The 61,401-nt window shown below is 40.9% G+C and overlaps 1 protein-coding gene across 1 annotated transcript; it reads left to right on the top strand.

The window, feature by feature from the left end:
- Positions 1–10,881: 10,881 nt before the first annotated feature.
- TEC (tec protein tyrosine kinase) lies at positions 10,882–55,796 on the top strand. Its single transcript, XM_088524719.1, has 18 exons — positions 10,882–10,943; positions 28,114–28,296; positions 41,871–41,972; positions 42,326–42,407; positions 43,047–43,175; positions 44,314–44,354; positions 44,795–44,973; positions 45,935–46,000; positions 47,705–47,759; positions 47,906–47,985; positions 48,850–48,983; positions 50,075–50,149; positions 50,732–50,903; positions 51,069–51,285; positions 51,836–51,900; positions 52,799–52,917; positions 53,086–53,243; positions 55,609–55,796. The coding sequence occupies exons 2-18, from the start codon at positions 28,159–28,161 to the stop codon at positions 55,684–55,686; spliced, it is 1,890 nt and encodes a 629-aa protein (XP_088380845.1). The 5' UTR covers positions 10,882–10,943; positions 28,114–28,158; the 3' UTR covers positions 55,687–55,796.
- The last annotated feature ends 5,605 nt before the right edge of the window (positions 55,797–61,401 follow it).

Consider the following 61,401-nt stretch of genomic DNA (forward strand, 5'->3'; position numbering starts at 1 on the left):
GTCAAGTGAAGGCTGATTTTTTTTCCTACAGTGGTAAAGCAACAAATAACACATAGGAACAAGAAAAACATTTCTGCTTGCGTTGCTCCTTTTTCTAGTGCTGGTCACTTTGCTGTCCTCTGTTGTTCAAGAGCACCAGCTGATGCCCTGTGGGGGAGTGGAACTGGCCACCCCTGCTTCTGTTAACAAGAGTGAGCAAAAGGGAAAAGCCCTGCAGGGGAAGAAAAAAAAAAAAAAAAGGGAGAGAAACTTTAAACTCATTTGTTTCCCAGGACATATTTCAGTGCCTAATTAAGTGCATACCTTCTAGTTGAAGCCACAAGAAGGGCTGTCATTAGATTTCTCATTACAGGAATATTATGTTATTTGTGAATGAAAGGCAAATTAGGACAATATTGTTTGGAAACCACAACAAATTAAGAGAGCAGGCTGTGTAGGAGAGAGTTTCTAAGGATCTGCAAGATTGCAGGCACATGGCCCTCTCGTGGTGGCTCTCAGGAAAACAACACGAAAAGCATCTGGCCTTGCATGTCAGACTCTCATTATATGTTAGCAAGGTTGATGCAGTGAGTATTCCCCCTCACCAGTCTGCAGCTGGACATTGATGAGTGATTTTGTGTGAAAAACTCATTACACCTTTTTTACTATAATGCTATCGAATTATTTGCTGTGTTTTCAATATGATCTTGACATTCACCACGCAGACTGGATGACTAATAATACAGTAAAAATAGCTTATTTCTTTTCATGTGTTTATACTTAAGACTACAGAATTTCAAAATCTTGATACTATTCAATTGATTTTGAATTATGAACACATATTGTGCAGTGAGTTAACTGCAAGGCAACTGGAGTTTCTTTAAACCAATGCTGCAGAGATTATCCGAAATATTATCTGAAATACTCATCCCAAACAAATAGAAGAAATGCAAGAAATAGCTCCATTTACAACTAGCAGAGAAGCTCTTCATATTATGTGTAAGCAGAGCACCCATAGAGTACAGGAAAGGAGAAAATAGTTGAACAGGCAGAAAGCATGGGGAAAGGTGAAACTGCCGTAAGTGATGCTGGGTAAGACTCTGCAAAGGAAATTCTAGCAAATAATAAAAAGGTACGTGATTAATGAAAGTGATTAATGAAATGCACTGATGATAAGATATCTTTAACTCCCTGAGGGCTTAGCTGCTATAAAAGACGGGCTCCATTAAGAGGGACTAAAGTGACAGATATAGGACGAAGATTAACAGCAAAGGGCAAGAGAATGAGAGACTAGTGAGAATTTCATCAGTAAATACAGTCCCATCAGTTGCTGACAAGAGATGAAGAGAAAGATGTGGCTGTTTAGTCAATTGTTAATCATGGGGTGTTGGAGGACAGCTATTAGGGTAGGATCATGAAAACCAAAATTACTTCTGATGGGCTGTAGGTAAAATCTTTCAAATAGGTTAAAGGGAAATATGCAGTGCTGAGACCTTATCTGGAGTACTGAGAACAGCTCTGTCACAGTGAAGCAAGATTAATATGCTGAAAGAAGTTCAGAAAAGAGGATCTTCAAATGATCAGGGAGATATTAAGATCATGAATATAGACCCACAAGTTTCTTGCTTAGATGAATAGATCATCTTGCTTAGATGTTGTTTCAGAGAATGTATCCTAGCTCACTGTAAGTGAAGGTAAAAATAAGGGAGGAAGAACTATGTAAGTTAAAGGGCACTGCCCGGAGGTAGATGACTATAAGCTATCACTAAATTTGTGCTGATAATAGAGTTGTGATGATCAGGTTATCTAGCATTATTCTTTTCTAGGAGGACAGGAGGCAAACAATTTAGCTATCTTTTTTGTGGACTTTACTGCTTCTGTTATTAGCCTTTTCCTGTGGCGTTGCCCATGGGAATCCATGTTCTGGGAAGTTTTCTAGCTCTGTGTTCGGGTATCCTCTTACCCGGTTTGTCCCATTCTGGCTGCAGGTCTGTGCAGATTGAACATTTGCCTATAAGAAGCAACTCACTGACGTACATGCTTAACTTCAAGCACAAGTTTGGTCCCATCAGGTCTTCAGGTCTCATGTGAAAACATAGACCATGAGGAAATAGGAGTGAAAAATGGATTCCCTCATCTAAATGCAAAGAAGCCAACCCAGTCAAGGTAAGAAGGCAAAATTTTGCTGTAGTTTATAAAGCAAATTTAACTCACTGTAATCTAATCCATCAGTGCATAAAAATGAGAAATATGATATATTGAATGAAATAATGAAAGCCTGCCCATATTTGATTGCTTTTTAAGTCAGTAAGAATTATTTAAACACTTCGCTGAATCCAGCATCGTAGAATATCAGTTCCTTTTCTAATTCAGGTATGCTGCAAAGTTGGCATTCCAGATTCACTGTTGGTTAAGAGATGGAGTAGGGTTTTTTTTTTTTTTTTTTGCAAGTGGTAAGTATGGCTGTGCTAGTAAATACAACATGTTCCAAATATCCATTGACATCTATTAAAACACTTACTGATAAATTCAGGCATTATAGCATGGTAAGGAACATAGCAATAAAAGTATCCTACCTTGTTTCTAGGATGAATATCAAATAGATAAACCTTTTAAACAAAGGATTGCTCTACCAAAATTAAAGCCAAGAAATAATTCTGGATATGCTGTTGCTATCACGCAAACATCCCTCTGTTAAGTGATAATAACATACTGGTCCCAACCTGTACATTATATTAGAAGCAGAAGGAACCTTCTGCAGAAATCCTCTCCTGTAAATATCCCTTTGCAGTATTGCAGGCTTGTTTGTGCCAGTGCAGCTTAACTGACTTTATCATTTCCAGCATGAAGCAATCTATAAAGCGTGCCAATTAACTGCAGCCTTTTAAGTGTCCGTCTGAAAGGCTTTGCGAAGGATACAATATCAAAATAATAGAAGGGACAGATTCATCCCAGGTGTGAGATACTGTAGTCAGTGGTACTCTAGTGTTAAATACAACCCAAGATAAAGCTTCCTTCCAGAGAGACTTGGAAGTTGAAGTGGCTGTGGAAGTGCTGTCTGCCCCCATCACAAGCAAGGCCCTGTGCTAGGCCGTGGCAAGATGTAGTAAGACAAACTTTGCACTTCATTTATTACCTGGTCTTAGCCAGTCCCAGTATTGTATAACTCTAAAGTATGAAAAGTAATTTATATTCAGACCTAGAGAGCTGGGTTGAGGTGACAAAGTCAATCCTTGATGGAAAGTTCAAAGAGAGAAAATTCAAAGGCCTCTTATTTTTAATCAAGAATGTAGCCGTTTTATCTTGATTTCCCAGCTCAAACAATGTGGCAGGCTGGCAAGAATGACACATTTTCTATGGACTCAGTTCCTACTATTGTTTACAAGCCAAATGCCAGGCTAGATAGTAATGGGTCAGCCCATTTGTAGTTGTGGCTCAGACATCTATTGCCAATGCTACGTCTGTATATTAGAACAAAGAAGCTCATGGGCGCAAGGGACATGCAGTATTCTTCCTTTCTCATAAGCATTTTGGCAAGACAAGCCCGAGATTATTTTTTCCCAGACAGTAATCTTTATTATTTAAAAAATGTCTATTTTCTCATCACAATTGATTTTCCTAGAAGTCAAGAATCTGGGCTAACTAAACAGATTGCTGTTTCTCTTTTATTTCTTTGTTCTCTGAAAATCCTGCATTTACGACAGAATCCCATGAAGTACAGGGGGTCCTAATTTGGCAAGACAATGGAAGCATTGGCTGTTGTAGCATTGCCATGGTTACGTTGTTTGACGTGATGAGGCAAATTGTTTGTTTCAACTTTCTCAATGTATATTTAACAAATTTTGTGTGTGTGTGTGAAGTAAAGGAGGTAGCAGGAATGAAGTATGCAGTGAAAGGCCAGTTGAACCCTCCTCATACCACCTGCAGGCTCCCCAGCTTTACCTCAGCTTTAAGAGCTTTTCAAAACAGTAAAGTGGCAGATCTGGAGCTGTCTTCACGAATACTGTATGTATGGATGCAATGCAGCAAAGGATTCAATGTTTGAGGTGAGTTTACAAAATCAACCAGATGCATGATGATTTTTTTTTCTCCAGCTTGCAGCTGTCTTAGGGAATCTCAAATACAGTGAAGATCCATAGATGTATTCTATGAGTTCCAATTCATGGCAGTTTCACTAGGAAGGTATCTACAAAAACGTCACTGAGATCAGAAGCGGAACTTGTTGTGGTCCTCAGGCTTTTGGCTAGATAGTATTCTAATTGAAGTGCTGCAGCTAATTATCCTAATTAAATCAGTGTAATCTGTTTATGTAGCATGCCATTGCAAATGGAAAAATATTTTTGCCTATTGAGGAAGAAAAATTATATTCATTTTAACATTTTTTGTTGTGTGTTGTAAGCCATTGCACAGTTTCACATCGGACTATAGTACTAGCTAAAATTATACTTTGGCCACCTACATTTCAATAGCAGATTCTGGCTAAGCAAACCACATCCTGAAACAAAATCTCCTTTCAGCTTTTTTTTTTTTTTTTTTTTTTTTTTTGCTAAATTTGATGCTATTCCGCTGAAGTCAGCTGCGTGATTCCAGTTTTGCTGAGCTCAGAATCTGTTCTCTGGAACAACCATGCCTGCTTGTTGGATTTTGCCTTGCTGGCGCATATCTGAAGACTGATTCAGGTCAGACTGTTTCACTAACCTCACTTTCGAATGCTAGGCACGCTCTCCTCAGGGAAGCCTACTATGTTTCCTCAGCAGCGACACGCGCGGCCTCTAAACCACATGCAGCGCTATGAGAGCCTCTCAGCCTGCTCGGCAGCGTGACTTAGCCCAGACTCTCTTGCTGAGGCTCCAGGTAACTGCGTGCTGCAGCCCAGTCCAAGGCACGTGCAGAGCAGTGTCATGCGCTCCGCGCTGCGCCCGCGCCATTCTGACCTGCCTTGAGCAGCTGGGCCAGCTCTCAAGCTGCCTACGGCAGGGAGTTGGTTTGCAAACGGTTTTGGTTTAAGGATCCTTATGGTGTCTCTGGAGTAGTCTTAGAGAGATAATCCTATTGAATTGAAGGATGTCCTTTTTTGGTTACCTCCTGTGGGTTCCTTGAGAAGTAGCTGCTCAATATCTATAGGCCCATGGGCCACAAGCTGAAAACCACCAGTGCAGAGCAAGCCACTGCTCTAGTCCACAGCCTTTCCTTTCTAGGTAGCTATTCCTTGTAGTGGCACTAGCAAGAAAATTTATTATGCTCCTAAGAACTTCTGTACTGACTCTATATGTGAGTTAAAGGTGCAAGTAAATAAAGAATCTATAAATTTTTTTTTGTGCACATGCTTGTTATTTCCTATTATTTTATTTCATTAGCATCTCAAACCACCACTTAGATCACACTGTAGTGTACTGACCTGTTCTCATGCTAAACTACCCAAGTTAGGGCAAGTTGCATTACTTATAAAGTAGCAGAGAAAGAGGAAAGGAATATGTGTGTGGTGACATGATTTGCCAGTCTTTGTGATCAGATAGACCCACCATCTAAGTAAAGAAGCCTAGCAAAACCTTCTGTAAATTTATGTATCCAGTTTAACTCAAGTGCATGAATACAAGTCCTGTAGCTTTAGGGAGACGTGCATGTGTGTTTGAAGGTTAATGCAGCCTATATTTATTTTATCTTTATCACTCTTGACTAGCTTGTGCATATAAAAATATCAAATTATTGGGTGTCTTAACTCTGTATGTCAAAGGAAAATCTGGTATGAATTAACACTTAAACCCAAAAGGCTAAAAAGTCATCATGGTAAAGAAGGAAGACACCTGGATTCTTCAGGAAGGTGATCCCAGCTGGATCAGTGGGAGTTACTGTGACAGCAGGTAAGGACAAGTGTCATGCCAGTGACCCCCCTGCCTCCCAACAGCAGGGAATGTCTTTGTGATGTAGCCACTCTGGCCAGAATGCTGCCTGCAGTCCTGGCAGTGCAGGAAATAATGCCATCTGCAAAAAGGAAGCAGAGAAATGGGGACTGTTCCACTGTTAAAACAAAGTAGGTAAGACTGAATAAATCTAGCATTTGTTAGCAGAAAGCTGGTGTTGGCTTGTCCTTAGGGCTAGGTGGGAGATTTCCTAAACATACGGTCATCAGGCAGACATTTGGCGCATTTGGTACTGCTGTGCATATATCACTTCCTGACCACTGATCCTCAGAGTATGACAGTATGACAAAAATTGTAGTTTTAACCTAACCATGTGTTAGAAACATCTGGTTACCTCAAAGATGTTCAGTGCTTCTTAAATATCTCAGCTGAGTAGTCAGCTGGCATACATCCTTGTAGACCTCTTTTACGATCACGAGGATGGGACTTGACAATAACAAATTATATTACCCTTTGTATAACTGACAGAGGCAGATTTCAGTTTTCATTTCTGAACCATGCTGGGAGTCCAGAAATTTGGATTGCTCCACAATTTCTCATGGCACAGAAACCCATATCCTGAAGCACATGTGTTGGAGACACGTGTGGACTCACTGAGACACAGCAGGCATGAGGTTTGTTCTTGGCACTGGCAAACACATCCTTCCCTGTGCTGGCATTAGTGGTAGATCCAGCTGCCTCTTTCTCACTCACCATTTCTCGCTAATCTCCAGCAGTGCAGCACTGAGGACCATGGAAACCCAAGAAGAGAGTCCTTTATTTAGAACTGAGAAGTAGGTCATGGGCTGTGCAAGCTGCAGATTAGTTGGTGGTAGAGGAAGTGCTAAAAAGACTTTAGTTGCTGTGAAGGCTTGTGGGATAAGGAATAAACATTTCCCAGTAACTCACAGGTTTGTTAAAAAAAATACATTTATCTATATCTATGAAACATAAAACCCCAGCATCCTACTTATGGGGGCCACAGATGGCTTCCCAGGCCATCTGTAAGAACAGGGCAAGTCTATGTGATACCTTTGTTCAAGTATTCCTTATGATACTCTCTCAAAAGACTTCCCAGATCTGAGGTGTCTGTCTAGGGATTCTCAATAGATCCTTGTTCCAAGTGTCTGTCCAGTCTCTTTCAAAAATGCCTGATCTCCTGTATCCTCGGTATCCTTTGAAAAGCAAGGAATTCAACACATCTGACTGCTGTGTAATGAACCTGCTCCTTTAATGAGCTTCCATTCTAGCTCTTACTGGCTTTATTTGAGAACTTCTAGCTCTTCTAGCAGGAGATTCCTGCTCACCCTTTTCATCTCACCCTTTCATGCAGTTAAGTTGTATCGTTACAGTCTGGAGGTGTTCCATTCCACTCATCTGTAGTGGTGTATACCACAGAAAATCCCATGAATATATCAAATGTGCAGGAAAACAAAGCGTAGGGTTACATATGGATGGCTAAGGGAAAACAACAACGAAAAAAATGAAAAAATGATTTTTTGAATATTATCCATGCTGAATGTGGATGCAGGTGAGCACAGAAAGATACAGCTGAATAGTGAAAACAATATATGATTGTTTATTTAAATATTGCTTGATGGTACTCATGTCCTGAGGTAAAAGAGATTTGGGCATTTCTGACTTTGAAACTTTACTACATATGGTACAATGGGAGAAGGGATCTGGGAGGTCATATCCTATTTTATTGCACTTTGTCAGGCCCTGAGGGCAAAGCCAGGCCTTACGGGTGTACAGTCTATACAGATTTATAAGGTTAGGCAAAATTAATGTAGTTCCTCCAAACTTATGAGTTAGCTGTAAATTAATTAATTTCAGTGTTACTAGCAATTTGGGTTAGATAAAAGTTCATAAGAAACGAAAGTCTATTTGTTTCCCTTTCAAGATTTGTTCACACGTTTATTCTCTCCCTCGCCTTCCCAATATTCCTGTAGTGTTTGTTTTGTCCAGCTGTCCCATGTGACTACAGATTGCAAGGGATCAATAAATACAAGTTGCATAATTCCACCTTTGCTTGACACCTTTTAGTTAATTTAATCTCTCTCCTTCTTTTCTGACTTACTCTTTTATTTTTTTTTCGAAATCTTGAAAGCCCTTTTCTTTCTCTTGTGTTTAAATGGTAAACTTCAGGGTCAGCAGTACTTCAGGGTAGGTGGGTTAGCTTAGTCATCTGTCTTTATTACATTTATTGAATGGCATGTAGTGATATATTCCTGGTATCTGTAAGACCTGCAGATGCTCATCTTTGGCAGATACAAACTTGTGGCCTTTCTGAGTTCTGCTCTCCAGCCCTCAGTTAAAGTCTCTGAAAACATGCTTAAAAGGGCTGTCAGCAGTTCCCGAACCCACCTGGCAAGCTGGCCTGCCAGACAGAGCCCTTGGTTCCCCTGCCTCCCAGTTTCCTTGCTCTTCTCCTGGCCAAGGCTTATTCAAATACTATACCTGTCATATTCAGCTACTCTTCTTTTTATGATCACTTTCTGTGATGCAATGGAATTACTGCGTCTGAAGTCTCTCAAAACTGCGACAAAGCTGTGGAGAAGGGAACTCAGTATAGGCAGAAAAATCAGCACATTTGCTGTTTTGGAAACCAGACAATGAACAATAACAACGAACAATTGCTCTTGAGATGTTAGGTCATGTCTGTCCACAGCAAGTAAGAGAAGAACAATAAACAAAAGAAATGTTCATTGACTGATTTCACAGAAGCTTCTGAGAAATGAAGAAGATCCAACTAAGGATTTGACAGGCACAGGAAAAAAAATAAGAGGAGGATCCTCTCGGTGTCCAAGAGACTGGCAGAGATGCTTCTCTCTGAACAGAAAGATTGTTAAGATGAGGCTTTCTAGACAGAAGAGCTAGCCAGACCATAGTGGTCCAAGGACAGAACTCATGCGGACCACAAGATGGTGAAGCTAAATCAGACAAACAACTGTTGTTGGAAAGATATTCTATCAAATAGTCCTCTATACCCTGTGGTCCTCTGTGCCACACACGCCTCAGATTTCATAAGCCTCAGTTCTTCCCAGCGGAGACTTCCTCCTGGAGAGAGGAGCAGTTTGGCACAAGAAGGCTTCGCTGCTCTTCCTTCCTTTGCAGTAGAGCAGCAAAACCGCTCTGAGAGCTGAGTGCTGTTTATCTGGAATGGACCATGGTCCATTCATCACTTCAGCCCACAGGGTTCCCTGGGGCTTACCAAAGAAAAGGCTCAGAAAGAAGCACTCCAATCCTTTCAAAGCAGAGGTGGGATTGGAGCTATGTTAGCAGTCCACAAGATTCCTGAAATTTTAGAAAAGGTTGAAACAGTAATGCTGAACTCCTTTGGAGCTCAAACTGTCCAAAAACCCTGAAATGCCACCTCCTTTTCTCTTTCTCCTGCTACTGCACTGTTTGGATAACTTTTAAGTATGCGAAATTTTAAGGAAATGAAATCATTTCTTGTTCAGACTTTTTTTTTCCTGCAAAGCAGATTTTTTTTTTTAACAGAAGCCAGCACATTTCCCTGGATAGAAAGCTCAGCCTCCTCTTTGTTTTAAAATTTATGCAGATAAATAAAACAAACATTATATTTGAAAGGTATCTTTATTCTTTAAATACTTTAGACCAGAGCAGAACTCTAGCAAGGAGATTTGTCAGAACTGCACAGCAGAAATCCAAACGCACAGCACTGTCCTGCTCGCCAAGTCAAAACAAACCACACACAGTGAGTGGTACTGCTTTTCCCCAAGCTTTTCTCACCACACAAAATGAGTGGTACTGCTTTTCCCCAAGTTTTTCTCAATTCTTGTGCTCTGTGGGCATTTAAGGAGTTTCCCGAGGGCTGCTCAGGTCATCACACCTTTGCAGGGCACTCTCCGTGCTCTCACAGCTACTGTTCAGCCCAGAGTGGTTATGACTTGAGCAAGTGCAGCTAATCAGAGCCCAGCCGTCAGTCGGTGACCAGTCCACCTCTTCAGTCCTTTGGAGATGCATCCATGTCCTTAGAGCCAGGGTCATCTTGTCCTTGCTTTGCCCTCAGAAAGCTTCATCAGCCACTGAGGCAGAGTGAGGTGGGAGGGAAGGAAGAGTGCATCTCTAGCTGAGCAGAGATGCCAGCAAGTCTTCTGAGGACTGGAAAGCCTTGTAAAACATGTAAAGTGTTAACTGTGATCCACGCCTCCACACAAACCCTCCATTAGCTGCTCTGTCACCATCAAACTGGCCAACTCCAGGTCAGCAGTCATCAAGGAGGACAACTTCAATATGGCAAAGGACCACAGAAATTCTTTCTCCCCATGCTGCCACTGCAGTGCGAGGGTAAAGTCCCACAAAAGATGCAGCTGCATCTGATCTTATCACGTTGCCACGTAATCCTTTTTCACTAGAAGGCACTTTCTGGAGCTCAGAAAGGGCACTGCAGTGAGTAAAGCTGCTCCAACTCCCTGCTTAAGCAACTGTTAAGTCTTACTGTCCTTTCCTCTGCCGCAGCAGCAGGCAAGTGGGGGAAGATACAGCTGCTGTTGCTCCAAAAACGCAGCTGAAGGTGCCAGGGGCAGTAAGGAGCTCTGCACGGGCACCTGGGTGGCTACTACTATGAGTGTGTGGGGACCGTGTGGAGGGTGGTGAGATGGTACCTGTGAGGTGGCCGCACACAGGGTGGTGAGAGGGCTGCTGACCTGGGAGCATGTGGGGCGGCCGCGCGGCAGCCGTCGTTGGCGTGGGGCTGAGGCGCCCCGCGACTCGCCAGGCTCAGCGTGGCGGGAGAGCCAAACGCTGCCTCTGGAGGAAATCCCCCAAGGGAAAAACAAAGACTCTGCAAGTCATTTCCTCCAGGGTGAACAGAAAGACATCTGTGTTGATCCAGCCATTACACACTAGTCACAACAAAACAATGCGCTTCCAAGCACAGGCCCCATGTTCTCTTTCTGCCAGGCCAGTACTTAAAAATATCTGAGATGTATTTTAACCAATCTTTACAAGCTTTTTTTTTTTTTTTTTTTTTTTTTTCCTTTCTTCTTTGGAGGGATTTTGCAGGCTGACAGTTTCTGCAGGTGACATTGGGTAAGGGTGCCTGGAAGAGGGGCTGGGTGCCACCTCACTATATACCTTGAAACTTGAGGTGAACAGCAGCTCCTTCAGTTACCTCTTTCCTAAATGGGTGCCTGGGCTCTGGGGTGGCTGCACATGGCCATTGTGCACAGTTAGGTACACAGTAAAGAATATAATGCACATTTGCCCTGCAGAGGCCCAGAGTCATGACTGGACATACAACCCACTCGGGACAGAGAGGAGCTGCCTCCCTGTCCCTGGTCTGCACGGGCTGGCTTTTGCCTTGCTTGGCTGTGAATAAGCGGTGCCTGAGCCCAAGTGCTTCTTGCATGTGCTTTAATGTCAGCCGTGACATTAGCACAGCTGGGGAGAGTCTGCATCCCGCTCCAAGCCTTGGTACTTGCAGCCCCCACTTTTATTATTACTGTTCTGATGATCTGTGCCACGTGGAAGCAGCACGGGGAGGGGGCTTCTCCACGTGGGCCACCTGCTGCATTTGAATCTCTCGCCGCTTCGCGCTTGCCGCAGGCCACGCGGGTGCGCAGCGCTGCGCGGAGCAGCGCGGAGGCGGGGGCGAGGGGTCCGGACCGCCCCCGCGCAGCGCAGCGCGGCTTCCTCCTCCTCCTCCTCCTCCTCCTCCTCCTCGCGGGGAGCCGCTGAGCGCGGCCGCGGGCGCCTTCCCGGCCGGCAGGGCGAGCGCGGCGCCTCCCGCCCTGCGCGGCTGCCCCGCGGGCGCGGGGCCCTTCCCCGACTGCAGGTACCGGCGCCGGCGGCGCCCTGCGGGCTGTGTGTGTATGTGTGTGTGTGTATGTATGTATGTATGTATGTATGTATGTATGTATGAATGGATGCATGGGGGCTCCTCTCCTCCCCGCCGGACACGGCCCGAGGGACCTCTCAGACCCGTTTTGAAGCTAACGTTTGCTTTGCGGCTGTTGTACTTGTTTGCGTAACTTTCTGCCGCGGCTCTTTCCTTGTCTCCGTGCAGCTGAGGGAGGCCAATCCGCCGGGTCTAGAGGTGCCCGGAGATTCGTGCTTCGGCGCTTACAGCAGCTCCTTTTGCTCTCTGGCTTGCGCTGGAACTCTGGTGAATGCTCTGATGTAGGTTAGTGCTCGAATTCAGTGTATCTGTGAGCAGCATGATAGGTGACAGGGTTTGTGACTTTCAAGTCTCTGCGTTCCCCCCTGCCGAGTTGGAATGGAGCGGAACTCTCTCTGAACCCTAAACTGAGCTTTTAGAGTGGAAATGGCTGTGAATTTTCTGCTTGGAAAGATAATGGTGTGCCTTACTTGGAGAAAACAGCTTAATAGAAGACCTCTAGCAGAAATGCAGCTATAAATCTGTCTTGGGAGGGCTTGCTTCTTGACTAGTTTTTAGTTATGGGTAAATGTCACAGGTGCTTTCTCTTGACTGTTACCTCTGCCACAGCAAGGCTGCAGGGTCAAGCGCTGTGGTTTAACTTCTCTCAGATCCTTTCAGTGAGGAGAAGGTGACTTGTTAGTTACAGCTGCTGTATAAGAGTCAAGAGTATTTTTGGCCCAAAGAGGGCTGGAGGCCCCTTATGAACGGACTTGCAGCTGCATCCAAGAGATTTTGAGCTCACCCTTTTTCTCCGTGCGCCAGCTGTGCTGCTCGCCTTGTGCCTTCCTTTGGTGTAAAGGGGCCCGTCCCCCTTCCCTGGGCAGGAGCGCTGGTGTTGCTTGTCCTGCGTGGCATCTCCTCCCTGCCTTTTCCCCACAAAAGCTCCCTCTCTTGCCTTGTTTTTCCTATATATTTTTGCGTTTCATGTCCCAGGCTTCCTATTTAGCCGAGGGGTCTGCTAGAAGGTGCAGAGAGGACCCCGTAGCAGCGTGGTGAGTGGGTGAGACCTCCTGCGTGAGGTGCAGGAGGCCGGGGAGGGGGACTGGCCTGCGGAGCAGAAGTTGCAGCCACCTCCTCCCCGTCCAAGTGGGGGGGAGTAGTGAGTGGCTGCTGTACCCAGCTCTGGGTTTCATCACTCACTGCTGCTGCTTCTAATCTTCTGCTGATCGCAATTTGTAGGGCGACTGAGGCAGGAGAGGACGTTTACTAGCAGGCTCCTCTATGGTAATCTTTCTTTTCATGGAAAATAAAACCTGAAAATGTGTGATCTGCTTGAAATTAGGGCTTATGGTGAAATTACTGTGTTTGTCTCTGCATTTATGCTCGTAGGGAAGGAATGTTTTAAATGTTCTGCTGACTCTTAAAATGAATAATACAAATGCTTTGAACCAAGTGGTTTCTACAGGAGTTTGCCGATTTGCCTGCTGAAGTCCCAAAAAACAGACCAATGCAGTGAGGGTTAGCACTTGGTTACTGCTGGCTTTGTGGGTTTCTTTTTTTTTTTTTTTCTCTTCTCTCCACACAGCTGTAGGAAAGAAGGACAAAGTTTTGGAGTTCTCATAGTTAAATATAATTTTTCATAAAGTGACTCTAGTTCTCATATGCCAGAGATGATTTTTATTAGATTCTCAAGGTGCAGGGAAGGAGGACCGCTTGTTTTGCAAGTTAAAGTAAATTTAATGCTTTAAATGTGCCATTGTCAGATAATGAAAGCTATGTCCTTATTTATATTAGATTTTAATTCTTAGCTGTTTCTTCAGTCTTGTGAATTCCTGCATCCAGAAACCTGGCTGACTGCCTATAGTGGTTAAAAAATGGAGATAAAGAAAATAGAACTGATAAAACAATATACAGCTGATACTGTTTTATCTCTCCCTGAAAGACATTGTATTCAGAAATGCCGTGATACTATGGTATCCTGTAATTAATGATAAAATAACTGGGAGGTGATTAGCCTTACAGAATTGCTTGGCAGCATCATGAAAAATCGTGTCGTCCCCTCCATGTAGGTGAAACCTCTTTTAGATTAGTTCTCTGTATATTATGCTAACTTTTAAGCTGAGTACACAAGATAAGGTGCAGAAAAGTCTAATTGTCATAGAAACATTTATATCTCCAATATGTAAAACATTTTCTGTTTAGTAGATAAGGGAACTCTGTGATTACTGCTGTCTGCACAAAGATCATAGAAAAAATATGTCTTTAACCTCCCTTAACCATTAATCTCTAACATGTTTTGCTGGTTTTGACTTTATTCTGTAACCTATTACGTTCTCATTGCTGAAATTGGAACAGTGCTTTATAAAAACACAAGTTTGTGTGTGTTAAATTTGAGTGAATTACATCAGTCTACAATGGCTCTCCTGCAGAAACAGGGTAAGAAAATAAACAATATTAAAATGAAGCAAGGTGGAAAGCAATAACCGGACAAAGCAGGGTAAAGATTGGTGCAGTAAGAAGGCTGAAGGACAACAATCATATGGCTTAAATTTGTGCTATGGACATTTTAATTATATTGATGCATATATTTGTAATTGAGATACTAGTAACTCTGCTCCAAGTGACAGTAATGGTCAGTTATTGTACCCTGCAGGTTGTGGAGCAGTAGCGTTTCTTTAAATGTCCTGCAGATACCCCTAACTTTGTATGCAAAGCACAGGGGACAGGGCTGTCACTCTGCTCTTTGCGGTGTGACAGAGCCGCTTGACGCAAAGGGACCAGCCTGTCTTGCCTTAACTCTCGCAGCCCATGTGTAACGCTAGTTCAAGCCTTAGTTGTAGCACTAACACAACTCAGCCCAACTTCACAGCAACCAGGGAAACTGCACTTGCTTTTAGCAAATGCTCCATCTCTAGAAATGTGTTTTTACTAGCGAACAAGAGGGCGTGCTCCTCAGTTCCCGGTCTGCTTTTTAAAGCCAATTTTCCGAAGGAAGGCTGCATAGCAGAGAGTGGCGTGCGTGGGGAGGGAAGTGGCGCGGGCGGGAGACAAGTGCCCCTTCCGTCCTGCCTGGCGGAGCAGGAACCGGCTCCGGGTGACTGGAGAGCGACTGCTGCCCCGTGGCGATTGCAGTCCCGGCAACTCTCCGTCATCCTGTGCCTCAGGCTCAGCCGCCCGGGCGGTGATTCAGAGTCAGGGTAGAGAAGCAGGAAAAACCCCATGTGAGGCACTGCTTGGACACAGCAAGTGGAGTCTTGCACATGGGGGGAAGAGGGGTGTCATAAGAGATGCTTTGAGGTGGGGGAAAAGAGAGGTCAGCTTCTTGCAGATGGGATCATGCTCTACTGCTGCTCTGCTCAAATGGGGTCATAAAATCTCTCTGAGAGTAAAGTAACTGTCCTGGGAATAGGTCTGTGTCTTGTGGACAGGATTAACCTTCCTTATAAGAATGACATTGCCTAGTGGAAGTGTTTTGTTTCAATAATATGCAACATTTAGGAGGAAAAAAATATGCGTCACTCAGAAAGCTCTTGTAAGCATGAGTGTTGTGCTTTTGGGAGGTCTGGTGAAGCCCACATCTACTTCAGCTTGTCCAACCTCAATAACTGTGGATGGGAGAGCTGGGGCTTCAAGTGCACTGTGGAGATGAGCTGCTGTGAGGGCCGGGCAGCCTAGGCCCGGCCAGCGGCGAGGCTCCCCGAGCTGCTTGTGGGTGGCAGCTCTGGATGGCCGGCAGGGAAGGAAGCGCTGTGTGAGGAGGCCACAGTCACAGCCCCTTTTCTTTGGAATCACTTACCCTCACTAAACAAAAACGTTTTTTTTGTTGTTTTTGTTTGTTTTTATTTTCGTTTTTATTTTCACTCCCTTTCTCCCAGGTAACCACATAACCACAATCTGCAACTGCAGATCTATTCTTCCCAATCCTACAGTAGGAGAATTAAGAGGCTCTGTCCCTGTCAGGTTGTAGATGCGATACAGGAGACTTGCTCTTAACATATAGAATTGATTTGAATGGACTACTCTTTCTGTCACTTAGAGGCACTTTAAGATTACTAATTTTAAACATTTGGTATCTTTTGGAAGTCAAATGGCTATCTAGACAAAGATGAGTAAAAGATTGTTTTCAAAACAGAAAAATCCAGCCTTTGAGTGTTAAGGGTTTATAATTCCAAAATTGTCAGTACGACTTCAACTTGCTTATACATAAATTATTACAAAAATGCTGCTTAGTTATGTCATCACACACTGTTTTCTTCAAACCTGTTTCATTCATTGCACTGCTCTCCTGGACCATACCAGCTTGTTCCCCACTGGAGCTCTGCGTATGAGCCACCAATGAGCACCAGTTTGTCCTCAGCTCCAGAACCTGACCCCAGCCTTGCAGTTTACGTAACCTCTTGTTCATCCTTGCTGGTGCTTGAGAGGGGCAGGGGCAGCTCCTTGGTGGAGTTGGCATTTTGACGGTTACCGTGAGTCAAATTCACTATAACTTGGGGAGGTCTATTCTATCTAAATTGAATCTTCAAAGATATAGTGAAATATTGTGTAGTGTAAGAGCAGAGATATGCAAGAGGCCTGTGGCTCTGGATCAGGAGTCACAAACAGCTCCATCATGCCTTCAGAGGACTTCTCCCTTGCCATCAATGTTCGCTCTCAAAGCATGAAGGTGGTTTCAGCTGCCTGATTGCAAAATTAAGTACTAGGCAAGCAGCAAATTTCCCTCAGTTCTGTTCAGTTACTTCTCTGGATCATTTGAACCAAAACTAACTCTGAAGCAGGCTGTTCCCATGAAAATCTTCTGGTGATGTCCTTGCACTTCACCGTAAGTAGTCACAGTATATTAAGCCAAGTAACACGGCAGAGCTTTGCTAAAGGTTTCATGTTGCATCTGAAAGAGAAGTTAAGCTAGATACAGTTCCATAAGATGCCGAATGTCTTGCGATACCTCACTGAGCTCTCTCATTGCCTATCTAGCTTCCAACAGTTGAAATATCCTGGCCCCTGAGAATAGGGGCCAAAGGCTTGGCAGTAATGAGCTGCTCCGCTAGAGACACTGGTATTGCAGCAGTGAGAATTTGTGAAGAAAGGGAAGTCACAAGATACCACCAATACCTCAGTTGTGCTTATTTTCTCACTGAGAGAAAGTCTCTCCCTGAGTTGGTGTTAATTCTTATACCAGTGAAATTAAAGTCCTTTGGTATCCATTGTTGCTTATGCTGAATTGCATGTAAAGAAGTTCTTCAAGGTTGCAGCCTGGATTTACAGACCTGAAACCAGGGTAGTTTATTGGTAAATGGCTGAAATGCAAGTAGAAATATAACAATTTAACAGGACTCTACAGATTTAAGACAGAGCTCTGCAGGATCAGCCTCAAGAAGATAGATCTTGCTCTTCCAAGTATTTATCCAGAAAGGGTGGGTTTTCTTTTCAGTTTCTAATCCTTATCATAACATGCACATAGCTCAAGTACAGTGTAAATCATAAACTGAAAGGCTTTGCTAAGCACTTAAGGGCAATGAAACTTACTCTAAGTATGATTTTTTTAAAGTCCTTAAAATAGTGTGTTAAGGTAAGCATGTGCAAAGCACAACAACATGAAACTCAGCCTAGTAGCAATACTTTTACAGTCTTAAGTGTAATCAAGTTGTTCCACTTCTGTGAGCCTTGATGTCCCATTTTGGGGAAAAGAAATTGTAGCATAATGGAAAGGGAATTTTGAATTTCATTCGTGTGACACTTTCCTTGTATTTCATCCAATGTAACAGGACAAGAGAGGCTTGCCTTCCTAGCATTACTTTTCTGGCAGATTTAGAAAAAATTACGGAGTTTGAGAATCCATGAGTTGAACAGTAGTGCAAGATACAAGCTGACATGTCATTCATTTAATGCCCAAATCTTTTGTACTTGCTTTGTATAGTAGAGAAGACCTATCCTGATGAAAATGATGCAGGGGAAACTTGACAAACAGGAACTTGCAGTATTTCCTGTCCCCCACTTGCTTGGTTTTCACTTCAAGCACAGAAGACAGTTTTGTTCTATAACTTAAGGCATATCATCACTGTCTGTATGAGAGAAGGCTTGGGGCTAGTCAGCTCCTCAGTACGTGCAAAAAAGCAGCAGTTCATGTTGCATTGCATTACTACTTCATGACTTTTAAGGGAAATAGACCCACTAGCCAACGTGGACTCTGACACTTGAGTTCAGGCCAGTAACTCTTCTGCTAAGTTCACAGTTCTGTCTTCAGTTGACTGTCTTCTGTTGAAGTGGTTCTTGCCGTTAAAACTTCTGCATAGTCTGGTGGGAACTTGTTTCAGTCTTTAAAATAAAATATTCATAAGTGTATGTTCATTTTTATATATTAATAATCCTATTATGTATTTATAGTATAATATTTCTGGTATAATCTTTCAATTGTACAGTCATTATAGTGAAATATGTAAGCTTACAGTATCTACTTCTAGTGTCTTAACATTTAGCAGACCCTTACCTCAGATATGTCCTTTTTGTGTCGAATTTTGTTAAAAATATACTAATGTTATATAGACTTTGGGTTTATTGCAGTGAAATGTGCAAGGGTGTGTAGGAGCCATGCTTAATTATTTGTTGATAAACCTGTTTGAATCTTGTATTAGATAACTTACCTATACAGGGAAATGCACAGATTCCAGTATAACACTGCTTGCTGTAAAGATGTGCTCCATAGAATATTTCAAAAACAAATAAAAAGAAGATATTTTAAGTTTCTTCTTTCTTTAGAGGGAAATAGACTTTACATCTACAGCAGGACTGTTAATAGCTTTTGTAACTGAGTAGATATGAATTTCTCATGCTTAATCTATGTAAACAAATTAGGTATAAAGAAGACTGTAATTTTAGGCATATGGACTGTAAATTCTGGTCTTCATCAACCCAGGAAAAATGAACAACGTGCTCTGAAGCTGGTTCAGTGCCTTCTTTTCTGGTTCCAGTGAATTTGCTTTAATATGAAAGAGCAGCAATACAGTAATCATTGCTTCTCTCACTCAATGCTTATCTGGAGGTGGATATCCTTTTTACAAGCCACAGGCCTGAGAGATCTCAAGTTCCCTACAAATCCAAACAATTACTTGAAAACTTGCCCTGTCTTAAGGACTTCCTTGTGGTTCTTTCCCAGATGAGCCATATGCTTATTTTTTGTGATCAATGTGGCCCTTGAACTGGGAAATAGTAATTTTATTACAGATGAGTCCATTTTCCCATAAGATCCAGCCATCCTTGTGCACTGAGACTAAAGGATAGCTGTATAGCTGATATTCTGTAGATGTAACTTAAGACAGCTGAGTGCTTTTAGCATATGCTACAAGGTTTTTTTTTTTTTCCCCATTTTAGGAAATACATTTTCTATATAACTGTAAGGGGAGGGGAGATTATATTGCTTAATGAGCATTGCAGAAATAAAAGGCTTTACTACCAAATTATGAGACAGTTTCATCTAGCTAAAGAAAGCCAGATGAGTCAAGTAATAAAAATAATTTTAAGACATACAGATAAAGAGTAATAGCCTGATGTAAATTTGAGAAAGTGTTACTTCTCCTGAGCAGTAAAAAGTTAGGCTTGCATTTTAAATACAAGAAATGTAAAGGAAAAGGAGAGCAATAGCTTGCTTCTGTGGCAATAAGGTAGCAAGCATTAGTTGATGTTTGCTGGGTGCCCTAAAACCAAATGCTGTTTTGATTCAATGAAAAAAAAAGTCTTTAATTTTATTTGGAGCACAAGTTTCTCCAACACATCGCATATGACTTGAACTGCTGGTAGGCCACAGTATAAACATAAATTGCTGTGTTTTGACTAGAGCCAGATCTAGGTTTCATGGTTTCAAAGAGCTACAGAGTCTGAGCTTCTGTTGCTAATGGCAGGTCCTGAAGGTGGATTTCAAAACCTCTGCATCCCTGTCACTGAGTTTCCTACAGACATTTGAGGAGATCATAGGTGCTTCAGACCAAGCATGCTTCTCTGTACATAGATATCGGATCATTTGAGGGTAGCTTGGGAAAGAGAGTGGTGGAGAAACAATAATGATTGATGCCCACTTCCACCTCGCGTGGGCCATGCATGCAGACCACTTCTGTGTACTCCTCATGAGACATGGCAAATAGAGTTTCCAAACTTTTTTTCGGGCTTGGAGCCAGTCCAGTGCAAGGCAATGAGTGGAAATTGTACATCAGTGCGAGTGACTCAAAGATGTCACTAGTGTATCTTAATGTGTCACTAAGATGTCCTTAGGCTTGTCTGCATTTCTCAAGGCAGCACAGATCAGAGAAGCTAGCAGCAACCTTGCTAAGATCAAAAGCAGGTGCGGCATTATCAGCCCCTGAAGAGATAACTCCACAGAAATAGGGTTTGTTTTCTGAATGTTTTCTTAAGATACTAATTTAGTTTTCTTGGTAGCTTTTCAGATGATCGGGAATGGGAATCCCAGTGATGGATTTTTTTTTTTTTTTTAACCTGTTGAAACATTACTGCAGATTAGTTCTGGCTCCAGAATTGGTTGGTTTTGGACCAAAGGAGGCACGGAGCCAGAAATTGGTTTAATAAGTGTCTCTGTTTACATTCCTCCATGATGAGATGGTGCAATCCAGTGGTACAAAATGAGACTGCCATCTCATTAAAAATCTACAGTTTTTTAAAAATCTGCTACCAGTTACTTGAAGTTTGTACTGGCAGAGCAGAAAGACCTGTCTACGTTCCATTCCAGTGTCTGGAAGGAGGAACTCCTTACCCTGCAGCAAAGCAAATCATAAATATTACAGTATATTAGACCATGCTAGATGAGTATCTCAAATATAAAAAAAAGACAGCTGATTTGTGGTCTACCGCATGATTACCTGGAATTCTGTTATATTTGGAAAACAAATGAAGATTTTGAAGGAATTGAATTAAAATGACTCCAATTGTACTTTAAAAGGATGAAGACGGCCTCTGGCATGTTGAAGTTCCTCTGACCTCCCCTTAGATTTGACTTGCTTTCCTTAGATTTGAAGTTTTATGGACAATATCAACCTGCTGCTTAATGGTGAGCTTTGGGATTCCCAGCCACGATTAGGTTCAACTTCTGATCTAGCAGAATATTTTTCATCCTTCTTAATCTCCTGATTTCCTCATCCTAGAAGAAGAAGCTTTTTCCAGCAGCATCGCCCACTTCCTTTGCCAATCTTTGCCCTTTCCTTTAGGGAGTTGTTGGGCTATCGTTCTGCCTCCCTCCTTATTGCAGGAGGCTTGAGGAGGCAGCCGGAGGCCGCGCTTGTGCTTGGCTGCATTCATGGCTGGAGCTCAGAGCCAGCAGGGATAGCCCGGGATAGCCTGTATCTGTGCACAAGTAAAGCTAATACTGCTCCTCCAAATCAACACCAAGCTGGTTTTATTTGTTTTCCTTTTCTCCAGGGTTTTTTTTTCCCCTTGTCTGTCAGCTGTGGGCCAGTTACCCTTGGGCACACATACCAAACTGATGTTCACTGCTTGACTCCTTTGCCCTGCACGCAGAGGCAAATATTTTTGGTGTCTGCCTTATGTGGCTCTCTGCAGTGGCACTGCTAAACCCCTCCTGAAGTCCTGGTGATGGCAGCACAGCTGCTGAGAGCTGCCACACATCAACAGAAGTTTAAATTTACCATTTGTGCTGAACTTTGTACATGGTATTTAGCAATAGAACTGATCAAGCGCAGACCTGGGAAAAACCTGCTGCATCTCTAAGGGTTGAATATCAAGCATTGGTATGTAAATGTAGGAGTTGACTTGGATTTGGTCCCTACCTGAACATACTGGATTAAGCATTGTGGAATTGGCAACATGTGCCACACCAAACAGTCGTGTGGTTGGCTACAGCATCCTCAGTCCCCTGTTTCAGTTCATTACTGTGATAGCACTGCTTCCCTCAGGCAAAATTGGAAATCTACCTCCAAAAAAATCTTTTAAAAGAAAAAGGACTTGTTTTTGTTTTTTGCTGCCTCCTCCAATTTATCTTTCTTTCTATGGATCAAATGTATAATAATCAAAATGTTGCTAATTTTCTAACGTGGTTTTGCCGGCAGTTGCAGGAGCTTTTGTCAGAAGACCCAGTGGAGGATAAGGTTGTGTTTGTTTTCCATTTGTGCGCTAAAGCAATACGAAAGGCTGTGACCTGAAAGCCACGTGAATGCAGTAGCCGTGTCCAAACCTGGGTTAGCCAACCCTGCTGCCTGGCAGGGTCCCCTGGTTCGTGTTAGGCTGCAGGGGACTCTGCTCAGCCCAGGACCGTGAGGATTCCCCAGGGGGGTTGTCGTTGCCTGTGGGAGCCGCATTGTGGTTATCGTGCGTTCCCTCAAAAGCTTGGCATGATCTGTAACAAAAGTAAGGTGGCTATTTTGGAAACTGGAAGGAAGCTTAACAATAGTAGCTAATGCTGTTAGCTAATAATAGCGTTATTATGGCAATCGCAGCAACCGTTAGCTTCTGTATTTGGGTTGCGCTGATAGTCACACCGCCCAGGTATATGGTGCCAGAGTTATCCAGTTTTCCCAAGAGTAAAAAAGAAGCTGGAATGGCAGAGTATTTGAGACTAGTACTGTTTTGCTAGATATGGCTTTGCATGTGTCTTTAATTGCCTTTCCTATGAATATGATGATTTAAAACTACCCTGTGTATCTCTGTATGTTTGTGGGTGTGTGAGTGTGTGCGAACACACATACTTTACCCTGCTTCCCTGCTGCTTGGTCACTTTAGGCCACTAGCTTTTCCTGTCATATTATTATCACTTTGTGTGATGAAGGGGGCTGGCTGAACTGATTTGTTAAACTTTTACCAGCTGCTTAGCTGATGGCAATTTTTGCCTCACCAAACATTGAAAGAGTGACAAGAACACAGGCTTGGAGAGGCCTTCTCTAAGTCACCTGGCATGCAGTAAGTTAGGAGAGCAAGTTCATATTTGAAAACACCTGGATCTCTTAGGTAATGGGTTGTGTTCATCTTTAGTTCAGAAATGAAAATGGCTCTTTGTCTAGTCTTTGATTAAATCACAGGGCAAAGTCATTACCTTCTGACTAATGAGACGGATATGGTAAGTTGGGTATGGGCTATAATGCCAAATCTGAATACCCGTTCTATATTTGATACTATTTTTTGAAGCAGTGACCCATTCAGAGTCTTTTTGTTTAAAAAGTACAGATGACTGAGCATGCAAAAGGTCAATAGACTGAATTTTTTTTTTTTTTTTTTTTTTTTGCTACTTAGATGTTTTGGAAACTCTTTTCCCTCCTGTTTTCCTGTATCCCAAACTTCCAAGTTTCAGCTTTATTTTCTTCCAGGAAAAAAAAAAAAAACCCTTACAAATGCAAAAGAGGTTTTGATCAGAGTAAACTGTAGGCAAATGGTCAGTGCAAGTATATGGCTATCACAGGACTTTTAGGTAGAAGAAATAGCAAAAACTGCACATAGTTAGCTCTAGGAGAGTGAGTAAAAATACAATAAGTTACTGAGAACAATGAAAACTGCTCAGTGAATCCATTGTGTTGTTATGACGTTATTTTATAAAACATAGCGGCCCTGCTCCGAAGGACTTTGAGAAAGCCTTGCTCTGTTCAGCTGAAAGCTACTCATGTGTGCGCACAGGAGATGTTGCAACATCGTGTGCTTATCTGGGGGAATCTCAAGTCAGAGTCGTCACTGAATTGTCCCTTGTCCTGTTTACTTTGTAACTTAAATATAGTGTACGCAAATACTTACAACTGTGCCATGCAACAATATAATTAGATTAGCCAATTAATACTTCCATGTATAGAGATTAAGGGCTCTACAAACTTTGGGTATAATTTTGAAATTTGTTTGGAAATTAACCCCCCAAATTGCACTTCAGTATGTGTGGGTATAGTTTCTTTTGTTTTATTTTTAAGTCTACACATCGAAGTGCTTTCTGAGAGTTCGCTATTACAAGGGGAGGAAAAAAGGGAATCCAAATATGTTTGACTTTCTGGCATATGATATATTGCAGATAGCATTACAAATTTTTTTGCAAAACTTTTATTTCAAAATTATGTGACATGATGTTAAAGTATACTCTGTAGTATTTCTATCTATATGAATTCTACCATTTGAACAGAGTTTAATAATAGCTTTTTTTTTTTTTTTTTTTTTTTTGGAGTTTGAATCCACAACAAGTCTTTCTTACCACTTCAGACATAAGGCAGATTCTGCAATCCCTGCTTACACTGAATAGTAATTATTCAAATAAGTCTGTGCTGGGTATTCCTGTAAATAACTGTCTGCGTTCGGGCAACTTGGGCTGCAGTTTCGTGGTAAGGCAATTCTGGCCTCAGCAGGAGAGGGGGGGAAAAACCACACACACAAAAAAACAGGCAAGGAGTTCTGCTTTTCTTCTTCCTTCTGCCCTCCTTCTGCTTTTCACCCAGGACTGCTGTCTTGATGCTGCCTCTTCAGCATTGCCACTGTGGCAAGTTGCAGGGACACATTATGAGCTTGGTCAATTAATCTGTGAGAAGTGATTAAAACAAATTTGCCAAAAGAGAATTATTCTAGAACAATTACAGATTGCAATCAGAATTATAAGTTACTGCCTTTATGTGCTCAAAACTGGTGATTTCTTTTTGGCTGAAGTACTAAATAGTACATTCTAATTGATGTATTAGAGTAGGAGTTATGTTTTCAATGTGAAAATGACAGTGCTGGAATTACTACCAGGTCACATAGATAGAGGCCCAAATCTGAAAAGGAGCAGTTGTGCAGGTCGCGTGGAAGAAGCCTGAGCTGCAGCTCAGCAGCTGAAGGCGCCTGTTGCAGAGGCGGGAGCGATCGCTGCCGGGCGCGCGTCCCGTGGCCCCGCAGTGCGTACGGCCTGGCGAGGGAGCACCCGTGCCATGCGGTAAATGTTACCATTAAGGAGGGGCTGAAACTCGGAAAACAGGGCACCGACTTGGTTTGTTGTTGTTTGTTAATCATTGTAGAAGCATGAGTTCCAAAAATAAATATTTTTTATTGTCACTTGAGGTGTGACTGTTTTGATATGTTTTCAGAAAGCTTAAATTTTTCTGAATGACCCATTATTGGTGTGATGGAAAGAATTGTGCCCGAGTGATAATGAAACATTACATTGGGACCACAGAAGCACTAGCCATATTGGAATAGACTTTCATCTATTTATTAAATTGCTTGAATGTTACATGTGCTCACCAACAGGCTAATGACTAATTATTTTAATTACCAAACATAATTCAAGGCTTGAGAGTGGGAACCAGGAGATATACAGGTAGTGTTGCAATTGTCAAGGTTACTTAATGATAATTAGTAAATTAACCTGATTTAAGTCAGTTTCCTTGGTGAGGAATGGGAAGGGTGATGTGTTATTTCTTATAAGGAGCTTTTAGATTTACAAGTAAAAACTTAGTTTGTACATCTTGTCAATACTGTCTTAACAAATTTAAGAACTATCTGGTTACTTTTTTCTTTTGAAGAAGACATGTAGGATCTTTGTGGCTGTGCTGTTGAATAGTTGTGTAACATGAAGGGCAGGTCTGTGGATGTTGGTGTAGACTTTTACCTAAAGTAATCTTTGGTCTTTTTTCTTGTCTTTTGGCTTGTTTGTTTTCTTACAATATGAATATTTCAGTCATAGTTATGAATCTTTAGCATCTCTGCAAATTAAACTGTGTTTGTTATTGTGGACCTAAGATTCCCAGGGGAGCAGGGCAATGGCTGAGGTATTGTGAAAAGTTTAGGGTGGCACCGTGGAACTCCCACAGCCCTTTAGCACAGGATGAGTAACCTGTCATATAAACAGCCTTGTGTGCTCAAGAGTGGCTTGGGAATAATGTGATGTTTAGAGAGCATCTCAGGGAAGTGCTAGAAACAGTACTGAAGAAAAAAAAATAGTACATAGGTTCTCTAAGAGATAAATTTGATTGCTAGTAGTTCTTTTCAAGGAACTGTAGAAGGTTTGGAAAGGAAACTTTCAGAGTAATAGCTGAGGGTTCAGTTTTCCTGACTGCTATTTATGGAAGTAGAAAGGTAATTTGGTATGCCTTAAACTGGTCAGAAAATTAATACTGGCTTTTAATTCTTTGAATAATTTCATCCAATTACCTGTAAGATTGCCAGTCTATTTTTTAGAAGGATAATAAAACTGAATTTGGCAGTGCAAGTAATTAATGAATGCACTCAGAATAATTATTAAGTAAGAAAGAGCTGTTGTCTTCCCGGGAATGCAGTGTGATAAATAACCATCAAAATATGACTGTGTATTTGCATTAGGTGTAAATGGGGGAGGAAAAAAAGATCATTCATAATAATCATTATTTCCAATTTCATTATAGTCTTTTACATATGACTTTTAAACCTTTATTTTTTTGTACATCCAAGTAACGCACAGACTAGTTGTTTAGCATGCACACTGATGTAGCTAGCTTGAAAACAGGATACGTTTCTAGGAGTGAACACACAAATCCAGCTGTGTGAAGTGGCAGGAATATGGGATGTGAGAGATTAATTGGCCCCAGCAATGACTGAAACTCAGGGGCAGGTTTAGACTGGAAGATGAGGGGTGTCGTTTCTGACCTAAGAACTAGTTGAAGTGGTTGGCCCTAAAGCAAAAGGGCAGGAACAAAAGCAGCAATTGTGTCTATATTTCACTTTATTTAAACCCTACCTTTGTAAGGTAATATTGTGAGGAGGCCTGGGGCTTTTAAACCTTTTCTGTACCATAGTGTCAAATGTGTTATTTTGTCCATGTTTTGTCCGAGTTGCGTTGATCAGACAGTTCTGTTCATGTCCCAAGAGAATTTTGACATCACTCCAAGCAGTAAGTAGGAGCATAAATCAAACCATCAATCAGCAGCATAAATCTCTTGTGCAAACTGAAAAAAAAGACTTTTTGTAGGTCAGAGGGAAGTGCCACCAGAGCTGTGCTCGGCTCTCCCGTCCCTGCCCCAGCTGGGGAGGGTTCCGCAGCGCGCGCTGTGCAGGAGCTGCACCTTGCAGCAGAGCCTGCCCGCGGGTCCCAGGGTCCCACACCCCTGCCCTGGCACGTCTAACGTGGAACCAGGAGACAGAGGTGGCCAACAGCAGCCTTCTGGTCTCCGCTGCTAATGCTGCACCTCTGCTTCCTGCCCCCGCACCAGCTGCCCCGCTGAGGCGCCGCCTGATGCCGTGTTGGGTTGGATCCGTTCTGCGGCCCGTGTCGCGGCGCAGGCCGAGGAACGTCCGCACCAGCACAAGGCGGAGTGCTGCCAAACGGCAGGAAGGAGCAGCTGGGGGAGGTGGTCAGCAGGGCTGAAGCTGGTGGCGTTGCTAAAAGACCTGTGTGCTGTTTTCGGGCTTGCAAGGCCCTGGAGTCCAGCTTGCAAACAGAGTTGCTGGGGGTGCGTTTGTTTTGGTGCACCCCGAGTCCATCTTATGGGTATTGGTTCTTGTGCAGAGCAGCCTGAGCTTGCTAGTGAGACCTGTCCAAAGTAACTTAACTTTTTCATGGTCAGAATGAAACCTTTCTAAAAGAATGTGGAGGGCATGTGTTTAGCATTTTGGGAGGAATAATAATAATAATAAAAGGTTTATTTAATTCTTGTTTCTTAAACATCCTCCTAAATCACCATTTGCTTCTGAAAATTAGTGTAATTGGATGAATTTTCAAATTGACTTTTACTGATCCCTGTTCAGTTCTATATATTGAGATTTGCAAGTAACACATACATGCAGCTCTTCACAATAAAATATCATGAGGGGTAAAAGATTTTGAAGTGTTACCTTACATCTCTTCCCGCTTGTCCCCCAGAGCTGTACTTAGGTATCATATTGGGGGTTCCCTCTTACTGTGGGACTCCATATGCCAAATGCAAGCCATGCTCTGCCTGCCCGTACCATCTGGCATGTGAAATCTGGAAGAGAGATAAAAAAAATGTGGTATTGAACCATCAGTACATGGCAAGGGACTGAGTTTGACTCAGGACTTCTAGGACTTGGCAGAGTCAAATTTCAGAATAATTTTGTTTTACAAAATGTCATGTTACAGTAGGTGACGCAGTGAGAATCTGCTTGCCCTTGTAGTGAAGAATAGTTGCTCACTACTACTGTCATGCAGCGAGTCTCAGGCTACTCCTTGGCGGAGCCTGTGACGCGGGCTGCAACGCCCTCCCGTCGGGTAGAGCTTCGGGCTTCCCGGGAATGTGTCAGTGCAGCCCTCAGTTGAGCAATGCCGGAGCTTTCTTGTCTAGTGATTAGCTCTCCTAAACTTCCAAGTGCTTAAAATGAGCTCCAGCTTTCTGTATTTTCAGGTAACTTCATTTACCAACACGAATCTTTCTACTAGAAATCTCCAAATCTGTGATCCTTCAAAAATACCACAATGATTGATTTCTCTCATCTTCACAGGAGCTGATATTCAATGGCTGGAAGCGGAGGTGCCAGGAGGCTGAGATGAATATGACTACTATCCTACAAGAGATTTTGATTAAAAGATCCCAGCAGAAGAAGAGGACTTCTCCCTTAAACTACAAAGAGAGGCTTTTTGTACTTACAAAGTCCATGCTAACATATTATGAAGGTCGAGCAGAGGTAGGAAATACAGATTTATGCTATGCTCTCTTTATTTCTTCTTGCTTCAGTGTGCTGTTACCTTTCTGTGGGGCAGTGTGTCATATATCTGTCAGGAACAGCGGGCAGTGAGTATGATTTGCCATTTTCCTTTTGTTTATAATGCAGATTTACATGGGTGCAGGTAACTTAAGTATCTGATGGCCAATGTACACTTGCTGTGATCCTGGTATTAGTATAGCCAGGAGGCCAGGAATGAGATGAAGCAGTTTTTATTATCAGTACTGGCTTTTTCTTCCTCTCTTTTATAGCCTTTGTGCCTGAGTTTTTCTGACTGAAGGGCCTTGGTGGAATTTTGCTGCTGATATATGTCAAGGTGTACTTAATCACTTTTTAATAATTAATTCCTAGTTGATTTTGGCATTGTTCTTTCTGAAGTCTTACCTAATGTGACGCAAGAAGTGTCCTTCTAATTGGACACGCTTTAGTGCTGCTGTAGGTTGTTGCAGGGTATCTCAGGGAGGGTCTGTCTGCCCTCATGGAAGCTAGTAGGAACTTTGTTATTTGGTATTCATCTCCCAGCATCAAATATATATGCGCACACACACACACATGCACTGTTTAATGTGAATTTCATGGGAAGTCAAAACGGGCTTGCTAACTTTGCTAGAGGGTTTTGCAGGGCGGGAAGGGAAGGAGTTTGCCAGAGCCACACAAAATGCGGTAGTGAGAGCGCTAACGCGCAGCAGGTTGAATGATCTCTGGCATCTGCCCTTATGAGCATTTGCGGGGGGGGAAAAGGAAGACATTTTTCTCGGAGTTCACCGCAAAGGCTGCTGGCGTTAGTGTTGCAAAAGGCAGCGGCTTCCTCCTGCAGACGTCCTAGCGCTGTGTGCAAGGACACAGCAGCAAGGGGCCAAGTGTTAAGCGTGGCCTTTGAGCTTGACCATGTGCGGTGGTGGCTGTAGCCTTCCCAGCGAAGGGTGGGATGTCACTGCAAAACAGTGACTACCTGGGGCTACCTGAGCCAACCTGCCTCGCCGCAGGACCCTCCTGAAGCTGCTGCTGCAGACCAGGAATGATCCAGGCTATCATGAGGTAGAAAACGGTAGAAAATTCCCCAGCTACAGTTGGTTTTTGGCAGTGCTCACTGTAAAGGTCACTACTTTTACACCTGGAATATAATTTGCTTTTAAATTAAAGAAGTTAAATATAAGCAGCATCGTTAGGAGCAGTGCCTTGCAGATCTGTTTCTGCTCTCATTTACGTTAGAATGGACTATTTAATGCAGTGATTGAATAAAGCTCAAAGTGATTTTTTTTCTTTGACAACGCTAAGCCCATTAGTGTTCCTCCTTTCTATGTAAGTTAAGTTACACCAAGACTCTGTAGTGTAAATTAGGCAAGTCCTTAAACCAGCATTTTTCATTTGAGCACCACCCTCATTTTGGTCAAGATCACCAGTACCTGGAGTGCACCACCATATCGTCAGGTTTTTCACTCAACTAAACCTGCTTTCCAGATTTATCACAATGTTAAAGGGCATTAAAATGGCAGCAACAGCTAGTGGAGATCTGTGTGCTCTGGAAAGCCATTCAGCAAGCAGGAAATACTGGAGAACTGCTCTGCAACTTGTGCGGTGTGTCTTCACTCTGGTGAAAGAGCGAGGTGAGGAGAGGCAGGGCCTGCTCAGGGTGTTTCTGTGCCAGGATGAAGCGCACGGCTGAGGCCTTGGAGCAGCTTAGGGCTGAATTTGCTTCCCATGCTCAAAAACCACAGCAGGTCATCGCAGCCACCATCCTCTTAATGTAGCTCGGGCACTGCTGGAGATTAAGAATGAGATGTAGGTTTTTACTGGCTGTGCCATCTGAATATCTATTTGAAGGGGCACATATTGTGTGCTCTTGCATGTATCTGCCTTCTTGAAAGGGGGCAGGGAGCTTTCTCAAACTTCATGGCGAGCCTGTCTTGCGTTAGTTTAACAGGTTTTGCAAGTCTAGTCAGTGCCCTTAAGAAGCTGTTGTCACCTTTCTCCTGCAGCTTGGTACCTCTTCGGCAAAAACACCCTTCCAGGAGCCTGAATGATAGATCTGTCTGAGTGAAGATTTAAATTATCAGTTTTCTTTGTACTGAAATGGAGGAGATGGCAGACTGAGAGCCCTCAGCTATGGAAGCACAAGCTTAAAACTTTCCAGTTTGAGAGCAGGACAGTTGGGGTGAAACTGCACATTGCATGTGCACCAGCCCAACAATTTGCTGCTGAAAGACATAGGTCCCTCCATGCCCTGTCCTAGCCTTGCAGCACTACCTCCCCTTACCCACCTGAGCTGGCCTGGTACCTTTTGGACTCTACACTGGGCTGGTTAAACCTACTAATCAGCAGAAAACTTCTTCTGGTTTTGCTTGCTTTGTTTTTCCAGCTGGGATCAGCGTTTTGCTGGCTTAGCAAGGTGATTTGGCTCCCTTCAGGATCTGATGAGCACCAGAGCTGGTGCCAGAGGGTGGAGGAGGACGGGAGGCCTCCAGCTGGAGGCACCAGCCGCTTGGCAGCCTGGCTCAGCCGTAGCACGTTGCGCTGTGACCGGTGCCTCAAAACATCTCCGTTTCCACTGTTCCTTGCACTTTAGAGTCATTTAAGTATTAATCAGTGAGCCATTTATTTGGTTAAGAATATTTTATGAAAATAATGAGCTCTAATGTTTACAGGGAAGCGCTGTGAATATCTCATTTCAGCAATATTTGGGTACTACATTAAAGAAAACAATTTACTGGTGACTAAGTTTTCTGTCACATAGTAATAGTTGCTTCTTTGCGTCAGTGTGCAGCTGAAACAATAAAATAGGTCTATTTTTTTTTTTTTTAAATCCTCAGTGGCAGTAAATCTCTATTTATGTAACGTAGTTCTGATGCCTGGGAATACTTACTCATTGTGGAAATTAAGACATGACTGTGGTATATTGATTCACCACAAAAGATGCAACAAATAAAGAATAGATACAGGCTGATTTAATTGCAAGGTTCATCATGTTGACAGTTTAAACTGATGAGATTGATCTGGGATTTCCAAACCAAGATAATCCCACAGTCGCATATTAGTCTGCAATGGAAGCACTCTGCCAAAGTGGTGGTTGCTGTTCCTCTAGGCAAATATATAATTCACAATATGATGTTGACTAAACTGAAGTCTTTTTACTTGCTTTTTTTGCTTGCTTGCTTTCGTTTGTTTTGATATTAACTTCTATTGGAATTTGGCAGAGAAATAACTTATTAAAGATTTCAGAAGAGCTTGGGATCTGTGCTCACATGGATAATCATACCATCATATTAAGATTAACTTAAGTTTTGTTAACCAGACTAGTCACTGTTCATTTAAAAAAAAAAAAAAAAAAAAGAAAGAAAAAGAGGTGGGCAGCTCAAAGCTGTAAGTAAGGCAGCAGATTTACATACTTGGTGTGTGTGGTAACAAAACATTTATAAGAAAACAAGAAAAAGGCAGTCAACCATGGAAAATGTTTTTTAGGTGCTTCTGAGTGTTCTGATCAGCTGAATGGCATGTTTTGGGGGTTGGGAGGAATTCTGCTGCTTTATTTGACCAGCAACTACATAGGATATTAAAAAAAAAAAAAAAAAAAAGAGAGAGAGAGAGAAAAGACTATTTTTTTTTACTGTCTTATGTATGACATGCCATAGAGCTACTTGAGCAATAAACAATGATCTAATAAACCTGACTTAGTAGCAGAATAAAATCTTGTTTAAACCTGTTCATGACTTGTTTAATTTTTCTTTACACGTACCTTCAAGCAGCTTGGGTGCTCCATCATTTTTGCAGGGTGGTACAAATCACCTGTGGTGAAACCAGAACAGCATTGCAGTCATGAAAAGGGAAAAATACAGCTTTTTGCACTTAGAAATACTGTTGGAACACAGCTCATGCCAAAACAGTATGACTACAGAACCAGGAAAGAGGCTGTATTTTAAGATTGGTTTAAAAACATGTAAACTTGAGGAGGGAGAATCTTGCTTAAGTCGCCTTACATATAGCTCTGCTCTTACAAATTAATACGATGTGTGTAGAAACCAATATGACTTACACCTTAATTTCTTCAGGGCCTTACATTTTTAACAAGGTACAAAAATTGGGAGATGTTCACCCCTTTCCACCAGCTTTAATAATACATTATAAACTTCAATCTAAAATTACACCGGCAACTGATTTCCCTTATGTGTCGTGGAGATGAATTTAATATCAGAAAAGTAGAATATTCTGTTTAAATTACAAATGGTTTCTATTTAGGGCTTTTTGGCACAAATTCTGTAAATTAGGAAGTGTAAATACTGGAAATAGCACAATTTCATAAGGCAATATTGGTAACAAGAATTACAAGAATATAAATTGTTGAGTTAGCATTATGTTTCATGAAGCCATCAAAGATTTATCAGCTGTCATTATTGAACAGAATATTTTCTATTCCCCCTCTTTTATTTACATTGAATGTAAAATGAGCTGACGATTTGAATGTGTTTGATCTCATTTATAATGAAGACAAAAATTTATCACAATAAAAACTGAGTCAACTTCCAAGTGCAGGCTACTGATCATGACTATATAAAAATGAGGAAGTAAAACATCTTCCTCTTCTGAATGTTAAGGATGTAGTCTAAAAACCCTTATGCTACTGTCAGTGGGACTTAAGATATGTTCTGTGTTCTCAGGCTGTCACTGCAGACTTACCAGTTTTAAGTAGATTTACCTAGATGCTGATAGCTACATCAGTTTGGGGAATGAGAAGTAGCAGGCAGTTTGCTGTTCTGCCTACTGGCAGATGGACCTGGTCATCGAGACGGAGGAAGCAGGTTAGGTAGCAAGACTAAGAGTACCTGGGCAGTAAAACCTGTGGAGTTAAAATGCTCACTTGCATTGTGATGGTCTTGCTAAGGTGTTGATCATCCTGGCTGATCTTGAGCTATTTCTGTATGATATATTTGCTCTGTTGTACTAGGGCTGACCGTTTTTCAAAAAAACGGTTGAAGACTGGAACACTTCAGGAAGGATGAATCTGTCTTGTTTTACGTTGTCCAAATTAAATAGCTATTTGGGTTGCCATCATTGCTTTGGGGTAAATTTGGTTCTGGCAAATGAAGGAACTCTGCTTCACTGCACTTTCATATGTTTGGACCAAATTGGCGTTTTTCCACTGTCAGACCTTATTTTAGATGAAGTGCAGCCTTCTCTGCGTAAACGGGCTTTCCCTGCTGAGAGATCCTGCCTTGTGCTGACTGCTACCAGACGAACACCTGACTGCAAGTGCGATGCTTCTAATGTGAAATATTTTTTTAGAAAGTGTCTTTTGGATTTCAAGTGTGTGTGTGATTTGAAAGCTCAATATGTGACTCCAGGTATACTTCTATTCCTCTCTGGTTAGCCGAGGCCAACCAGGGCAAGCCTGGGAGCAATACCAACCAAGCTACCATGGTGCCTGGAGCACTGCGTATGCACTTGGTTTATGCCCTTCTTCCTTGAGTCACAATAGCTGCTGCTATTAAGTGGGTTTTTGGGGGTTGGTTTTTTTTTTTTTTTTTTTTTGATGAATTTTTCAGAAAACTTATCTGAATTTGTCCTTGTTTGGGCAAGGTGAACAGTATCCGATGGCCCTGGCTGGAGTAGGCTTAACTCTTCGTTACAGAAGAGTTTCGATAGCAGGTAGTATGTGTTTCACACAAACTTTATTTGGGTTCTGCAGACAGATAGCACTTGCCTCGAACTCAAAGTGCCACTGGACTTGTGGTTTCTGCTTTATATTAGCACCTTAGTGGGGGAAAATTCTCTGCAAGCCACTAGTTAACACAAGTGTTATAGCACTTGTCTGTGGAGCAGCTGAGAGGAGATGGTTTGTGCAAAGTGAGATAGCTCGCTAGCTTGTTGACTTGAACAATTTCACATTAGCTGTTTCTCATGAGGTTGCAGTACTTCCAGAAAGCTGATGCAGGTCCAAACATATTTTTTCTCAGCTGTAATTAATGTGCTGATTGATACCTTCATATCTATTGGAGTTGCTGAGTGTTCCCATTCACTGTGGTATTTCTGTCTCTGCTTCGTTTGCTCTTAACCACCTGTGTGCTGCTTGGTGTGGTTTACTTACTGTCCTCCCACACACAGCATTGTGCTCCTGTTAACCTTTTAAGTCCTTGTCAACTTACACTGGCCTTTTATATGCTCATGAGCAAGAAATTACTTCAACAACTCTGTTTATTTGCATCTGCTATACGGATTACAATTTACAGTGATCAAGGGTTTACATCAGTTTTTGTGTTTTCGAAAGGTGGAACCAAACCTTGGTGTCCCTGGCAGCGGCAGCTTATCCTGCATATGTTTGAGGAATTAAAGTGCAGGTAAAACACAGAGAGTTGGTGCTGGCCTCTTAGCCCTGAAGGAGCTACTGCAGCATCTCTAGAGAGAACACCAGTGCAGACCCAGGATTTAGCTGTCTAGTGCTATATAGAAACCCCTTGTTCCTGCAGGGAAGGCAATGCGTAGTCCCAGTGCGAAAAGATGAAGAGCCTTTCTTAGAAGGATGCTGCAGTGGTGTCAAGCAGAAGATTTTCTTATCAACTGACCATATTTTTCCTGATAGCAGTGGAATCTGAGGGTATTTACCATCAAGATCAGACATGAAGACAGGCCTGCTTTGATTAAAGATTTTGATGAAAGAATTAAGAAAAAATATAAAGTTAAACTTTGAAAGTGTCTTCCTAAGGAAAAAACAGTTGTCTTCTGAAACAGTATTTATTTGGTTCTTTCAGTTTGAAAAGAGGAGACAGAAGCTACTGAAATGACCATGGTGGTATTTTAAGGAAGGAAAAATATCTTTAAAAACTCTGGGGCCTATTCTAAAGCTGCAAGTTTCAGGATAAAAATATGTAAGCTGCATTGCAACAGTCATCTTGTGCAAATATTTCCTTTGGGGCATAACAGCATGATGCAGAGTTACATACTCCTACACTACTGCTCCTATGCTCATTACCTTCTTACGGTATTTTTTTTTTCCCTCAACAGAATATGAATGTGTATCAATTCTATTGTTCCTCATTCCTATGGTGCTTATCCTTTATTACTTTTTACACTGATTCAACCCAGTTTCCTTAGTCATTGCATAGGTGATTTAATTCTCTGTTTAAGTGAGAGTTCAATACAATACTAAAAAGGTTCTTATGACCTTTGTGGCTTACTGGCCCTTCCTCTTCTCAGCATCATAAGCATTTCTACCCTTTCCAGGTGAACGATGCATTCACTTTGACGTGCCTTTGCATCTGCCTCAGGCTGTGGCTTTTGCTCAGTTCGGCTCTTACAGTGTGTCATGCCGGGTTTCTTCCTCTCAGCATTGTCACAAAGAGACTAAATCAAAATCCTTCAAGTGCAGGGTAGTTTGATTTCAAACAAACTAACAGGTTTATATAAAGATGTAATGGCCAACTTTTAATTAGAATTGCATTGCGGAATAAGTACCAGATTAAAAACAGGTACATTACAATGATGTATTTAATTTATTTAGAAGTTATTCCTCCCAAAACAATACTTGTCATGTCTATCTCGGTAGAGAATATTGTGGTTGTGTGTTTTATGAAAGTTAATAAATGAATATTCATGACAGCATAAAAGGCTTTTCAAACTTCTTCCTGACAAAGTGTGTTTTGAAATGATACTTGGAATACAAGTAGCCGCCCTTTTTATTTTTGTTTGTATAATACTTTTGTAATAACTACAGCCACTGCTTCTACAAAATAGCAGAATTAGGAAAACAGTTGTAACTACTGCAGATTAGTTACTTATCCTTTGTCATGGTGTTCTGGAGAAGAGGGTTGAACCATGACTGCAGCTAGCAGGCCTAACAGTCATTGCTCTAAGCAAATACAGGGTGCCGGTTTTATTTTAGGAAATGAGGTAGATGAAACAGGCATTACTTATCCAAAACACAGCTGCGTGTAAAGGTGGTCAGGATTTTGAGCCATTAAAGCAAGGACAATGTCCTATAGGAAAAGGAGCAGAAACCTCCCAGGAGAAGTGAGAGAATCTGTAAAGAAAAAATTGAGTGAGAGAGAAAACTTGAGTGGATAGAATGAACAGCTTGACAGATAGGACACAGCTTCACTGTGCATTCTGGGTTATTTTCTTTTTTTTAAAGATTCAATAAAATAGGTTTCGTTGTTATTAGAAATTAATATTTGTGCCAACAACCAGGATGACATTTTTTTTTTTCGTTTTTAAATCTACCAAAAGAGAAGACTGCTATGAGTAAGATGAGGATCCAGAATAATTATCTTTTCAGATGTATTTTGAGGTTTATAGGATCAAACAAACTGGGCTTAAATTGAAAAGAGTAGGCTGCAGCTTTTGAGATGCTCACAGGGCCCAGAGGAGAATATTTACCTTACGGCTGAACAGCAGTGGATGAATCTTAAAGTTGTTGCAAAGGAGGAGTAGGAAGATAGCTTGAAGGCTAGAGAAAGGCCTTCCTTTAAAAAGAATACACAGGAGAAGTTGAAAAGCTGTCAGTTATGAAGATAACTTTGATTTCCAGAAAAGTCCCAGAACAGACAGGCATTTGAAAGTGCCCAGAAGGCAACAAAATTGCACATGAGCAAACTAAGACTTGACAAGAACCACGAAAACCTCAACACTGATCTAATTCCCTCTGCTGCTGGGTGACAAGCCTATCGGCTAGCAGAGCAGCCGCGCAGAGAACGGGTGTTCTCATCCCAGTAGGGGTTTTGACACTTGCCCCCAACATTTTCCGATATTAGCATTACAAATGACTTGTACAGGCCTTCCTAGAAATTTATATTTAGTAGGTACTAGTGGCCTGTTTGTGGATTAGGAGACTAGTAGATGCAGCAGGCCATCCTGTGTTAAATACAGTGTTTTTACTAGTGATTTTGTTGATAAAATGGAAAAATTGTTAATGAATTCTCAGCAGGGACAAAGCAGGAAGGAGCACAAACATTTTTTGAAAAAAAAAAGCGGGGGGGGGATTTAGAAGTCAAAGTAACTGGAATGAGATGTGGATTGTAGAGTGTTTTGTTTTGTTTTGTTTATTTGTTTTCCCCCACTATGGAAAAGTGTAAAAGTTGTAAGCCTAGGCACCAATACAGAACTGTTCCAATATTAGATGGGAATATCTAGCTAATAGCAGGCTGTCTCTAGTAGGATCTGGCACATGGGGAGCCATGAGCTGGTGAATAGTGTAGTGCATCATATGCTGCTTATGTGTCAATGATGAACTCTTGCTGTAAGAAAGGGAGAATGTTAGGATGAATAAACAGGTCTGTGGAGCAGTTATTGTACTTTAATGATTAGCTATCAGCTGCAGCACTGCATGTGGTCTGGGGCTATAAGTTTCAAAAGAAATATGGACTTGCTTGAAAGACTTGGGATGGGAGCAGCAAGAAGGATTAGGTTCCCTAAAGCCTGAACTATGGTGAAAGACTGATGGATGAACAAGGGTCTAAAGGTGAAATGAGATAGTGGTTGAATAGGGTTCTTCAAATGCAAAAAAAAAAAAAAAACCCTTATAGCTCTGTAGCTGTGGACTGTCCATCATTTGCAGCTTTAAAGAGAGTAGGTAAAGGTGGTGGTCTTGGGGCAGCTGGGATAGGATGAGCTCTGGGCTCTGTCAGGAGAAACCAAGGAAGAGAAGATTTCTGAGAGAGAACTTGAAGGTTTCATGCTAATATGTCAGAAACTGAAGAAGATACGCATCAAGAGTATAGGTAATCTAGGGCCCAGTACGGGTGTAGGCCTGACCAGTTTTGTTTCTTTTATGCTTACTTACATTGCTACTGTACAGGATTATAGCAATATAATAAGGCGCAGTCTAATGACTACCTCTCAATTACAGGCAAAGAATAAGTTTCAGATAATGTACTGTAGTGATGGTTAGGAATTGCATCAGTGCCACCAAGAACTGAGCTTTTTTGGTCTCTCCAGGGCAGGTGAGTGGCCTCTGCTGAGCAGCTTGGTCAAAGTAATGGGTTCTCAGGTCCATATTTGTCACAACAAGGTTTAAGATTTCTTTTTTCCCTGAAGTGCCTTTTTTTGCTGAAGTTTTTTTTTCATTCTGTCTCATGAAATTCTTTCCAAGAATTAGGTTAGATCAGAATGGAAATAATCTCTCACTTTTGTATCTGCTAAGCATTTCCAGAAAGATAAATAGAAATATTTGACACTTGCTTTTATTATTATTATTATTACTAAGATTGCTTGGAAGGAGATGGGTCATTTTCTGAGATATCTGAGACACTGAAAAAAACAAGGTAATGGAAAATGAGGCCTACCAATGGGCTAACCTACAATAATTATAGTAATGAGATTGCTTGGGTAAAAATGTTTCTCAAGAGCAAGCTGCAGTGACATGCAGTGCTTATCTCACTCAAAGAAAAAAACTAGCTCCCCAACACCCTTCATTTGGACCTGGAGCAGGTTCTACCAGAGAAGATATTTCAGTAGATACTTGGTGTATAGTTCAGCGTTCACTAATGTTTTGGGAAGTTTTAGAGCAGCTCCATAAAAAAAGAGATTTAATTGATGCTGGGACCTGTGTATGCTTTGGGAACAAAAGTGCTGTGGGTTCACATGCTGGTGATCTCAGGGTTGCTTCCGTTGGGAAAAAGCATGGGAGGAAGAAATGCTCAGTATGAACCAAAGGAACAACACCCATGAGGAGAAAAAAAAGCCACTATTTCTTGACAACAGGACTGGACTTTCCAGGTGGAAAAATTTCAAAGGCATCAGAAAATCCTTTGCACTGTTTAACCCCCCACCTCCACCCCACTTTTCTGGAGGTAAACAGAATGGTATTTTTGTAAACAATGAAGAAATACACTGAAGAACAGTTTTCTCTTGTAGTGGGAAAATGGGCTTCTTAAGAAGTTGCAGAGCTTCTATATTTCAAGTGTAGGAAGGCTGAGCTGTTTGATTGCATACTACTTATCTAACATTCATATATTTCTCATCTTCCTGAATTCTAAGATTATTATCTTGGGGAACAGGAATTATGTACTCATATGTATTTGTACCAGATCCGCTAGTGTAGTTGCAGTGTCATAACTTCTGGATATTATTGCTTTATATATTAAAGCAGTATTTCTTCTTTTGCACTGCATGGAAACAAAACTGTGTACAAGGAGCGAGGCTTCCAAAATTGTCAAGTTTGTGAAGCATAGGAAAATATGAAGTATGTCTGACATTTTGCATTTCTGAGAAGCTTTTAATAGTAGTTCTGTATAGTCACTTCCCTTTTGACAAGTTATTTTCGGCAGACGGATAATTTTTTTTAGAAAAAATATGTTTTGAAATGTTTGAAATTAGAACATTTATGTATTTGTTAACGTTGAAACTCATTATTGTTTATTTGTTATCTTGCTGTGTAGCAGTTACATCTTTATTAATGTTCTAACCCTTTTGCTGCTCTTGGCTTCCCTCTAAGGGCATGCGTCCGCCTTCTCAAAAGGGATGCACCAGCTCTCGTGGTCCCGTGGAGTTCCCAAATCCTCTGTGCTTGCTTGTGCCTGGCTCAGGGCACGGGCACTGATGGGCTGGGGAAATGCTCCTGTTTCAGCAGGGATACCAAAATTCCTCTCCTGCGTTAGCCGTCTTCCACCTCCAGAAACAACCATGGAAGCTGTCCCAATGGTTTAATGCTGCGTATCCAGCCACTGTACTTATTTAGCTTTTTCCTCTCTTTGTAACAGAGATTACTGGTTGGAAAGCAGGCTTATGGGTGGATTTCTCGTGGTGTGTTCGTGTGTATAGCTCCTCTTCCACGTTAGTTCAGGGCTTGATCCCGTACTTTCTTCCGCTTGTACGCTGACCTGCGTCTGCAACAAGACCTGCAGCATACAGAATAAGTGCAGTAAACAAAAGGAAACTGTTTGGAGTCAGAAGGGGAGAGAATTTTTTTGTTTTGTTTTTAGCATTTTACTTAAGTCATTCTTCCCTGCTCCTGTGCACCCTGGTTTAATAGTGAGAGATGCTGAGCTGAAACACAGCTGCAAACCTGGCAATGGCTGCTGGCCATTAATAGCTATGGTCTCTGATGCAATCTGAAACATGTCTGGATGGAACATTTGTATTTAAATGTGCCCATTTGAGATTTTATTTTTAATTTTTGAAATGCTCACAACCAGAAAAATCTTTTACTAGGCTTCATTTGCTGGAAGTGTAGGAAATCAGAATATTTCCTCTATTTTTCTCCCCAAATAATAGTTGGTTATCTGTTTGGATTCTTCCTCTGTCTTCCTTGCGCATGTGTAGTTCTTCTGAACTCTCACGTAATGCCAGAATTGGCATGAAAATCTGAAAGTCTTGGAGGAGAAGGGATTTTAGAGAAGGTAATAATAGAAATGATGTGGCTGTTCCTCCAAAGAATTTCTGTGATTCCGGGAGGGAAAACAGCAAACAAAAAACATCATCTTCTCACTCTCAGTCCCACTACCTTGTTATCCAGCAATCCAGGCAATATGCGAGTAGCCCCCAGGACACAGGAAGCCAGGGAGATGCTATGGACATGGCAAACGTTCCTTTGGAAGGAGACAGAGCTTCGTTCTTGGTGTCCAGGGGAATATCTGAATTTTCTTTTTTTTTAAAGTTTAATTATATGGAGTGGTGGACTTAGGAGGGTGTAGGGGAAAGGTAAGAGAGAGAAAATGCTGCGGGAGCTCCCTGTGTTCAGCTCCTGTTGTGCCAGGCTGGCTCAGCTGTTGGTTCTCAAGCTGCAAGGCCTGTAATGCAACAAAAATCCTTAGGAAGGAGCAATCCTTCAATCCTGACTGCTGTAGTAAGTGTTGCAGACTTCCATAATTCCATAACAGCTTTTTGGATTTTTTGGGGGTTGGGGAGTTGTGGTGGTGTGGTGTATTACAAACTAGTTACAGCTCTATCTGGACTTCAAGTTCCTCTCACATTACCTGTTGGTGACCATGATGTGCATGAATTTTACACATGCTTCCTCTACCTGTTTTTTTTTGTAACCATATGTATAACAGACAGAGTACAGATGGTGTTTCAAATGCTGACAAAGCTTCTGCATTTGCCCTGGGTAATAACTGTTAGGTTGCTACAGGTGGTAGCATAGTGATACAGCTATGTCTGAAGTGGCTCTGCCCTTTGTTTTGTAAGATGGTATTTTTGGTCATTCTGCTAATTGGGATGGAATTTTCATCTTCACACTTACCATTTTAGTTGTAGTTTAAAATCAGTGATAAAAGAGCCTTGTTTCATCTGCTGTCAAGTTAATTATTTTAAGAAATTTTTGTTACCTGGCATGCAAGAATTAAAGTAATGATTACAACTAATTACAAGCTTCATATTCAAAGGTTCCTTTTACCAAGCAAGTATGTGGTGCTCTGTGCACTTTATGTCTTTTCTCCCTCCCATTTCACATCCGAAATGATTCTGCAGGTAAAGCAACATCAGTATCACAGGTGGAAAAGAAAGAAATAAGGTTCTGGAGGGAAAAAGAAAAAAAAAAAGATTAATGCCCTTAGGTTACCCTGTCTTTACCTACATTGTAAATGATTAACTTTTTTGCTTTTCTTTTATAGAAAAAGTACAGAAAAGGATCTGTTGACATTTCAAGGATAAAATGTGTAGAAGTTGTCAAAAATGATGGCATTAGTCCCTGTCAAAATAAGTATCCGTTTCAGGTATGTTCCTTTGGTTTGTATCACATACAAAGTCTTGAGCAGAGCCAAACCCTTGATGAGCAACTTGTTTCAAATACTGTCGCTTCAGCCTCCTGTGACTGAAGGTGGCTCTCCCAAAGCCTTTCTTATCTTACTGAAAGCACCATATATAAATATTAAACTCTCTTTTTCTCCCAGTTTATGTATCTTGTCTCTTATATTTCTTGTGTTGAAGACCACAGTTTTGCCCCAAATGTAAAAATCATTTGTCCTGTTTTATTTACTCTATTTCCTGAGAAATAACTAAATGAATGTTACCATACTGCTGTCTTTTTGGATTATTTATTTATTTGTTTGTTTATTCGTTCCTTCAGGTTGTGTATGATGCTAATACACTTTATATTTTTGCACCAAGTGCACAAAGCCGGGATCAGTGGGTGAGGAATCTGAAGGAAGGTAATAAAAATTGCTGACAATTAATATGTGATATATTTAGACACATTTGCTTGGTCTAGAAAAATGTAATAGTAGAATTTTCCTTTTTCTGATGATTTTATTTTTGCAGGGCAGGATCATCCTTTCCTTGCATCGTGTGTAACAACAGGCCGCAGAAATATCAAACATCTGTCTGGATTTTGCTCAGTTCGTGCAGTCTAGCTAAAATCAGAACTCGATCTTCTGCTGTGGCACGATACGTTAATCATTCAAAATCTTATCCACAGCAGTCATGGTGATCCCCTTGCCTGCTGTCACTTTACATCAGGGCATCTCCACTGAAATGCAGTTCTGAGTTATGCTGTTGAAGGGAGTGAAGTTCCTACATGTTTAGCAGCAGCTTTTTTTTTTTTTTTCGAAGAGTTTTCTGCCACCATCAGTGGCTGGAAAACATGATGCATTATCCTACAGTTATCCCTTAGTGTTACTATAAGGCTTCCACATAAACACATAAAAAAATCTTTAAGGGTAGCAATGCTGTAGTAAGGACAATAAGAAGTTAAAGTTATGCCCCATGTTAAAAATGCTTACTAACAAATTTTATGATATTCCTGCAGATTTTTTTTGTATCTCACTATCCATACTGCTTGCTTCTTCTAGAAATAAAGAACAACAGTGATATAATGGTGAAATATCATCCTAAATTCTGGACGGAGGGAATTTATCAGTGCTGCAGACAGACAGAAAAATTAGCACCTGGCTGTGAAAAATACAATCTTTTTGAAAGCAGTAAGTTAATGTGTTTGCATACATAATTGCTTTGGCCTGGTTTCTGTCCCCCACCCCTCTTCTTTTTTATGACTCTGTTGTTGCACATGAGTGCCTCAGACATCTGGGAAATTTAATGTGAATTGTTGATGGGTGAATCAGGGTGAATTGGTGATGCTTTCTAAAGTAAATCCAAGTGTTTTATAAAACTATTTTATTTAAAATTATTTAAAAGGACTGTTCTTCCAAAAATATTCCGAAAAAATTTGAAAGGAAACATTTTGATGCAGCTGAATTTATTTTTCATTTGTTCTGTTCTTCCCTTCTCCCCTCTTTTGAATTAAAAAAAATATACAAAGTGTTTCCCTTAGGGACTGAGGTGAAACCTTATGGTGGTTCAAATACTTTTTTTTGACAACTCTTTTGTTTTAATAAATAGCTTATACAAGTTCTAGGGAGAATGCCTTTTTGGGATTGATGTTATTAAACCAGTGATGCAAGAAGGAAGGAAGACTTAGTATATTTGTAGACACACAACTGGATTTTCCTAGTTGTTTATAAACTTTGTATGTTGAATTGGAATGTGCTGTGACTTTCACATGCACATAAATATTCCATCATATGAATCATAGATTGTATTTATATAGCAATATACACTGTAGCATGCAAAGACATGAAAGTGTGACCCTCACTGCAAAATTACCCTATTTAAAAATACAGTGATTATTTAGTCCTTGATTCAAGAAAAAAAATTCATAGTAAGAAAAGATTTAATTGATCCCGATGATATCGGTGATGCCTCCATGCTTTCTGAATGAAAGCCTTTAATGGCAGTGGTGGGGATCTGCTAGTTTACTTGTGCTGGAAGACTTGAAGAATAAGCTGTGGTTCATGGTCAGCCTAATTCTGCAATCATGAAGATATGAAACCTGAGCTAAAATAAAATATTCTGGTATGAATAAAGCTCAAGCTTCTAACTGAGAAAGAAAAAAAGGCGGCGGGGATGGGAGGAATTGCTATTGCACTTGACAGAAGTAAGAAAAAAATCAGAATAACTTTCTGAGGTGTTGAAATCTTACCTGAATTCTAAATCTTTTCTTTTTCTTTCTTTAATCTGTAAATGAATGGATGCAAATTCTTTTCTGTGCTCTGCTTCTAGGTATAAGGAAAGCACCCTCTCCAATGCCAGAACAAAGTAGGGTAGGTAGAGTCTTTAAAAATGTTGACTAGTTAATTGCTGTTTCTTAAGGTAGCATTTGGGTTTATTGTGACTCTTACCTTAGAGCAGAGGTCTATTCCTGTAAGCATCATTAGGTGTTAAGATTGATTTGAAGTCCACGATTTAAAAAAATCCAATCCTGCAAACTGGACTGGGCTTATTAGTTCTGTGTGTGCTGTCAGTGGGTCGAGGGGTTGGAAAGCACAGATCTTTGGGGCTGGACACGGCTGGTGGCCAGTCCTTATGGCCCCTGAATCCTTTCCCACTGCTGTGCTGCCGATGAGGACAGAGGGCAACCTGAGCTCCTGCCTGGGCTACCAGAGATTTTGCCTTCAGGAGGCTCAACGGCTTTGCAGCAGTGTAACAAAAAGGGTGGAATTGCAAGCAGAAGGGAATAACTGCAGTTCTGTGCTGCTTTCAGCGAAGGCCTCCACCACCAGCTCCTCCAGAAGAAAATGACACTGAAGAGGAAGAAATAGTGGTAGCGATGTATGACTTCCAGCCTACAGAGCATCATGATTTAAGATTAGAGAAAGGTGAAGAGTATACGATAATAGAAAAAAACGACATTCACTGGTGGAAGGCAAGAGATAAATACGGGTAAATATCCGTTCCTTATTTTCTGCATTAATTTAAAGTTGAAAAAGGTTATTTCCACATCATAGTCATTTATATTGATTTTGTGTCAACAGCTAACTCTATTAGATCCCATTTGGGCTCCCAGTGCTGAAGTTTGTTCCATATCTTTGTGTCCAAAGAGAGTCTCGTTTGGAAAAAATGAAGCTGCCAATAAATTGCAGAGTCTGCCTGCATAGACCGTTGCAGAATTGGAAGCTTTTGCAGTTACATTTCCTGTCAGACTTTTATGGTTTCCTAATTTAAGTGTCAGACGGGCTATGATGCCTAGCTATGGTGATAAAATATTCCCGCCTCACTGGAAAATGGCTCATTAGGGAGCAATATGGTTAACATTCAGATCAGCAGGTTCTGGCTTTCAGGCGTAAGTGATCATCTTATTTAATAGCTGGATCATTAAGGGTAATCTCTGAATGAGGGTGAGGCTCAAACATGCTCCTGAAGAATCCCAGTTAGATGCCTGCACTTCAGTGGCAGTGCCCAGCTCTTACCTTCTCAGAATTTTTACTTTTCGTTGTATTTAAAGGTGAGAGTTTCTCTACTTCACTATTTATTAGGTCAATGTTGCAAGATGCTAGGGGTGGTTTTCAGGCATTACACAGTCTTAGGGCTGCTCTGGGAGTCCCAAAATGTGCTCTCAGGGATTGGCTAGTTCATTCAGGAGCAGAAGTGACAGTAAAGCCATGATGCTTTTTTTGACTCTTCTGCTGGTTTTCTTTTAACAGATCTGCTAAATGTTTTAACTTATTTACGGTCAGCAAAAGTTAATTGAGGAAAATATGTTTCTGGGTAATGAGTAGTAGAGTGGGTCTGTAATAAAGGCAATGACTGCTAGAGACCTGTGGCAATTAGCAGGATAAAGGATTGCTTTCTAGGCGTGCAATTTGGTAACCTTATTCAAATTTCCTATCATATATTCTTCTAGAAATCAGGGCTATATTCCAAGCAACTATGTAACGGGAAAGAAGTCCAACAACCTTGATCAATATGAGTAAGTGAATCTTTGAATTTAAATAAGCGTGAAGTAAATGCTATGCTTAAAGAACTGCAAAATATTTTTGAAGATTTAAAGGCAGTTATTCACACACTATAACATTGGTCCTGATTAAAGTTTAATATTTGAAATATGAATGTCTGTCTTGTTCTGATTCTCCTGACTGATTTTGAGGTTTAGTTTAGAATGCAATGAGATGGCAGTCAGGCTATTAACCGCAAAAGAAATGAATGCTCTCATTGTAACTCTGTGATAGACTATGGTAAACATTGAAGGAATTTTATCTATTAGAAATGTGCTGAATATTTTTTTAATATCAAAGTGGCACAGCTAACTGAATTGTGTGGCAGTAACATAGCAGAAAGCAATGACACTTGCACAAAATAGATATAGCAGATCAGGGATTTTGGAGGGCAGGTTTAATTTTCGACAAAACAGATCATTCAGGAAGTTTTAAGTCTCTGTATATGGATGCAGTTCATCCACTAAAAATAGAAAGCATTTTTTTTTCCTTTAATTTCCCCAACAAACTGATGTTTAATTATGGAGTACTTGGTTAAGAACATCAGAATATCTCACATTCCATTCTCCAAACCTCTTAGGTTTAATACCCAAATTTCAGGGTAACATGAACTGGATATTTATGACATTCCCAACTCTTAAGTAAAACAGAGCTGTAAGGAAAAAATATTTAAAACAGTTTCTAAAACCCTACTAATAGTTATAAAACTCTATGTGTGGCTTCTGCTTCTGTGTTTGGCTTCTTCAGCTTTTTTAGAGGATATTTCTTGTTACTCTTTCATCTTTGAGTCTTGTGTTAGGAGCCTGCCCTGCTCTGGGCTGTGCTGTGAAACTGGTAGGAAAGAAGGGAAGGAACTGGGCTGCCTTATCTGGTCCGGCCACTTTGTGCCTTGGTGACATCATCTTGAGTCACTGAAGGGTCCGGGGAGGGATTACTCCAAGTCATCTATGAACTGCAGAAAACCACTAACTCTGTAAGAGCAGAACTTGTATAGGAGCTTCTATACCACATCCCTAGGCTTTTTACCACTTTATCAGCAAAGTTCAAAATATTGCACCGCACCATTTACTAGCTTTGTGGTTGTTTTTCTTTCTTCTTTTTTTATTATGTACTGCAGTTGGCAGAAATTTCAGTGATTCTTTGGCTGCTTAAACCTGGCTTTGCAGCTTAGAGCTCAGGCTTGTGCAGCTGTGATATTTAGTGCACTTTTTACTTGTGCTTTAGTTGGCCAGTCCTGCCTTGGAAAGCTAAACTAGTCATGAAGTTATTGAATTAAATGAAAATCTATCAATCAGCTCAACAGGTGTCTTGGCAGGTAACACAGAATTTACTTGAGATTGCCAGTCTGCCCACAAGCTGCTGTTTAGGGAAACAGCCACTGTCTGCATGCTTATATTTGGGAGGGCTTTTTCTTGGAAAAAAAATGAGCTATTCCACCTGTATTTTGTTGGCTTCTGTGGGATCTCACTGGAATTTTTTAAAGCATTTTTATGGGTAATCTGTGTGACATGATAGACTTATTTATTTTGTAAATTGAACTTTGGTTGGTTCAGTTCTTGACCTTCAGCACCATCAAATTATTGAATCTGCAACTTTATAGTACTTTGCTTTAAGCATTTTACATAAGGAGATCAAATATCTTGGAGAGTTTTTGATCACACAGTGATGATGTATTGCAGATGGTACAGCAGGAATCTGAACAGAAGCAAAGCAGAACAACTCCTTAGAAATGAGGTGAGTTCTGTACCATTGTATTAGCAATCATAGGATTTAGTCTTTTATTAAAGTTTAATTTTAGCACATGCAAATCATAACTTCATTAGAAAAGACATACAGCTTAAATTGTTTGTGGCATGAAACTTATTGTGCTTGCATTTTAGGACAAAGAAGGTGGTTTTGTGGTGAGAGACTCAAGTCAGCCAGGCTTGTATACAGTTTCCCTTTACACAAAATTTGGAGGGTAAGGGTTTTTTTTTTCTTCTTTTTTTCTTTTTTCCTTTGTGGCTACTCTGTACAATCTTATCTTGTTTGAATTGATTTGCATAGGTATTTTAATGTATAGGCTTGTGAAAAGCCTGAGTGTGAATTCAGGAAAGAAGTGAGTGATGATATTTAAAAAACAAGCAAACACCCAAAAAATAAAAACAAAAGTTGGCTAAAATTTAAGATTAGCTTCTAGATTCCAGGGCTAAATCAGTTGCTATAACCTAAGATAAATGCAAACTGCCCCCAGAAGAAAGCTCGCTTTCGCGTGCCGCTCATTCTTTACCATCGCACCAGCCTATGTGTTTGTGTGGGTGTGTGGTGAGGTGAACCGATCTGGCTGAAAATTAACCTTTTATTGGTTAATCCTCAACTTGAGCAGATTCTTGAAGCGGACGTGAGTAGCAAACATGCAGTGCACCCGAAATCCAAGCCCTTGCTGAAGTGCTGCACGCGGGGCAGCCCTGCAGACTCCCTGGTGTGAAATGCCCTGCGCCCCTTCCCAAGGGCTGCATCCGAGCTGCTCCTGCGGGCAAACGGAGCCCCTCTGCCCGTGCTGCTAGTGCCGGGGAGCGGTGCCAGCCTTTCCCCTTGGAAAGCCCAGGGGATAGCATCCTGCCCCCAGCCATGCTGGGAGGACTTGTGCAAAGGGCCTGTATGATCTCCCCTGCGTTTGTGCAGTGCTTCAGGTGTGAAAGTTGTTCAGTACATTTTGTATCTTGTCTCTGCATTAAACAGTGTTTTTTTTTTAGGTCTCTCTCTCTCTCTATATATATATTATTTTAACTTGCAAGAAATGGGTTTGTATTTCTACTTTATATATTTATTTATTTATTTTTAGAGAAGGCTCATCAGGGATAAGACACTACCATATAAAAGAGACAGTGACGTCACCAAAACAGTTCTACCTCGCGGAAAAACATCTTTTTAACTCCATTCCAGAAATAATCGAGTATCATAAACATAATGCAGCAGGTAAAAGAATCTGATTTTCTTGTCAGAGTGGATTTCGAAAAGTGTATTAGGGTTTTTAGGTTTGTATAGGTTCTTCTGGCTTTTAAAACAGATTTTTATATTTATTTAATATAATACTCTATATACATTTACAATAATACTATATATTCACAATCTAGCCCACAAGTAAGGAACAGATAAGGAGAAAAGTAAAGCGTTGTTCAGACAATCCCTGAAGTTGTCCTTGTAATTCTTAGATGCTTCAGATCTTTTGTTGACAGTTGCCGCTCTCTTGCACTCTCTGATAAAATGGGTAGAGTTTAGGAATCCTTTTGACGTTGAGGTTATGTTCCCTAGTTGTTATAGCCAGAATCCACTTGTTAAGCACAGCAGAATCTGGGTCAAGGTGCAGATACCAACATCTTTTCAAGTTCTGTGCATGAGATATATTTTCAAGATTCTTGTATTAAATTTGGATGACCAGGCATCTCCTAGTAATATTCCGGAGCAGGTTTATTTTGGCACTTGCGCAGGTGTTTCCTTTTCTGAAAAATCTTCTCGGAAACATAACTCTGCTTCTCATTTATTTAGATATTTTTACTACTTATTTTTAACAGCGTCGTTCTTTTAACTCTACTTCTTAATTGCATTCTGACAAGATTTTAACAGATTATTTAACTAGTGTGTAGCACTTTTGTATATATAAAATCGCCTTGTGAAACTGCTGGGATTTATGTATACAAACCAAAAACAAGCAACAGTAACAGTGTGAATATACATTTTAGATGGTCTTTCTGATCTGGTGTATGAAAGGTGCAGTCTCTGCTCAGCAATTATTTTTGTGCCCAGCTTAACTGTAATGCATAAACATGTATGAATATATCCATATCCGTCTCTCACCCTTAAAGGTGATGCAGCAATTTAGGCCCAACAGGTAGCTGCTATGTATCTCTGATAAGCATTTTCAATAGTCAAAGCAATGAGATAGCAGAAAGAAGTCAAAGCTAAATCTGTGTATAAGCTTGTTGGTCAGTTTGCAGGGAACAAGGGGCTGATTTGCTGCCTAGTGCTCTTTCAGAAGTAAAGTATGATGAATTGTCTTTGAAATTCAGGTCTTGTTACCAGGCTGCGCTACCCAGTGACCCCAAAGATGAGGACAGCGCCAACAACTGCAGGTTTCAGCTATGGTAATTATGTGTTTTTATGTTAATCTACACATAACTTCACTAATAACTTTTTATATATGAATTGTTGCAATATTTTCTATGTTTTTTTTTTCTAAAAACTCTGTGGACACCATGAGCTCTGTGTGATCACTGAGTGGGGCCATTGCTCTTTCATAAGCTGTTGGACCTCTTAAACTTTGCCCTTTGGTCTTCGTCCATGGATCGATTACTCTCTTAATGCAGAATAATCCATTTTAAGCACAGCACATGAGATGACACGAATAGTTTCTGTGCACTGGCACAATTTTATATAATAGCCTATTGAATCAAGTCTCATAATACCAGTATGCAAATATTGGTTTCAGAAAACTTGCTTTTTGCCATCTGTGTTGTCAGCAACTGCTTATTGATTGTGTGTATCTAATGACTTCTGCTTGGTTTCTAAGGTACAGAAGTGCTATGTTTTCAAATTAATTCTAGGAGAATTCTCCCTAATTTCTGTAACTTGCTAATACTCTAGCGTTTCTCTTTCCTCCTCCATATCCCTATCAACTCAGTATGCTCTCTAATATAACAGTCATTGGTTTTTGGTTGGTTTTATAGAGAAATGGGAAATTAATCCATCAGAGCTGACCTTCATGAGAGAGCTGGGGAGTGGTCTCTTCGGAGTCGTGCGCCTGGGGAAGTGGCGGGCGCAGTACAAAGTGGCCATCAAGGCAATTCGGGAAGGTGCCATGTATGAAGAGGACTTCATTGAAGAAGCTAAAGTGATGATGTGAGTTGCTGCACTTGGGTACTTCTGTTGCCAGTCCCGGGCTGGTGATACAGTATGTACTGACAAGGCACCTGAGGCACACGATATTTTTACAGTATCATGCGGGTGGGAAGCTAGCAGTGGGTGGAGGAAGCAGTAGTAACTACATGATTTCAATCTTTCCAGGAAATTAACACATCCTAAATTAGTTCAGCTGTACGGTGTGTGCACCCAACAGAGACCTATTTACATAGTGACTGAATTCATGGAGCATGGCTGCCTGCTGAACTACCTGCGGCAAAAACGCGGGCTGCTGAGCAAAGACATCCTGCTGACCATGTGCCAAGACGTGTGCGAGGGGATGGAGTACCTGGAGAGGAACAGCTTCATCCACAGGGACCTGGTAACAGCCCGCTGTGCAATATGCGCTTTTTGAAACTTGTATTTGTAAACATCTCTACTCCTTACTGAAACCACTTGCTCAGAAATACAGCAGTTAATTCTCTGCAAAATAAAAGCTGCTAAGTCAGCTCTTTAGGCTCCAAGGGGAGCTCTAAATTTGCCCTGTAAAGAGAAAGTTCAGACGTTTATCTCTACCTACAAAATGGAGTAAAATCACTCTAAAATGTTTATGAAGAATCAATAGCTGTTTCTGCAGAAATAACAGCATATCTTTATTCCACATTGGTGCCTTTTTCACCACTCATTAATCCTCTAAGATAACTTTTCCTGCTTTTGTTTTTCGTTTTTACAAAAGTCTGCAGTTGCCATAGTAATATCATTAAGAGCAAGTGTACATGTACTTTATAATCTGGATTGTGGGGAGATTACCTCATTGAATTTGGTAAATCAGTTAACTTGCTAAGGAATGAGGACAAAGTCTTCACTGAACAGTTACAGTTTGTCTGAAAGAGACTGCAAGTTTTAATCTGAATCTAATCGTTGCTTTGTAGGCTGCCAGAAACTGCTTAGTGAATGATTCAGGAGTGGTCAAAGTGTCTGATTTTGGCATGACAAGGTATGGCTGTGAGCATCCGGGTATACGAACACACTTGCAGTGACTTTGGGAAAATTCTCATAGCCCTTGCACTAATCTCTAAGACACGAATGTCTGATAGAATTAGAGGAATTTTTTTTTTATCCCTCATTGCCTTTAAGTAGTATTCTATCTGTGGTCAGGGATCTATTCTTTCTGAGTATGGAAAAGTAAAACATGTGAGTTCATTCTGTAGAGAATTAGGTATGTTTAGCTCTTATCGTGAAAGGGCTAAATTAATGTCGATTACATAATCTGATTGGTCTTCTGTTACAAATATGCTATAAATGCTGTAATAATTTTATAAATTTTAATTTCTTGGTGATACAATAGGCATATTGGAATCTGTTTCTTGGACAGTAGAGTTTAGGTTAAAGAAATATCAATTGTCAATGTGTATTTTAGCAGTTAAATGTTGGAAAGAGGCTGCTCAGTGAGGTAGAATCCTCCCTTCAGAGATGCTTCAGATCACGTTAGCCAAGGCCCTGTGAGGTGCTGAGAACTGAGGAGGGTTTCATATCCTGCCCTTGTTGCCCTGGGTGGGTGCTACATGGGGTGGGTGCTGCATCATTTGTTAAACATAATTAAATTTAAAATGAAAATTTAATTACATTTTAACTTTAGCATAAATAGAAATTTGGTTTGTATGTGGCCTAGACCTGTGTCACTTAGTTAATAACCACAAGGAAAGGTTCTGAGTTAATAAAAATTAACTGTCTCTTAACTGAAACTTCAGTACCCCTCTGAGGAAATCTTTATCGTGTGGTACTAACAGGCATGACCACACGGTGGCAATATGAGTTTCTAGTATTCGAATCCAAGCTAAACTATAGTGTGCAGGTTTGGGGGCTGACCAAAGGGTTTTGGTTCTATTTTTCAGGTATGTCCTGGATGATCAGTACACGAGCTCCTCAGGGGCTAAATTCCCTGTAAAGTGGTGTCCCCCAGAAGTTTTTAATTATAGCCGATTCAGCAGCAAATCAGATGTCTGGTCATTTGGTAAGCCCCATTTGAATGCTTTCTAGAATGTAAGTCTCAAAAAAACTCTTTCCCTATCAGAAAATTTGTACCTAGATCTTGAAGTACATATTTACTTTAGGAAAATATTTTTGTTTATTTTCTTCTAATGTTTATATCTTCTTTCTAATGTTTATTTTCACTTTTTAGGTGTTTTTATGTGGGAAGTGTTTACAGAAGGAAAAATGCCCTTTGAAAAAAGCTCCAATTATGAAGTGGTAACTATGGTTAGCCAAGGACATCGTCTGTATCGGCCCAAACTAGCCTGCAAGCTGGTGTATGATGTCATGATGATGTGCTGGCAGGAGGTAGATTTATTTTTTCTTATTTTTTACCTTTGAATTGACAAGCCATTAATCTCCACTGCAGTGTCCTGTCTGTGCCTCAGGCCCTGTGCTCAGGGACCTATGAACTCCTGCTTCCCGAGGGAATATTTGTTATTGGAGCTATTGGTTACTAGAACAAAAATGACCAGGATATCCTCCATAAACAGGCTGTTCAAGAAAGAGATAAAAAGGAACACAAAGGCACAAATGTGGCTTCTGAGGCATTAGGGAAGGAGGAAGTGGAGAGGGGGAAGCACCATCCATATCATTCCACCCCCTGAACCAGGGTCCCTGGTACAGAAGTTCCCTGTTTCCCTCAGGGACTTCCAGGACTTCATGCCTACCCAGATGAGCTCCATGAGGTGCAGGGAGAAGCAGGACATTTGTGGCCCTGTTATGACACCAAGGGCTTTGAAGGAGTTGCCTGGAGTGTTGGATGTAGCAGCATCACTTAAATGCAGTGATCTGTTCAGAATAACCTGAAATTAAGCCTAATGAACTCAGACAGAGCTCTGATCTAACTAGGTCACGTTCCTGTCCATAGCAGGAATTAGGCTGCCAGTGCCCAGGCAGTGTCGCTCCATGCTGCTGCTCCCCCTCTTCCATCTCCTCCTGATTTCTGGCACTGCCAGTCGGGCTGCAAGACGGAGCTTGCCCGTACAGAGTTTGCAGAGGCTTCCTGGTGCCACTCATTACGGCTGTGTATAAATACTTCTAGCAAAACTACTTAAGTTGGAGTGCCTTAGAGGGAAGATCTTAATTCTGTACTGCCTCAGCTTATTAGTCACTATAGAAACATGTCAGAATAAGCAAAATCTTTCTATAGGAATGCTACTTTGCCCAATTGTAAGCTATGTAGAAAATAAAGATTAGGATGCTGTGGAACCTAAACAGGTAAATCCAAACATTTACTGCTGGTCTTCCTGGTTCAGAAGGATATTGGCTGCTCAGCGTTCAAAGAGGTAAAGGGCAGGAAAAGCAGACTTAGTACTTTAATTAAATTGCTGTGAAACTTATTTTTTTCAGTATTAAAGAAAAAAATCTATTATAATGTAGGTGTATTTAATTATGTCCCTCTTATTTTGGAGAGAGCAATCAAGGAAACCAGAACCTGAAAGAGCCAAGTGGTTTATTTTTAGTTGGTCTTTGCCCTGAAGATGTTTAGGAAAGAGTGCTCTTTCCCAGAATAAAGCTGACTTACTGTCTGATACTTGTAGTGGAGAAGTTGCCAGAACAAAGAGTAATTAGTCACCAAGCCAACTGATGAATATCTAAAGCTTACAAAGTGCTGATTTATGAAGCAAGGAAATAAATTAGAATAGCTATCCTTGGAGGGCTGCAGAATTACAAACACATCTATAGTTTAAAAAGGCTGTTCAAGGAACCAGGAAATATCAAGCCATTAAATTTTGTGCATGTTAGATAACCTGCTTGGCTTGGCCATTAAAATGAAATAATACATCACCTCAAAGATGATGATAAGCTGTTTGTGAAGATTCTTTGAATATTGATATTTATTTATAGAATTTATGTGAGCATGAATTAATTGAATAAAAGTTCATTGATTTCATCAAGCATTATTAATAATGTAAAGTCATTTTTGTTAATCCCAAACAGGACACAAACAGTGGCAACATATTCAATCTGTCATAAAATATGATTAACCATAGGTGTCTCAGACCTTGGTTAATAGATTCATTAGTAACTTGAAAATGGACATGGATACCAAAGCATCCAAATTTAGAAGACATTAAAAATTAAGTTGTTAAATAGAGAAAAAGTGCAAGTTACAGAGACATTCAAAACATGATTAACTGGCAGCGAGGTCAGCTACGAGACTACGTCAGTGGAGTGGCTCAATTAAATGAAGCAAACAGGATGTGACGACATAGACGGAAATGTATGGGAAAAGAAAAAGAGCAATAGCACAGAGTGATGCTGCTACATTAATCTGTGTAGTAGTCTGCTTTCTCAGTCCATGAAATTAGAGACTTCAGAGATGGGCACTCCAAATGCTTAGGCATGCAAACAGTTTGCATGAAGAAAAGCTACAACAATTTACCAGGGGTGGGAAATTAGGGAGAAAAATGAAAAAGGCAGCAGTATGTAAAGAAATGAATTATATGAAGTCTGTCATCCAGCAACACCATTTCAGTTTGTCCAATCAAAAAATAGTATGAAACTTAATTGCAGGAAGTAATACATTCAAAACCAGTGCAAAGAAATATTTTTTTTCCACATCATGCTTATCTAGATGGTCATTGCATATATGATATCAAAACCAAGAATTTACCAAAATTGACATAACTTTAGTGCTGATAACAAGAGTGCATGCTTTTGTTTTCAGAAACCAGAGGCACGGCCTACCTTTGAAGACTTGCTTCACATAATCATTGACATTGCTGAGGGTGAAGAAGCTTTCTGAAAAAGAAACAGAGCAGCCCAAGTACTGGAAAGAAGCCACATTCGAGACATGTAGCCTTGTTTCTGTTTTAAAGGCTTGATCCTGTAAGCTGCTGGATGTTGCTAGAGTGTGGGCAGCCTGTGACATTTGCTGCACTTACAGTTATACACGGAGTTATACATGATGCTGGGAAATGTGCGCAGTACCTTGAATACCAGCAGTCCCTATAGTTTCTCTGAAACATCAGCATCCCATAAGGGACAAGCTGAGCTCTCTATGGAGAAAGAGAGAGAATGTGACCAAACCCAAGAGCCTAGTTTGCACATACTGGGTTGTGTTTATGTATATACAGTCCATGTTTCTGAGTTTCTCTTTGCTCAGGCAGTAGAAATGGTGGTAGCAGTAGTGATTTGTATGCTTTAAATTCGAAGGTATCTATTAATTGTTAGTTACTGACACTGAAGGGTTTCCGAGATTCTCCAGAGACATTATTTTTCTCAGTGGGTGGTTGTTCTGTGCCAAATCAAGAACACAAAACCTGCCTCTTTCCTTCGCACATAGTGAGTTGCCAACAATGCAGCCATTGGCTTGCCCTAACCCTCAAAAACTCTGCCCAAGAACAGGCCTGTGAGATGCCGAGACCACCTAGGGCCTCTCATAAACCAAAGACCTTCCAAGATGAGTCCTAACATTACTTACGAAAAATAAATCCAAGATTCAGCACAACTGGCTGTCAGTGTACTATAATACTTTGTTTTTGATTAATTATAAGATAATTTATATGCTGTATGTATTGTAAATATATAAATCTCTACATTTATTTATATAAAGCGAGTGTTCTCTTGAAGTTTCCAAGTGTGAGTTTGTTCTACCTTAGTTTACTTATGCAATCAATATATGAGATGGTAAATGAAAGAAATTACACCATTAATGTGTTAAAGGAGAGATCCTTTTTATGTCTCTATCATCTGTATGTGCAGTGATCTGCCCTTTCTGTTTTTAACAGAAAATGTCATATTGTGTGTGTGTGTGTGTAAATAAACGGAGTGTTAGCTGTTGTTTGGAACAGAGTGATGTGTTGCAAATAACTTACTGACAGACATTGCTTCATCAGCCAAACTCACTGTTCATTAGTATTATGAGGATGTGTGTGCATGTATATATAGATACATACATATGCATATACATATATATGCACACATTAAGTATGTAGAATACTATGAATATATATTTATGTGATCAGATGTTCACCACAGAAATGGCTGAGCTACTTTTTAGAGGATACTTGTCCTTTCCCTTCCGCTGGAGATTAAACAGACTTCAGGGAGGCTTTAAATTAGCCTAACTATACTTATAGATGTGAGGGGTATGTGTGCTCCAGTTTCGCTCTACTCAGCTTCTGACTATGTTTTGTTATTTTTGTTGTGGGCTGATTTTTTTTTTTAATTATCTGTTACTGGTGCCCCTTACTGCCCTGTGTGATGGAGAATGGGTGGCCATTTTTTAGAGAGTTTTTCATGCAAAGAATTGTATGGTCAGGTCTATTTCATACCAAGTTATTGAAGTGGACTGTAGTTAGCTCAGTGCAGTCCATCATTGCTCCATTTCAGTTTGTCTGTAATCGCTTTTGGAGATGCTTAGATCCCCCCCCATTGCTTTGTCCAAGCCCTTCCAAAGGGACTTCCTTTCAAAGGGAAGAAAGCCTCTTGTCTGAAAAAATGTTTTTCAGGTACTCGGAGGCACCTAGCTAATTTTAAAAAAATGCATCTAGCCCCAGATGGTAAATTTTGCAAAGGATCAGAAAATCTCCGTAGTCAGCTATTTTACTGACTCTTGCGTGTCCTCAAAGACCCCTTGAAATTTTTAATTTTACTTGTTTTTAAGTCATTACTTAGCTCTCCTGATTTCTGTAAAACATGCATTTGATACTAGAAAGCAACCTTTTTTTTTTTTTTTTTGAGTTGAGATTAGTATCTTTTTTTTTAAGGAAAGGGGGTGGGGTCAAGCCGTATTTGTGTTACACCATTGTAGCATGTGTCGTATCAGAGCGAAGAGCTCAGCCAGGGGTGTTTATAGTGGCACCCCTGACGGCGAAAGGATTAAGGATTGCATTTCCATTGGATTGTAAGCAGACAACCAGACATGATTCTCTCTACCTGTAAGTAAACTGAGCCGCAGTATTTTGATCTTGAAGCTTTGTTTTGTGCTGTAGTTTTGTGCAGTTAGCTACCTATGAAAGGTTGCCATGAAAGTACCAAGCAGCAACTTCTCATGCGAGTTAGATGATCTGTGTTCAGATCGCTCGTCTTGACTTTCAGAATTACTGATCAGATCAAGTCTATGATATGACTGGTTACAGACAAATATTAAGATGTTTCAAAATACTATCCTTAAAAGCTTGTACAGCATAGACACAGATAAGGTGTTTAGTGGAGTTAGAGCTGACTTTCCTACAGCACAGAATGAACCTGTGGGAAAATGCAGAATGCCTGAACTTTCATACATGAAAACTTAAAGTTTGTATTTTAAAGTATTTTAGAAGGAAACTATTGATTTCCGGTTGATCTTTGGTCTTCTGGTATTGCAAAAAATGTCAGACCTACCTGTTGAGGGAGCATATTGTGTGTTATTGTTTGTTTTTGATGACGAAAGTTGAGTTTGAGTATTTTGTGAAGTGCCATTGCATGCTGTTAACCTACCTGCAGTGCAAGAGCAAGAACTTTGTGCAGAACATGGCACAAAAACTTGTGTCTTGGAGCTGGACTAAAAAACTTTCAAAATTAGCAATGCTTGGGGAAACGGTGATTCAGAAAAAAAGGAACTCAATCTAAGAAACTTGTGAAGTAGTAAAATGATAAAAAGCAAATTATAAAAATTCACTTCTAACAACTTTTTGCTTTTGTCTAGCCCTTTGGTACTGTGTCCCAAATACTGGCAAACAAAGTGACTTATAACTGAGGATAGGAACTAGCCATATACACAGCTATAACAATCCAAACCCTGCTGCTATGTTTAGTTGTTGTGGAACTTCATCATTTTACATAGCACTAGAGCTACTGGCAGGAATGGGTCAGCTCAAACCATGTTTTCACTGTGATTTTTCTGTGTTCATAGGACTTTCAGGTTTCAAGCAAACAGCTGTTCCTTGTCACTACAGACCAATCTTCTTCCTCTGCCATCTGATTTCTCTTCTGTATATGCAGTTAGTTAACAGGAGAGGTCGTTAAAAAGTTAGCTGCAAGTTTTTAACAGGTATTTGCTTGAGGATCAATTTCTATAATTTCCACTTCTTCCACATGTCTCTCTTGCCATGGTATCTTTTCTCCCATTCCAAAACTGTGCATGGTAAGAAGTCTGGGTTTGGGCATCATAATTCTATAGGCTAATCTGCCTTTACACTAGTAGAGTTGGAATATGTATTTGTTTATCAGTCTCCAGAGACATAATGTTACTGTTTTTAAAACAATCATTTCCTCCTAATAAAGTTATTTCTGGAAAAGAAAAGACACAAGCAATGAAGTTGGCTACACTTTGTTTTCTGAATTCTCTATCTGCACTATTGGAGCTTTGATCTCCCAAGCTTTCCTCACCTATTGGAGAAATGGAGATTCTTCACACTTCTAAAGAAGGAAGTCTTGGTAAAGTAGGGACCAAGGTGTCAAGGCTAGCATGTATGAGACTCTAACAATCTTACTTAAATTCTAAGCTAACAACTATTCTTTTTATTATGATTTACATCTGCTGAGGATTAAATCTAAATGGGTTTTGGTAGCTTGTAGTTTGACAGAAATGGGCTGCACAGGGAAATGTTGACTGAGGAGCCTAGTGTGGGCTCGGACCCTGGAGAAACCTTCCTGCCTGTGGGTTAAAAATAAACAAGATTTAACCGCTGTTTCTCAAAGTCTGGGGAACACTTTTTGCTTATATAGGAAGCAGAGAAGCAGGACCTGAGGAGTGAAGGGTCCATAACTACTTTAGTTTAAGAAGCTTCTGAAAACAATTTACTGTTAAAAGTTACTGAAATTTTCTTTCTGTTAACCCGTTTCTTTTTAGTATCCTGTCCAGTGTCAGCCATTCATAATATGTTAAATCCAATTGGCCTCTGTTCTGTTCAAAACCTGGAATCCAAAACAGAGTCCAAAATGTGATCTCCTTACAGAAGCAGAACTCTCGTCGATATAGACAACCATTAATTTTTAAGTGATTTGTTGAGGTAGGAGCCATGAGGGTCAAGACTTGAATTTATGAGCCTCTAACCATTTGTATTTTCCATTTTGAATCTAAGAAAATTCACAAGTGAGGTGAGCAAGGTGGGTTAGAGGAGCGCGTCCCGCTCCGAGGAGCGCCGGGCAGGAAGCGGAGGCTTCCTGTGGCCCTGCGCTCAGCGCTGCTGGGGCACCTGGAGGCAGCCTCGGCGGGAAGATCTGCCTGTGCTGCTAGCAGGAGAGCAGGACGTGGGCCGGGCTCGGCGCGCTGCTCAGTCGGAGCATCAAAGCCTTTAACCTTTGCAGTGTTGGCCAAGTGTTTCTAAACAGCATTGCAGAGCAGCTTTTCTGTAGTGAGCTATGAACTGAAAAAAAAAAAAAAAAAAAAAAAAAAACAGTGACTGACTAGAGGGGAGTATAAAACGTGTTGATCAATACACCAGGTTTTGCTTAAGATGCTGCCGTTCCAGTCCATCAGGTCGACATTTCTGTGTTTGTAAATCACCCATAACTCAGAGCAACTGAAGCAGGACCAAGTCCAAGGTCTGTGACTCTGAGCCCCACAGAACTGAAGGCTTGTCTTGGTGTACGTTTTGCTTGATACTGTTTCCCTATAGACTTGGTGATTTTGCAAAGAGGAATTGTCAACTTGCACTGCATTTATTTCTTCTGTATTTAATTTCTACTGAATTAATTGCACCCTGCTGCAGAAGTGCTGCGTAGCCAACAGAATTTCGGAAGCCATGCTGCAGAACATGGAGCCAGGCTTGGCTGTGAGAAAGCTGATTTTCAAAGAGCTGCCAGTGTCCTTCCTTCAGGATGATGGATATCTATCTGCTGGACTGCTAGGCTTTGATCCCATGTGTAAAATAGCCAGAAGAAGGAGTTGCAAACTTGGCAGAACTCTCTTTCTCTGTAGGATCCAAGAGTTCACTGTGCAATGGGCCTGTCTGAGCCTTCCTCTAACCTGAGCCTTCACCTTTAGCCTGCCAAGTGCAGTCACATTTTATGGACTTTAATTGGTTAGACACTCTAACCTTGGAAAAATCACTGGCCAAATAAAAGCATGTGTCCCACGAAACATCCTAATCACAGCTTTAATCTAGAAGCTAAATAATCTTATATATGTTTTTAAAATGATTGCATGCATTCATTTATTGCTAATTGCTTTTAACATAGCAAAGGGCATTCAGATATGAAAAGCAACCACCAGCAGAACAAGCATGAAAGTCACCGATGGCAGAGGAGTTGTCCTCAGTTTATGTTTCAAATTTATACAAATTACGGGGTTCATGGAGAAAAGCAAGCCAGACTTCTACGTCCATAACATAAGTCTGGCAGTAGGAATCTTTGCTTTTACAGTAGTAGCCAAATCTTTAAAATGTTACTAGAACATCATTCTTGCGTAACATTGAAACTCTGCAGTGCTTGGGCTAAAAATTTCCAGTGAGTCCTCTCCTAAGGAGAGCAAGTCATCTAAGGAGGAATAACATGTTTAATTAGACCAGGTGGTATAATCAGAAGGAATAGA

The sequence above is a fragment of the Tinamus guttatus genome, unplaced genomic scaffold (assembly GCF_059628265.1).
Source record: "Tinamus guttatus ecotype Peru unplaced genomic scaffold, ASM5962826v1 Tinamus_guttatus_pri_ptg000213l, whole genome shotgun sequence".
NCBI lineage: Eukaryota > Metazoa > Chordata > Aves > Tinamiformes > Tinamidae > Tinamus > Tinamus guttatus.

Bases quoted from the DNA above. Each gene is read 5' to 3' on its own strand.
- TEC (XM_088524719.1), top strand. From the start codon at position 28,159: ATGAATATGACTACTATCCTACAAGAGATTTTGATTAAAAGATCCCAG. The intron at 43,176-44,313 runs GTAAGTTAATGT...CTCTGCTTCTAG, and splicing joins ATACAATCTTTTTGAAAGCA to GTATAAGGAAAGCACCCTCT. The intron at 51,901-52,798 runs GTATGGCTGTGA...TCTATTTTTCAG, and splicing joins TCTGATTTTGGCATGACAAG to GTATGTCCTGGATGATCAGT.